The sequence below is a fragment of the Aquila chrysaetos genome (genome assembly GCF_900496995.4).
Source record: "Aquila chrysaetos chrysaetos chromosome W unlocalized genomic scaffold, bAquChr1.4 W_unloc_2, whole genome shotgun sequence".
Classification (NCBI taxonomy): domain Eukaryota; kingdom Metazoa; phylum Chordata; class Aves; order Accipitriformes; family Accipitridae; genus Aquila; species Aquila chrysaetos.
Window position 1 is genome coordinate 4,918,350 of NW_024470322.1, and position 72,089 is coordinate 4,990,438.

General features: G+C 44.8%; 1 protein-coding gene across 1 annotated transcript; it reads right to left on the minus strand.

Annotated features, from left to right (window-relative positions):
* Positions 1 to 6,283: 6,283 nt before the first annotated feature.
* Positions 6,284 to 59,075, minus strand: LOC121232953 (creatine kinase S-type, mitochondrial). Its single transcript, XM_041121509.1, has 10 exons — positions 59,035 to 59,075; positions 50,947 to 51,120; positions 48,323 to 48,521; positions 46,784 to 46,879; positions 45,099 to 45,320; positions 25,138 to 25,223; positions 19,069 to 19,192; positions 14,166 to 14,300; positions 13,699 to 13,824; positions 6,284 to 6,518 (listed from the first exon to the last, which is right to left on the minus strand). The coding sequence occupies exons 2-10, from the start codon at positions 51,096 to 51,098 to the stop codon at positions 6,399 to 6,401; spliced, it is 1,260 nt and encodes a 419-aa protein (XP_040977443.1). The 5' UTR covers positions 51,099 to 51,120; positions 59,035 to 59,075; the 3' UTR covers positions 6,284 to 6,398.
* Between the last annotated feature and the right edge of the window lie 13,014 nt (positions 59,076 to 72,089).

Sequence of the window (72,089 nt, forward strand, 5' to 3'; positions counted from 1 at the left end):
TGACCTTGGTATCTGCATAGGTGTTTCTCTCACATTCCAATCTCCTCCCCCACTGTAGGTTCCCCTTCTTAAAGATGTTATCCCAGAGGCGCTACCACCGTCACTGATCGGGTTGGCCTTGGCCAGAGGCAGGTCCAACTTGGAGCTGGGGAAGCTTCTAGCAGCTTCTCACAGGAGCCACCTCTGCAGCCCCTCCCCCGCTACCATAAAACCCCACCACACAAACTCAAAACAGATGTGTATCCTGGGAAGAACAGAGGGACGCTGCCCGGATGTGTAGGGATGGGCTCAGGAAAGCTAAGGCACAGCTGGAGCTGAATTTGGCAAGAAATTTGAAGAATCATAAGAAGGGCTTCTACAAGTACATTGGTCAGAAAAGGAATATTAAAGAAAATGTACACCCCCCACCCCCCCCCCCCCAATAAATAAGACAGGAGATCTAGTGACAAGCAACATGGAGAAGGCTGAGGTATTCAACACATTTTTTGCCTCAGTTTTCAATGGTAATCACTCTTCCCACATCTCTCAAGCACCTGAACCTCAAGTGTGACCGGAACCCCCTGCTCCCGACCTCTGGTAATATGGTTAGCATAACTAATGCCATTTGATTCTAGCTTTCTCAGGAGCTGACTAGAAATGGGAGATGTTTTTCAAGAGACTTAGCAATAAGACCATTTCTGTGGCATGATCTGACATTCACCCCTAAGGGCAAAATGTCACCATGACTGCTAGAGAACTGTGGACAACTTGGTACGTTTTAGTTCTAATTAATGGTGGAGGAACCCAGGGATAGGGGACAGTAGGATTTTTAATGGACAAAAGCATGTCTGAATGCTGTATCTGGCACTTCAGGAACATATACACAGTGAAACCCTGCCATGTTAGAGATCTCTGAATAAATACGTGCATAGCCCTGCAGAGGAACTAGCTGAGGTTCTGAAAGCAGTATGAACACATTAGCTTAGGACTGCATGTGGTCTGCTTAGCTCAGCTACTCAGTCCTGGTGCATGGCTACCAGTGATGAAGTTACATTGCACGAGGTGTGGGAATGAGCTCCAAGTACTTGTTTGGGGATTACCGGACTGCATGCCCTAGACATATCCGTACCTACAGTAGCAATGGGCACCTTGGCAGTGTCCTTTGCCTGCCCTTGTAAGATCTGAAACGTGTTCTGCTGATGCTGTTAAGGGATGTTATAAGTGTCTGCCACCTCCAGCAGCTTCGGGCCCGGAAATTCCTCCTGCCCAAATGCTGGAGGCCAGCATGGTGCACCCAGGGGCCTCCATCCCAGGCTGATGGATGTGGCTGCTGCTTTCCCATTTGCAGGTTCAACCAGTAGTGAAGCTGAGCATGTATCCCAGACACACACACACACACACACACAAACACACACACAGGACACTGACACAGCCGGCTACACAGACTGCCACAGACAAGGCACTGCCTTCAACAGCACCTACATATAAGACTCACATAAAACATAAGCATAGACAGCCAAGTCCCCTTCCTCCTCTTGGGCTGGTAAGGACTGAAGTTCACTAGTGAAAGCACACACGCCCCTACTCTCTAGATTTACAAACACATGCACAACCCTCAGGTACGGGCACGGCCCCTCTGTCTGTCCGATACCCCTGCCCAGATCCTGAGCCCTCTTACCTGTTCCATGGGTCTCCTAATCACTGGCTAGTCCAGTTTGATGCTTGCTAGCAAACAGATGCATGCACTCGCACATTTGTCTCACAGGCACTCCACACTCGCAGATCCCCCCGAATACCAGCAGACCCTCTGCCTGCCTGATACCTCGGCCTGGACCTGGGGCCTCCTACTCACCAGCTAGTCCAGCTTGAAGCTTGCTAGTGAATTAGAAATGCACACACCCATGCACACCCGGTTTGGGGAAGATAAAAGCACTGACCCGGGCCCCAGCAGCCAGCACCAGGTACCAGTCACACCTGCAGTCCCACTCCAGCCACACATGCTGAGCCCCTCACTCTCCTCACTCACACCGGTCCCTCCAGTAGCTGCACCCAGGACACACACCGGTCCTGCCTCAGTGACTGGAACCGAGACCCCCACTCATTCCAGTTAATGGCACCACAGGCCTGGGGCACCTACACCCCCAATCTGACTCCAGTTGCTGGCCCCATATCCACTCACATAGGTCTCACCAGTAGATGGCACTTAGTTCTTGCAGCGCTCATACACAGGACAGAGTGTGAGATTACACAGAGAGATAGTTAAGAGAAGATTTAATGAGAAGATAGGACAGACTGCGGTGATCAGGCACAGGTCTGGGTCAGACAAGCAGATGTTTTGCACACAACTGGCCCCTTTTACACCCCTTTCTGTCTGTTCCTCCCTTTGTTCCTCCCTGATCCCCTCCCCCTGCACATTCCTTCATCATTTTGTATAGTTCCACCCTCCCAGCCCTTCCTCCATGCCCTACAATATCCTGGACCCTCAGGTTTGCATCCTTATCAGTTGCAAACTCCCCATTTCCCTGCAGTTTCTTGATAGCCCCTCAATTAGTGTGACTTCTGGTCATTGACTCTGTTATTGTTTGTCAGGTCTGTGCCTCTGGATGTTTTGTTTATTACCTCCCCCTTTTCCTTATCCCATTTTGACAAGGTCCTTGATCAGATAATCTTACTGAAATAAATGTTCTCACCTTCCACCTACCGTTATCAGTTAGTGTGACCTACCAGGTTTAGTTCTTGCTACTGCCTCCCTTATCATCTGTTGGTCAGGTTTGTATCTCTATGTGTTGTTCCTTGCTTCCCCCCTTTCTTTTTATCCCCTTTTGCATTGAAAAGGTCCTTGACCAGATACCCTTAAGGGAGCTGTGGTGGGTTGACCTTGGCTGGATGCCAGGTGCCCACCAAGCCGCTCTATCACTCCCCCTCCTCAAATGGACAGGGGGGAGAAAAAAAAAAAAGACAAAAGGCTCGTGGGTCAAGATAAGGACAGGGAGATGTGGTGGTGCATTTCTTCCCCCTCTCCAGGCTGATTTATGAATTCAGGAAGTCTTGCTAGGCCTTAGCATAAGTGTAATGAGTTGGGCAGTTAAGCGACCCTTGACTGTGCCAGGAACTCTTACACAGCTAAGACAGGGAGTTATGCTGTGCATCTCAAGGACTCCTGCTGCCCAGCAGAGGTGGGGGACGGGAATAGAGATAGCCAGTCCTCATAACAACCTACAGCCATTTTTCTCTCATAACAACCTTGAGACATTACAGTCCTCCCCTGACAATCTTGGAGCATCCCATATCTATGTTTTAAGTTATTCTCAGCCAGCCTCAGAGCTTTCCTTATCTGCGCGTGAAATGGTACCAGCGCAGCTGGGATTCCAGCAATTCGTTGATGACAAAAGTCAATCATCTCCCGAACCTATAAGCAGCGGTACTAAGTGAGGCCCTTTGAGCTCTCCTGGACTGCAGCGGGCTGTAACCAGCATCTCCCTCTGAGTGGGATGCCTCTCAGAGCTCGCAAACTTTCCTGATTGTGAAAATGGGAGGTCTGTCGCTGAAAGCCGACACGACCTGGGCTGATACTCTCCGCTCCTTGAGGCTTGACCCTTCGCCTGTTGAGAAAGATGCAGAAGCATTCTACGTGAATCTTTTCACTGACCTCGAGGGGAATTTTTAACAGGTATACCTCTTTTACTCTCTTATATGTATACCTCTTAGTGTCTTTACGCATGTGCGTGTTCTAACTCGAATAGTCTATAGTAAGTATATTACAGCAAGTATATTATAAGTTATTACTTTCAAATTTATCCTTAAATTACTGTTGTGAATTTTATTTGACTGTGAATGAATCTCAGGCTGCTATTACACTCATAACCCCTTTAGATATAAAAAGTTGACCAAGTCTGGGACTAGGAGTTGATCCAGCCGCACCTAGACTCTGACAGGAGTTTAGAAAGCAAGGGGGTCCTCTCTGAACCTCGTGACTCAACGGGAGGGTCTCCCCTACTTTTCCACATTCCAGACCTTTGCACAAATCACAAGAAATTAATTCTAACTTGATTTTTCTTTGTAATATTTCTTTTTACCCTATTACGGTTTCGGTCTCTATATACATAAGTTTAGTCTCATTCTAACTTAATTTTTCTGTGTGCATTTCATCCATGTACTAAGTAATAGAGTCAACCTTGCCATCGAACTCTGTGAAGTCGCACTTTCATATAAATTTCTATTAAATCATTTTCCTATTGCTAATACAATTGGAGGTGATTCTTTAAGCGATCCAAACCCCTCTTCTCTCTCTCATTCCCCCCCCCCCCCCCGCAACAGGAGATCACTCACCAATTACCGTCACAGGCAAAACAGACTCGACTTGGGGAAATTAATTTAAATTTATTGCCAATCAAAGGTCAGAGAAGGATAATGAGAAATGAAAATGAATCTTAAAACAGCTTTCCCCCACCCCCTCCCTTCTTCCTGGGCTCAACTTCACTCCTGATTTCTCTACCTCCTCCCCCTGAGCGGCGCAGGGGGACAGGGAATAGGGGTTGTGGTGAGTTCATCGCACATTGTCTCTGCCGCTCCTTCCATCTCACACTCTTCCCCTGCTCCAGCGTGGGGTCCCACCCATGGGAGACAGTCCTTCAGGAACTTCTCCAATGGGGGGTCCCTTCCCAGGGGTTGCAGTTCTTCATGAACCGCTGCAGTGTGGGTCCTTTCCACAGGGTGCAGTCCTTCAGGAACAGACTGCTTCAGCATGGGTCCCCCACAGAGTCACACGTCCTGCCAGAAGACCTGCTCCAGCGCGGGGTTCCCACGGGGTCACAGCCTCCTTCAGGCACATCCACCTGCTGCGGCGTCGGGTCCTCCACGGGCTGCAGGTGGAGATCTGCTCCACCATTAACCTCCATGGGCTGCAGGGGGACAGCCTGCCTCACTGTGGTCTTCACCACAGGCTGCAGGGGAATCTCTGCTCTGGCGCCTGGAGCACCTCCTCCCCCTCCTTCTTCACTGACCTTGGTGTCTGCAGAGTTGTTTCTCTCACATATTCCCACTCCTCTCTTCCAGCTGCTGTTGCGCAGCAGTTTTTTCCCCCTTCTTAAATATGTTATCACAGAGGTGCTACCACCATTGCTGATTGGCTCAGCTTTGGCCAGCAGTGGGTCCGTCTTGGAGCTGGCTGGAACTGGCTCTGTCCGACATGGGGGCAGCTTCTGGTATCTTCTCACAGAAGCCACCCCTGTAGCTCCCCCCCACTGCCAAAACCTTGCCACGCAAACCCAATACATGAGCAGATACCCTCTTCTACATACCCTTACAGATACTACTCCCAGCTCAACAGCAATACAGACAGCACATTCAGCAGAGCATGTTTTGATTTTTTTTCTTCAGAGAAAAACTGGTGTTTTGAAAGGTTACATTTCAATATGCAAAAGAGAAGCAAAGGGACTATAACTGTCTGCTATTTTTCCAAGCTGCTCACCACATGGAATAGTGGTGAGCACTGAGAAGATTTTATTCAGGATGGCAGTACATCCTAGGCACTTGGATGACTAGTGCTGGAGCCTGGTCCCCATTACCTGGGACCTGAAAGCTGCAGGAAAAGACTGGAATAGGCCATGCTGGACAGGTTTCTGTTGGATACAGAGTATCAGCAAACTGATATTTGTTACTGCTGATTTTCGGTCCAGCTTGCTGCAGCCTAAGGCCACAGACCAGAGGTGGTGCCTGAGGAAAACACCTGAGATGTGACCTGGTGATCTCTCCAGGGCTAAGAAAGTCTGAGGATTTGGGATGACGTGGTAAAGAAGTTTGTCTGCAAACCAGTCCTGGACAGAGAAGAGACAGCTCCCATACAGAGACACCAATGGGTTCCAGATGACAGGTCAAGTGGCAGGCTTCAGAGACTGAAGCCATTTGCAGCTACCTACTCTAGTTAACTATTGAACTTACCATGGTGTTGAATGCTGAAAAAGTAATGAGCGCTTTGCAGCACCTGCCCTTCAGACTGACAGATTTTGGCTGTCTGGACAGTCACTTGAGAGAAGTGCTTCTGTGAATAAAAATCAGTTGCTCGTAGAAGACTGTGTAAATATGGCCATAAGTGCACATACAGGCTAGAATTAAGGGTTTGTGCTTTTTGCATTATTCAAGTAATACTTTCCTTATCACCAGCCAAGAAAGAAAGGTTCAAAGCCTTGGTAAAGCTTGCTGAGATGACAAAGGGAAAAGGGAAGCAGACCCTACAAAGTGGTTGTCCTACTAAAGCTGCACTAAGACTAGTTTCTGTCAGTGCAACCAGGCATCTAGAGAGACATTAGGTATTAGGCAGTGTTTTATTACACAAGGTATTTATACAGAGATATACAGAGGTGCCTTTCTGTCAAAATGGCAGCCATATTTACCATCATTAACAGTCATCAGCCACAAGATCACTTCCTGCCAAACTGAGGTAATGGTGGTGGTACTTTAATGTCTTGACCTCTTTCCAGTTTCTTCTCACAGTCAACTAGATAGTTGACCCCATCAATGACAATCTGAACTAGTTCTACCTACAACAACAACAAGAAGAAAAACAATAAGAATAAAAGATTTAGGTAACGCTGTTAATAGAGGAAGGAAAAAATTGGCTTGTACGGCAAAGACAGCAAGTAAAGCCAGACCCAAGGAGGGCCATAGAGACCTTGGCATAGAGATCACACATGCTGTGGCACAGGGAATATGGGTCATGCACTGGTCCAGTGGAAGCCCATAGTAATTCCCTTCTCCCTACCCCTTCTCCTGTTCGTGCTGAGTTTGGCCTTCTGACAATAGAAATTTTCAAATAGGCCCCTAAAGGTATTTCCACCAAATTCTGCTCCTACACATATCCTTATATAAACAAACAAACAGAAGTGCTTAAATAAAATGTTTAGGCATGAGTTTAGAGACCTATTTCCAATGTGACCACTCTGAGGGTACAAGATCCTCCCCAGACATTTGCTGAGAACTACAGCCTGGCACAGCCATGAGTTGCCATCTGCTGTGTTCTCAGCATTCACATATTAGGACAAAGAAACTGAAAAGGCAGTGCCATGGATGTTCAGAGTCATCAGGCAGTTCTCTCTGAAGCAACAAATGCCAGTGTAAGTAAAGAGGCTCTGGTGTTTTGCCAACAGCATCTTGTGAGGTTTGGATTAATGCCTTTATCCAAATGCCTTTGGGCTTAAAAGCTATTGAACATTAGTCTGACATTTGGCAAATGACTGCAGAAACTACTGGCACTTTGTCTTTCTTCTGTAGAAAGGGGGGGGAGTTGTATTTTCTTGATGGATAGGAATGAGAGAGATGAGTAGTACTGAAATGATTCAAAGAATCATGCAGAGCCCTCCCTTACTGTTTAGCATGCCTAAAGAATCTGTACATATGTGCTTACTTCTCGATGTTTTAGACTGTTGTTTTCCTATATTCTGTGAAACACAACAGCTTTATTCAATATACAGTCAGTACTGTAGAAGAAAGAATGAACCGCATCCAAGTGGACACCAGTGAATTGCAGAGGATAATCGATTCTTACGCATTCTGTACATCATCAACTGTAGAAACTAAAACTTATTCTATGGTATTAAGATACTAGTGTAGTTCTGTGCTATTTAAGTTTAAAGCCATGTAGTTCTTTGTGTGTTTCTGAAAAAGCAAAAATTATGTTCTCCTATGAGAAAACACTGTTTTTTTTAACAGGGACCCATCAAAATTAACAAGAGGGAAAATTCTTTTGCTATCGTGATAATGTGTGTCTAATGATCCTACTTCACCTGAACAATGTTTTTCGGATTTTCATTTTGATACAGAAATATTAAAGAGCATTGTTTGCTCACTGTGTAAAGTAACTAATAAAATAGGCAACCACGGGCTAACCTTTAAAGGCTTCAGTTCATCCAGGCATTTAAATGCTTGCCAAAATATAAACCTTTAAATATGTGAGTTGATCTAGCAACACATTTAAGCACTTATTTAAACATCTTGAAGAATCAGAGCCACAGGCAACATAGCCTCATGAAAGTAATACGGGGATATGGTCAGCTGAGCAGGCTTACTGAAGACTGTGCATCCTTGGGCATAACAATTAAAACCCATTAATATTTGAGATTAGATATAGAATATGTAAACACTTACTACAAAAAGACATGGAAGCCAAAAAGAAAAGGATCAGTAATTTGTTCAGTTTATGGTTAAAAAACCAAAATAGCCCCCTGTACAGGAATCCTCAGAATGCTACATATACAAAAGAATTTAAGCAAAAGCAAGCCTTCCTTGTTCCTTTCTCTCCCCAGGCTTAAATCAAAATTATAACAACCAGAAAAATGTCATCCTGACACTCTGGCAATTAATATTAACTATCCGAAGATCATAGACAAAAATAGAGTGAACAAAGATGCCATCAGTCACACGTAAGTACAACTAAAGACTCTGACACTTCTTCAGCAGACAAAACTTCTCTTTTGGGGGTTTAAGGATTATAAATATTATCAGCCAGAACAAAAACAAAGTGACTTTTCAAACTTTCTGAAGAACTTGACACTGTGACATATTCAGCTGCACAGTCTTGCCTGTATCAAATACCAGACTACATGGAATGTCTTTATATTCTTTTTCCAATTTACTACAGTCTTTGTTTGGGCTCCACATATGTAAAGGAGTCACAGCATAGCTGTGAATCCCAGGGTTCTGATACAGAAGTTTCTCCCTCAGCATTCCTTCACAATTTCTTACTATTGCATCTTTTTTGCCTTTCTGCATTTTTTACTCTGCTGCCCTGTGCTCACTGAACCTAAATCATAGGCCCTGTTTGGCATTTAACCCCTCTCATTTTCTGTACCAGTCTTTCCAGATTGCCAGCACAGCTCTCAGTGGCCCTAGAGCACAAACTGGCCCTTGTACTGCTTGCCGACATTCCACTGTCACCGGGAAGGCATATGCTCCTCCCCTGGAAAACACTGGAAGGAATCCCCCAAGAGCTGTGTTTCCAGCTGCAGCTTCAGGAATAGTCATTATTGTAACACCCTCTTGAGTCCATACAAATTCCGAAGAGGAAAAAGTGCTTAACTCCCCTGTTTTCTGGACTCTCAGCAGAAGGCCAGCTCAGCTGCTCTTTAATGGTCACTTGCAGCTGCCAAGAGAGGCAGTCTCACCTTCCTTGCTGTGTGTTTCCAGTTCCCAAGCCTGTACCTCCCTTGTGCTTGCAGGAGAATTTGTGAGCACAGTCAGCTGAAAACTAATTGGAATGGGGGTGCAAGGAGGGGAAGAGACACTCATTTCCCCAATCCAGTGGTACCATGAGCCCTGAATGCTGCTGGATGCATGAGGTAGGAGGGAAGTGGGGGTTCTTTCACATGACTGGGAGTTGGTAGGATGGCAGGGCTAGACTTTTGGCCACAGCCGTTTAGACTGACTGGCTGAAAGAACTCATCAAACCAGAGTCTTATACTTCTTCAAAGGCATAGCTCACTCCACCTGCAGCACCATACATTCCCCTGCAGAGGATCATGAGTTGATCATTCCCTACCACAATAATTCATCAGGTGCCTTTATGCAGGGAAAGATGTCCTACTCATTCTGACAGGAGTGTTGGCATTGCTGATACTGTTTTATTAAGCCAGGAACCACATTTCTCAGGTAGAGGGACTCATCCTAAACTCATGCTGGCTTTATATCATCTATAAACCCTTCTTTTTCAGCTGACGTGCTCTTGATGTACACTGGCACTGGTAGAATCGGATTCAGATGCAGAGCAGCAGCAAAATTTGCAATTTTATATTGCACAGCATAGTGGTATCTTTGTAATCTTTTTCAAAATTACTGAAGAATACAAGATATCTTGTCCCCAGCATAATTCCTCCACAGGCAGTGACATGCTAGGACTCCAGACCCCATGGCATTGTTAGCTTCACAGTAGCCAGCAAGCTATATTACTGATTTTTCTTAATCTCTGTGAAATGGTTCATTAGCAATCTTTAATGACTGGTTTGTTAAAACTTAACACAAAGACTAAATCCCATTGTCTCTTTATTGTGACAGTGACTTATTTTCAAGGGATTTGTTTTTACTATAAAGTATTCAGTGGCTTAGCAGTTTATTTTACTGTCTTTTGCAGACCAGCTGTGTTGGGAAATCAGAGGTCTGAATTTGCAACCTCCAGGAGTAAAATAATTTCATATTAAGTTTGCATTGACCAGTAACTGAAACAAAGGAAAAATGCAAACAATTTTATCTTGCACCTTTAGGAATACAATTCAGTTCTGTAAACACATTTACCACATAATGGAATTTATTTCATTATATACTGAAAAAGATGTCCAATAATAAACATTTCTATCCCTCTGAGTTTGTCTTGTCCTATTTAGATTTAAAAATCTACAAGGTAGGGATTGTATCTTATCTATTCGCTTAATTCTTTGAATCCTCACTATATGAGGCACCACTGACTTCAGTAGAGGTCTTCATATAAGCAAAATTTATAGGTTCAAGTCATCTGTCAGTAGAACTCATTAATTAATCATGCCATGTAATCCTTCTTATATTATTAGCGTTATTTTAGTATAAAGCACACATGGTGATGCTTCAGATTTTAATAAATACCTATGTATTTAGGACTAGATCCAAAGGAAGTTAGCTACCTACTTGCCAGCATAGGCATCAAAATCCAAAATTTAAAATTCTCCAAACCCCTGTCAAAATATACCTTGGCTGTGAAGACATTTAAGAGGAGGTCCAAATAAGAAAGGACAGAAGACCTGAATTTGCTCTGTCCCATGGGCAGAAAATGCAGGGTGAGTGTCCTGGTTTCAGCTGGGATAGAGTTAATTGCCTTCCTAGTAGCTGGTATAGTGCTATGTTTTGAGTTCAGTAGGAGAAGAATGTTGATAACACACTGATGTTTTCAGTTGTTGCTAAGTAGTGTTTAGACTAAAGTCAAGGATTTTTCAGCTTCTCATGCCCAGCCAGCGAGAAAGCTGGAGGGGCACAAGAAGTTGGCACAGGACACAGCCAGGGCACCTGACCCAAACTGGCCAACAGGGTATTCCATACCATGTGACGTCACGTCTAGTATAGAAACTGGGGGGAGTGGGGGTGGGGGATCGCCACTCAGGGACTAGCTGGGTGTCGATCGGTGGGTGGTGAGCAATTGCACTACGCATCATTTGTACATTCCAATCCTTTTATTATTGCTGTTGTCATTTTATTAGTGTTATCATTATCATTATTCGTTTCTTCTTTTCTGTTCTATTAAACCGTTCTTATCTCAACCCACGAGTTTTGCTTCTTTTTCCCGATTTTCTCCCCCATCCCACTGGGTGGGGGGGGGAGTGAGTGAGCGGCTGCGTGGTGCTTAGTTGCTGGCTGGGGTTAAACCACGACAGTGAGCAAGAAAGGGAATCCAACTGGATGGGTGTGAACCAGTTTTAATCTAGTTGCAGTCTAAGTGCATTAGCCCAGGGTTCTATTTGTGTTACAAAATCCTGGCAAGAATCAGTCTGAACTCAGGTGCTGTGCCGCAGTAATAGGACCAAACTGCATACATACCTAAGCTGCTAAAGCCTCTCAGTGCTATGCTGGTCTGTATAAATATACCTTGACAGTGCACTCTATTTTGCAATGGAGTTTTAACTTGCAGCAGTTCCCAAGGTAATTACAATTTTGCTGCTATGCAGGCAGGCAGCCTTTCAAATCCTGACCCATGCAAGCAGATTGGCATCTGAGACAAAACCCTGTTTTGTGTTGTTAGTAGAGTCCAGTGGAGTAAGAGTCCTCGGGAGACATCTATTGCACTAGGGCCTACCCAATTGAGCATAACTGAGAGGTTAGAGCACTCGTGGGAAGTAAAAGACATGTTTGACAGAAGATTTGAACCTATATTTCCTATTTACTAGAAAAGTGCTCGAATCACTGGGCTTACAGGGTCTTGCAAGGTTAATTTTCATCTCAGTTGTTCTTGACATGTCCAAGGATGAACACAGCCCTGATCTCAGTGAGGAAAGGGAAGCTGTATAGCTGTGCTACAGGGTTTAGTATATGACTTGGAGTAAGGATTTGGCTCAGGTAGAGCTGATGGAAGTGGGCTACAACTATTTCACACTGCTGGTTTTTTCCCCATTCACCTGTAGATTTGCTCTTTGAAGCTGTTCTGCTTTATAAAATACTTAAATTTTAAACTGGAAAGAGGTCTGGGACCTGAGTCTTCCAGGAGAGCAACTTCACCATCTGTCACACAACACTAAGGGGACACCACCAGACTGTAGGGTCATTTCCACTCTCTTTCTGGCTCAGTGAATATGCATTCAAACTGAAATAGCTTCAAAAGAAGTGTCTGAGACTAACCCATTTCATCTTAGCCTACAGCCCAACAGGGAGGGCTCAGACATGACAATTCAAATCTCTGCTCTACAGAAGGCAGAGGACTGATTTAAACCCAGCTCTCTTGCATCCTGTACTCGGTGTGACATTGGACATGGTAAGATGGCACCAACTCATCCTCCTCCATTATTTTGTTGTGAAAGGACTGGCTTAGTCCTGCTGTCTAACTGTAGATGTGGTGGGTTGACCTTGGCTGGCTGCCAGGTGCCCACCAAGCTGCTCTATCACTCCCCCTCCTCAGCAGGACAAGGGGGGAGAAAATAAGATGAAAAACTCGTGGGTTGAGATACAGGCAGTTTAATAAAGAAAAGCAAAGGCCGCATGCAGAAGCAAAGGAAACAACAAAAAAATTATTTTCTACTTCCCATCAGCAGGTGATGTCCAGCCAGTACGCATAGCCTTAATAACGAATGCCCTGCCCCCCCCCCCCCCCCGCTCCTTTCTCTTAGCTTTTATTGCTGATCACAATGTTCATATGGGATATGGGTCAGCTGTCCTGGTTCTGTCCCCTCCCAACCTCTTGCCCACCCCCAGCCTACTGTGGAGACACAGCCTTGATGCTGTGCCAGCGCTGCTCAGCAGTAGCCAAAACACTGGTGTGTTATCAACACCTTTCTAGCGACAAATACAAAGCACAGCACTACCAGGGCTGCTATGGGGAAAGTTAACTGCATCCCAGCCAGACCCAATACAGTAGAGAAAGTGCATGACTGTGAATCCTAAAAGGAAAACTGCATGTTCATCCAGTCTTGATTTCAGTGCCTGATTCCCTGGGTGGGTTAGTCCTCAAATCCTGCTTCTTTCCTCAGCGTTTTGCACTGGGTACAGCAGGTACCTGCCCAATATACAGTACCTAGCTCTGTTCCCAGTGTACAACTTCAGTGAACCCCATTCTTAGATACCTAACTCATGTCCAGCACTGTAGAGAGAACCTGGACACCTAGCTCATAGCTGTGTACTCCAGCAGGTAGTCAAGTATAAGAGTTTGTGCTGTGACGCTGAGAAACATCGTCCCAAGGGAATTCTGTTACCACAGCCAAATGTTTCCAGTACCTGCACGGTTTCAACAAAAAGCCTCAGCACATGGTGTAAACAAGTCACATTTATGGAGCTTGCTCAGGGTTGGGTTTTTTTCATTGTCATATTTGGCAAACACTGCACACACAGTAGCAATTTTTCATTGTGTAAGCCTTTCCCTTGGATCAAATTCACCAGGAGAAAAAACTGCCATAGCTCTCAAAAGTGACTCTAAAGTCAGAGTGAACCCAAATGGAGGGAAACTGACTTATATCGGTACAGATATGAGTTTAAAAGCAAGGAAAAAACCAAACAGGTTACCTCTGATCGACCCATGCGGTCCAGGTTGGAGATATCATACACATCTGCTACAGCTGCTGTGTCCACTCCACCAGTGCCGCGCTTCTGCAGCCTCAGGTTCTCCAGGATTTTTGGAAACCTGGGATCCTAACAGAAGAAATAGGTTTGTGCATATTGCCTTTTGCCTTGCTTATTGTTATTATCCCTGATCTAATAGCACCTCCAGAAAGACAGGCAGAGACAGTTTCCTCTGTCTTCAGATTATAGCCTGTCTTGGTGGCTGTCTGCTGAGTAGATTAATTTCCATAACAAATACAATAATTTGCAGAATAAAAATATGCTCAATTAGTCATGCATTATGCCTGGGACCTAGTTGTTGCATATCATGCAAACATCCGATTGCCGTAAACTGTCATTTTTTATTTGTTCCTTTATAAATCAGATGAAGACTTGATTTATGTCACTGGCCTTTTAAATAATTTATGTACCTTGCTAAGCTTTGGCAGCTTAACATGGACTCCAGCACGTAAACCAGTTCCCAGGTTGGAAGGACAAGTCAGAACATATCCAAGACGTTCATTCCACATGAACTCCCAGCCTCGTTCTTTAATTAATCTTTCAACCTATGAAGGCAAAAAAAAGAGAAAGGAAAAAGAAAGAGCTGCATACAAATGTCTCATCTTCTGACATTTTTTTATAGCTGAAATTCTTTTCACCTTGTATCTATGTTGATGATGAACTTCGCTATTCACCAATGGAGGTGCATAAATATATACCAAAATAGAGTCTGGTTTGGCTCTGGTGTGAACCTTTGCATTCATCAGGCACCAAGTTCCCCAGTGATTATTACAAGGATTTCTTCATCATTTTCTCACTACCACAAACCTGAAGGCTCTTTGGCACTTTATCACATGGCCTTAGCCCATGAAGCCATACGTATACATAAAAATCATGGATTTTACCTAGAATATAAATGAATTTCTAGCCTTGGTGCTTTTAGAGCAAGGTTGCAAAGCACAAGCTGTGGTGGTGCATTTCTTTCCCCCTCTCTGGGCTGATCTACAAACTCGGGAAGTCTCACCAGGCCTTAGCATAAGTGTAATGAGTCAGGCAGTTAAGTGTCCCTTGACCGTACCAGGAACTCTCACACGGCTAAGACAGGGAGTCATGTGGACCATCTCAAGGACCCCTGTCGTCCGGCAAAAACAAAAAAAATGAAGGTAGAGATAACTAGTTCTCTCATAAACTTGAGACATCCCAGCCCTCCCCTGACAACCTTGGAGCATCCCATATCTGAATCTTAAGTCATTCTCCAACAGCCCCGGAGCCTTCCTTATCTGAATCGTCACTCAGGTGAAACGGTAGCAGCGCAGCTAGAATCCCAGTAATTTGCTAATGACAAAAGTCAATCATCTCACGAACCTATAAGCAGCGGTACTAAGTGAGGCCCTTTGAGCTCTCCTGGACCACAGCGGGCTGTAACCAGCATCTCCCTCTGAGTGGGATGCCTCTCAGAGCTTGCAAACTTTCCTGTTTGTGAAGATCGGAGGTCTGTCGCCGAAAGCCAAGAAGACTTGGGCTGATACTCTTCGCTCCTTGAGGCTTGACCCTTCGCCCGTCGAGAAAGATGACGAAGCATTTGACGTGAATATTTTCACCGAACTCAAGGGGAATTTTTAACAGGTATACCTCTTTTACTTGCTTATGTATCTCTCTCAGTGTCTTTGTGCACGTGTGTGTGTACTAACCTGAATATTCTATAGCAAGTATATTACAAATATTGCTTTTCAAATCTATACATAAGTTACTGTCATGAACTTCATTCAACTGTGAATGAATCTCAGGCTGCTATTATACTTATAATCCCTTTAGATATAAACCGTTGACCAAGTCTGGGACTAGGAGTCAATCCAGCTGCACCTAGACTCCGACAGGAGTTTAGAAAGCAAGGGGGTCTTCTCTGAACCTCGTGACTCAATGGGAGGGTCTCCCTTACCCTTTTTACATTCACGATCTCTGTACAAATCACAAGAAATCAATTCTAACTTGATTTTTCTTTGTATATTCCTCTTTTTTAACTTGCTACAGTTTGGGTCTCTGTATACCTAATTTTAGCCTGATTCTAAGTTAATTTTCCTGTGTGCATTTCATCCATGCATTAAGTAATAGAGTGAACCTTGCCATTAAATTCTGTGAAGTCGTGCTTTTATATAAATTCCTATTACATCATTTTTTTTTTGCTAATACCACTGGAAGTGATCCTTTAAGCAGTCCAAACCACTCCCTTTCATGACACAAGCCCAAACATCTCAAACGCTGTGGAGCAAACAAAAGAAGCCAAAGCCTTGTTTTATATAATTTTCAAGGTGATTCCATCATGCTAGGTGAAGGACACTTGATTTCTAAATGCTTAAATTTCACAGCCCTGCTTCCACTATAAAAAGACTACATAGCTTCTCTATAATGCTTTTCATTAGTAGTTCTAAAACCCAATTACAAAGGAGACTGAAATCATTATCCTCAGAAATATCACAAAGATCTATTGACCTTTGAATAAGCCACTATTCTGTCCACTCAGCTACACTTCCGAGACTTATTTCTGTGTTCCCAATACAATTTCAGTTCAGTAAATTCACTGTCAGAAGAAAATCAGATACATATGCCAGCTCACATTCACAAGACCTCTGCAATATAGGCAAATAATTCCATTCTGCAGAAGGATACAAAATAATGGACTCCCCTGACATCATTTCTATATTGTGTGAGGACACAGAAATTGCTAGTAAGAACCTAGACCTGATTTCCTGCCTCAGACACTTGCTCTGGTTACAGTTCCCAAAGCTATCTGACCATTTCTCGTGGCAAGGTCCATAGGTCCACTTCTGTTGAACAAGAGCTAAGCACAGTAGCAGAGGCAAACCTGGAAACAACATCCACAAGCTATGTCGCTTAGGCCATGTCGTGGTTTCAGCCCAGCCGGTAACAAAGCACCACGCAGCCACTCGCTCACTCCCCCCCACCCCGGCCACGGTGGGATGAGGGGAAAATATAAAGGCAGGCTCATGGGTCAAGACAAGGACAGGGAGGGATCACTCACCACTTATGGTCACGGGCAAAAGACAGGCTCAACTTGGGGAAGAAACAAAATCAATTTAATTTACTACAAATCAAATCAAAACAAGGAAGTAAAATCAAACCTTAGAACACCTTCCCCCCACCCCTCCCTCCTTCCCGGCTCAACTCCACTCCCGGTTCTCTCTACCTCCTCCCCCCGGCGGCGCAGGGGAACAGGGGATGGGGGTTGGGGTCAGCTCGCCACACATTGTCTCTGCCGCTCCTTCCTCCTCAGGGGGAGGACTCCTCACTCGTCCCCTGCTCCACCGTGGGGTCCCTCCCACAGGAGACAGTCCTTCACGAACTTCTCCAACGTGAGTCCTTTCTGCGGGCTGCAGTTCCTCACAAACTTCTCCAACGTGGGTCCTTTCCACGGGCTTCAGTTCTTCCCGAACTTCCCTGGCATGGGTCCTTTCCGCGGGCGGATCTTCAGTCACAAACTGCTCCAGCGTGGGCTTTCCCATGGAGTCACGGCCATCTTGGGGGGCCTCCGCTCCACCGTTCACCTCCACGGGCTGCAGGGGCATCAGCCTCCTCAGGCGCCCCTCCTTCCCCTCCTTCTTCACTGACCTGGGTATCTGCACAGGTGTTCCTCTCACATTCCAATCCCCCTACTCACTGCAGGTTCCCCTTCTTAAAGATGTTCTCCCAGTGGTGCTACCACTGTCGCTGATTGGGTCGGCCTGGGCCAGAGGTGGGTCCGACTTGGAGCCAGGGGAGCTTCTAGCAGCTTCTCACAGGAGCCACCCCTGCGGCCCCCTCCCCCGCTACCAAAAAAAACCATGCCACACAAACCTATAACAGGCCACAATCCTGTACATTATTCAGTCTCATGGGTATGCCTGAGAAGTATACCAGATCCCAGTGAACCACCCAGATGCCAAAGAAGCATCCATTAGGCACTGTTGTTTTTCCATGTTTCCAAACTTACTACATACTCAAAATTTCTTAGAGATGCTCTGAACTTACCTTCTTCTGGTTTTCAGGGACCACTTCCACAATCCGAGATTATAGTTCCCTGCTCTCCCTACTTTGCCTTTTTTTTTTTTTTTCAGGCCAGGGCCTGTGCTGGTGGCTTTGAAGCGATATGAGAGTGCACAGTTGTATGAGCTCTACAGCAGCTGGGGATTCCCTGAGACAGGGGAGTCTCTAGAAAGCCAGAGAAGCTGGAGTGAAAGCTATTTTGCCAGAGTGAGAGGAATGAAGCAAGTGTTCCAAGGAACAAAAGCAGTATGATGGATAGAAACACTGTTCCTCTACAGTGCAGATAAATTGAGCATGTCAAGGACTCCAATGGGGAGAAACAATTGTTGTATGCAGCCTGAGTATTCTTACAGTCTTGGAGACAATTTGAACCCAGTTTCAACCTTACATAAGTTAACCTCTGGGATTTAAAAGACGTGTAGATGTGGTGCTTAGGGACATGGTTTAGTGGTGGACTTGGCAGTGTTAGGTTTACGGTTGGACTCGATGATCTTAAAGGTCTTTTCCAACCTAAATGATTCTATGATTCTATGGCAATCCATCCAGGAATGATGTGGACAAGAATAGTGGAGAACAGAGTTCTGACACATCACCTATCCCGCTCTGCCTTTTTTTGCTAGTATTGCTCATGGTAATCCTTTTTCTCTGTTAAAGCAACTTTTTCTTTGCCAGAGCAGTACACAGGCCTGCATTGGGCCCAGAGCCAACTTGCTGTCATACCTGGACTGTCTAGACAAAACTGTTTTAACCCACAGATCATTCTACGAGGGCTTTTTTTTCTTTATGAATAGCTAGACCAGAATAAAATCCAGGAGCCCTGGCTATCAGTCCTTAGTATTCTAGTCACAAAACCCAGTATGTCCCCAAAGTTGGCAGTGAGCTCAGGAGTCCTATGTCCTAAGTCCTGCGTACAACCTCAGCAACATCCAGTCCACTCCCAGAATCAGGGATGAGAACCAGTAAGCTAGTCTTCCAAAATAAAAGGCTTTATTTATGAACTCCTACAGCCTGCAGACACGAGGTGGCAAAGAAGAAATATTTCTTTAGCCAGCCAGTGCTGAAGATTGTAATATAAAAGCTAAAATGACATTTCATCTATTTTCCCCTACAACTTGGCTAACAATTTGCCTTTTTTTCCTTCTTTAACTGCCATTAACGTGGGTTGCTATTTGAACTGGTGTTACTTTATTTTGTTCCTTCTGGAGATGTCAGTTCAGTGTTAACCACGCTAAGTAGTGATGACAACAGCCCAACAATAAACAAACAGGCATAATAAATTCATTGAGTTACTACCTCTTTCAAACCACGGCAAAATCTTTCAAACACCCGTTTCATGTTGCCACCCTTTTCCATGGAGATCACCCTGGTGTGGTCCTCTTCATTAATCCAGATAAGAAATGTCTTGTCATTGTTATGCCTGGTTGAGAGAAAAATTAGTAGCTTTAAAGCACAAGAAAAGCCCTGAAAAATAACTCTCAGTATCCTTAGTTTTATTACAGTCTTTCAGGACTGTGAAGAGGTTAAGCACTGCAAAATAACATTGCTCTGCACAGTTAAGGACATGAGCTACTTTCAGAGCTTGATCCCCCATGCCAGTGGAATTATGCAGGTTTCTCAGGTCACAGTGAGAAGAGCAGTTTTCTCTGATCATATCATGCTGCCCCGAAGCTGAGCTATGAAGAACATGTCTTCAAACATGAACACAGTTGGGAGGTACAGCTGCTAAGGGAACAGGCAAAGGGAGAAGCCAAATTCTGCATGTTCAGTCACTGGGGATGTTTTTTACTGTTCTTAGAAAATTGCGCAGTTAGAAAAAAAACTAACTTGGGGGCCCAGTCATATGACCTTACTTAATTGTATTGTCTTCTAAATCAAATCCCAGTGGCCTTCATATCACTTAGTAACACTGGATTGCCACATCAGTCAAATTATATGTCTGAGGAAAACAGCTACATGTTGCTTCCGGACACTTCATTAAAGATGCTGGCTTGTCAATCAAGATAAAAATGCCTAAAGAGAAGTTATCTACTCTTGCTTCAGACAGATCAGTCATGACTAGGTTTATAAAGTGCTAGGTCAAACCTGAGGTCGCTTTTCCTGGCTTTTCTCCATTTTTTCTGTCTTTTACAACAGTCTTTCTACAGAATGTAGAAGGTGATTGATAAGATTAGACTTGTTCATACAAATAGTAGAATATTACCAAGTTTGAAACACATGAAATTTGAAACTTCACTGAGAGCCTAACTTGCAGCTTGTCTTTTACTGCAACTCACTTTTCACACTTGGAGTTTGCCAGTGCAAAACCAAACAAACAGGTGCAAACATCCTGTGGCCTGACATTAGAGTTACAGAGAGGTCCAGTTATCTCATTTTCAGTCACGTACAAATATTCAGGGTAGGATTTTCCAAAGAGATTGACGTTGGCCTGACTCAGCTCCCCCTTTAATTAAATGAGTCTTCCCACTGCTTTAAGGAATGCAGAGTGAGACAACGCTGAGGAAAAAAATCTGTTCTATGGCAATACTGGATTGTGTTCAGAAGCATATCCAGTATTATTCTGATAAGTTAAACCTGCTTTGTCAGGGAGCAGGCACCGCGAAACCTGATCAAAAGCCTGCTGGAAATCTGTGAGGATTTTTTATTTCAGTGATCTTCCAATTAGTTCCCCAGTGCCTATTTAAATCTGAGGAAGAGATTTGTTCTAGGAAAATGATAAATCTGAGGCATTCTGTTCATTGTCTCTACAACCAAACAGAAAAAGCACCAACAATGTAACTACTATCCAGGGATCTCCTGAATAAAACAGATCTGATGTGGGCTTGTCTTACATGTGAAATATCAGGCAGAAATTAAAAAAAATGAGTTAGTGGGATTGGAAAATATCTCAGTGAGCCAGATTTGAAAATGTACCCTTCTTTTACCAGAAATTGTTGTCTAAAAGAGTACACATTATGACATCCTCTCTGAAAGACTGGAACCTGCCTAGGGCAAGGAGATAGGATAGAAGGCTTTTCAGAATCCCTTTTAGCCTAATTTTCCAGAATTATAACATCTATTAATCCCTAGAAATATACCAGGATGGATTCAGATGCTAGGCATTGCACAGCTGCCTCCATCATGTGATAGGGTGAGTGTGTGCACTGTAATGGGGGATATTATCCCTTTCTCTAAAAATATTCTATTCAAGCACACAAAATATCAAGGTTATAAAAGAAGAAACAGACCTAAAACAAAAAGGAAATTCAACTAGTGGATGAAAAGCTGGACATGAGCTGACAATGCGCACTCACAGCCCAGAAGGCCAAGCGTATCCTGGGCTGCATCAAAAGTAGCGTGGCCAGCAGGTCGAGGGAGGTGATTTTCCCCCTCTACTCCGCTCTGGTCAGACCCCACCTGGAGCCCTGCGTCCAGCTCTGGGGTCCTCAGTACAAGAAAGACATGGACCTGTTGGAGCGGGTCCAGAGGAGGGCCACGAAGACGATCAAGGGGCTGGAGCACATCTCCTATGAAGACAGGCCGAGAGAGTTGGGGTTGCTCAGCCTGGAGAAAAGAAGGCTCTGGGGAGACCTTACTGCAGCCTTTCGGTACTTAAAGGGGGCTTATAAGAAAGATGGGGACAAACTTTTTAGTAGGCCTGTTGCGATAGGACAAGGGGTAATGGGTTTAAACTAAAAGAGGATAGATTCAGACTAGATGTAAGGAAGAAATTTTTTACGATGAGGGTGGTGAAACGCCAGAACAGGTTGCCCAGAGAGGTGGTAGATGCCCCATCCTTGGACACATTCAAGGTCAGGTTGAATGGGGCTCTGAGCAACCTGATCTAGTTGAAGATGTCCCTGATCATTGCAGGGGGGTTGGACTAGATGACCTTTAAAGGTCCCTTCCAACCCAAACTATTCTATGATTCTAACCTTCTGTATCCACTCTTTGTCCAGCTTAATTGGAAAGAAAGGAATACTTTCAGCTTGGGGAAATAAAATAACATTTTGTCTCTCAAAAGTGGGGACGGCAGGAAGGAATTTACAGTGCAATAGCCTGCAACTCTACTGCCAATGGTTCCTAGCTGATGGTGTTGCTACAGTCGAGTTTTAGGCTGTATTTCTAACCTCACTCTGCTGATTTTAGGGTGACTCACTGGCTCTTTCTCAAATCAACTTTTTATCTTGAAATAGGAAAAAAAGATATAAAAAACCCATAGAAGGAGCCATGCTTATGATGCTACATTGTGTTGCTGATATAAATGACTGTTTATATAGAATCCTAGAATCATTTAGGTTGGAAAAGACCCTTAAGAACATCGAGTTCAACTGTAAACCTAACACTGCCAAGTCCACCACTAAACCATGTCCCTAAGCGCCACATCTACACGGTCTTTTAAATACCTCCAGGGATGGTGACTCCACCACTGCCCTGGGCAGCCTGTTCCAATGCTTCACAACCCTTTTCGGTGAAGACATTTTTCCTAACATCCAATCTAAACCTCCCCTGGCGCAACTTGAGGCCGTTTCCTGTCATCCTATCACTTGTTACTTGGGAGAAGAGACCGACACCCACCTCGCTACAACCTCCTTTCAGGTAGTTGTAGAGAGCCATAAGGTCTCCCCCTGAGCCTCCTTTTCTCCAGACTAAACAACCCCAGTTCCCTCAGCCGCTCCTCATAGGACTTGTTCTCTAGACCCTTCACCAGCTTCGTTGCTCTTCTCTGGACACGTTCCAGCACCTCAATGTCTTTCTTGTAGTGAGGGCACCAACACCGAACACAGTATTCGAGGGGCGGCCTCACCAGTGCCAAGTACAGGGGGACAATCACTTCCCTAGTCCTGCTGGCCCCACTATTTCTGATACAAGCCAGGATGCTATTGGCCTTCTTGGCCACCTGGGCACACTGCTGGCTCATATTCAGCCGGCTGTGGACCAATACCCCCAGGTCCTTTTCTGCCAGGCAGCTTTCCAGCCACTCTTCCCCAAGCCTGTAGCACTGCATGGGGTTGTTGTGACCCAAGTGCAGGACCGGGCACTTAGCCTTTTTGAATCTCATACAGTTGGCCTTGGCCCATTGATCCAGCCTGTCCAGGTCCCTCTGTAGAGCCTTCCTACCCTCAAGCAGCTCAACATTCTCACCCAACTTGGTGTCATCTGGAAACTTACTGAGGGTGCACTCGATCCCCTCGTCCAGATCATTGATAAAGACATTAAAGAGAACTGGCCCCAATACTGAGCCCTGGGGAACGCCACTTGTGACCTGCCACCAACTGGATTTAACTCCATTCACCACAACTCTTTGGGCTCGGCCATCCAGCCAGTTTTTTACCCAGCGAAGAATACACCAGTCCAAGCCATGGGCAGCCAGCTTCTCCAGGAGAATGCTGTGGGAAACGGTGTCAAAGGCTTTACTAAAGTCCAGGTAAACAACATCCACAGCCTTTCCCTCATCCGCTAAGCGGGTCACCTTGTCATGGAAGGAGATCAGGTTAGTCAAGCTGGACCTGCCTTTCATAAACCCATGCTGACTGGGCCTGATCACCTGGGTGTCCTGTACGTGCTATGTGATGGCGCTCAAGATGAGCTGCTCCATAACCTTCCCTGGCACCGAGGTCAGGCTGACAGGCCTGTAGTTCCCCAGATCCTCCTTCCAGCCCTTCTTGTAAATGGGCATCACATTGGCAAGCCTCCAGTCAACTGGGACCTCCCCTGGTTAGCCAGGACTGCTGATAAATGATTGAAAGCGGCTTGGTGAGCACTTCTGCCAGCTCCCTCAGTACCCTTGGGTTGATTCCATCCAGCCCCATAGACTTGTGTGTGTCTAAGTGGTGTAGCAGGTCGCTAACCATTTCCCCTTGGATTATGGGGGCTTCATTCTGCTCCCCATCCTTGCTTTCCAACTGAGGGGGCTGGGTACCCCAAGAACAATTGGTCTTCCTATTAAAGACTGAGGCAAAGAAGGCACTAAGTACCTCAGCCTTTGTCACTATGTTTCCCCCCGTATCCAATAAAGGATGGAGCCCTCCTTTTGTTGCTAATGCAGTTATAGAAACATTTTTTATTGTCTTTTACCTCAGTAGCCAGATTAAGTTCTAGTTGGGCTTTGGCCCTTCTAATTTTCTCCCTGCATAACCTCACAACATCCCTGTAGTCCTCTTGAGTTGCGTGCCCCTTCTTCCAAAGGTCATAAATTCTCTTTTTTTTTCTGAGTTCCAGCCAAAGCTCTCCGTTCAGCCAGGTCGGTCGTCTTCTTCCCTGCTGGCTCGTCTTTTGTCACATGGGGATGGCCTGCTCCTGCGCCTTTAAGATTTCCTTCTTGAAGAATGTCCAGCCTTCCTGGACTCCTTCGCCCATCCTTTGCCCTGCCTCCCAGTCTGCCCTCCAGAAGTCCAAGGTAGCAGTTCTGCTACACCCCCTCCTTACTTCTCCGAGAAACCAAAACTCTGTCATTTCATGATCACTGTGCCCAAGATGGCCTCCAACCACCACATTACCCACAAGTCCTTTTCTGTTTGCAAACAACAGGTCCAGCGGGGCGCCTTCCCTCATTGGCTCCCTCACCAGCTATCAGGAAGTTATCTTCCACACACTCCAGAAACCTCCTAGACTGTTTCCTCTCCGCTGTGTTGTATTTCCAGCAGACATTTGTTAAGTTGAAGTCCCCAACGAGAACAAGGGCTAGCGATTGTGAGACTTCTCCCAGCTACTTACAGAATATTTCATCTGTCTCTTCATCGTGGTTGGATGAAGACCATCATGATATCTGCCTTGCTGGCCTTCCCCTTGATTCTTACCCATAAACAGTCGACCACTTCATCACCATCGCAAAACCCTAGACAGTCAAAACTCTCCCTAAGATACAGGGCTACCCCACCACCTCTCCTTCCTTGCCTATCTCTTCTGAAGAGTTTATAGCCATCCATTGCAGCACTCCAGTTGTGCGGGTCATCCCACCATGTTTCCGTGATTGCAACTATATCATAGTTTTCCAGCTGCACAATGGCTTCCAGCTCCTCCTGTTTGTTGCCCATGCTGCGTGCATCGGTGTAGATGTACTTCATTTGGGCTATTGATCCTGCCACCTTTTTGGGGGGGAGAAGCCCTAATTCCTATGTGTCTGTTTTCAAGCGCTTCCATGGTTTCTAACACATTGATAACCCTTGCATGTTTGCTGTCTTTGCCTATATGAATATAAAGGTCTTAAATTTTTAATTTTTTTTTAATTAATCATTTAAAACATTGCAAAAAAAATTAAAAAAAAAAAACCCTGAACATGCTGTGAGTATCAGTGCAGAGTGACTGTGGGGTTAGGACAAGCAAGGACATTTGTAATACGGTCTTTTAAACATGACAGAAGCTTCTACGTGTCACACAACATACCAGATTCCTCTGGCATCCGGCCAGTCACGTGCCATCCCAGCACATGTTAGCAAAGGGGACACTGGCTTATCAAAGAGAAAATGATCCTGGACACCAAAATAGGACAAGAGAGAGAGACACAAACAGAGAAAGAGAAGAAACAAAACAAAATTGAAGTTTATTCAGGGGAGCAGTATGACACTGTCTTATGCTTTTAATATGAAGTTAATCAATACAAGTAAATCACATAGCATGGCTTGTGAACCTGGTTCCTTCCTGACTGAAAACTAAAAGCACTTTACCCAGGTGACTTTCTTAGAGGGCAGGTTCTTGCAGATTCTCACTGACACTGGTAATATGACTTAAGTTTTGCGAAAAAACATTTTTGAATTGTAGAGAGGTGGGGACCTAATACCACATATGCACAACAGAGGGGATTGTGGAGGGACTTAACCACTATAACCAGAAATGTGCATCTGCATACAGACAAATTTCAGGGTAGGAGAAGGCAACGAGTCCTTAAAGATAGCCAAATATCCAATGCTAGATCTGAAAAGAGATTTCTCCAGCATAGAGATGTAGCAGTTTATTCTGAGTGTGAATCAAGGTAGGAATTAAATTGGTGCTAAGCTTGATCTTTTGGAATCACAGACTTGTTCTATTCCTCAATTCAGTGAGGAATCAGAGATTCAATTTCTGATTTAATAAATGTATCACTTGGTGTGCCACAGACTTGCCACATTCCAAATAATTTTGTTTTCACTTGGCTGCTTTTTCCCAAGCAAATAAGTATTGATTTTCATGTGTGTGTTGAAAATTTATTAGTTCTTATTTCCTCAAATGCTGTCATATCAAATGTGGGGTTTTTCTTAGGATTTAATTGAGAATAGGGAAGCAAGCTATCCAGAATAAATATGACAAGGTAGACAAGTTGATAAGCTTTGCCTTTTTTCCCCCTCAATTGAGAAATTTAGGCCTTCATCTTTGAATGCCCTGTGATGGGCATGATGCAGCCCAAACACCAACCATACAGAAAAAAATGAGAGTTCTCTCTGCTCATCATAGGGACACAACATTTATTTCCTCAATTTGCTCCACTCTTCATTTTTGTTTCAGAGAAAAAATCCTCCTTCTGCAAGAAATCAGCCGAGCACTATTAGTTTCCCTTACATGCCTATGGCCCAAATATGCAAACAACTGAATGCCTCCTGTGTTGAATGCTATTCAACTCTCACTGATTTGAGTTTACAGAAATCAAATGGTGGTGCTTATTAATGGTCAGCAGAAAGACTGACATCTTAGAGGTTCGAGATCCTAAAATACTGAAGGAAGTAAGCAATGATATGAGTTAAAGATGGAATCTGAGGTTGCAACATTCAATGCCCTGATTTTCATAAATTTGCATTACTGTGAAAACAAACCAAACAAGGCAAAATGCTGAATCAGCAAAGCCTGTTCCACTTCCCAAAGAACTTAACCGGTAAACCATGAAGGAATTATGTTCTCAGTGCTCTTATTTTGACCTGTGCTTCTTGAAGAGCTCTCTACTGCTGAAGAAGGCAATGAAATAAAACCTAAGATAGGTAATCAATATCTTGTCAATAATCATATTGCCAAGGACATTCAATGAAAAAAGTTTCTGATCTTACATAAATTCTTAACTCCTAGTTAATCCAGAGTGTGACACCTAGTTGCAAGATTATAAATAGTTATGTTATTTCATCAGCTCCCTTTTGGTTGATGTTATGGATTAATGCATTATGAATATAGCTAACAAGGTATGGCCATGCCTTTGGATATTTAAAATGCACATTCAAGCTTTGGTTTTTTTGAAGCAATCTTCTAGATTTTTGCATTTTTAAAAGTCTCAATATGAATCCCTGTTATGGATTTTCAAAATAGTTGACTGTTGTCCAGTTTTGTCATGAAAACACTTGGAAACTTTGATCCTCTGAAACATGTCTCTGCAGGAACTGAATAATGAGATGATGCAACAAAACCCATGATGAAAATCCTTGTGTTCCTACCTGTGTGACAATGAAAACTATTGTTATGGACCCAATCCTTCAAGTCCTTAAACATGGTTATGGGACTGGGAAAAGTTGACCTGGATGCAGTTTGCTACAACCATTTTGGAGAAATTAAAATTAGTGTCATTTTTACATAAAAAAATATAGCAAAAAAACCCACCCTGACAGTCTAGAATACAGAAAATATGTAATATTTATCTCAGTGTAATATGTAATACTACTAGTTTAATTTGTTATTAATATAGAAAATATGAATCTTTTCTCAAGGAAATAACCAAAAAAGAGTCCTGAATTGGTTTATAATTTGGCCAAAGACGTGGCAATAGCCATATATATTTGATTTGACAGAGACCTTCCTATGTGGAATATAAATGAATTTTTTTTGGATCTGCACAGTATGTATTTAGCCAAAATATAGACTCCTGACAATTTTCCATCATCCTAAAAATATTGACAGGCCATTAACTACTGGGTTTCTGCTGTGATTATCTTCCTTAGCCATGCAGAAAAGCATGTACACCAAAGAAAGCCAAAGATAAAAATGAGAGTAAACGAAGATGGTGTCAGTACTGGATGTATCGCAGAGCTCCCAGCTTGCATCCAGGCAATCCACCAGCTCAGAGCCATGCTGGCTGAAGCAGAAGGTCATATCTGAAGCTGCAAGAGTAAAACAGCAAAGTTTGCCAAGCCATGCCTAAGGGGGAGTCAGGCAGGAGCTGTTATCAATAAAGAAGAGTAAATTGCTGTTAGGAATAACGAAGAGACGAGGAAGACAAGGAGGAGGGGCCTGGGGTGATATGACCAAAGAGGATCAGAAAACCAAAAAAAAAAATGTGGCTTGAGCAGGGTCACCTCCAGCATTTGCATGTAAGCAAGGAAGCGTCTACAAGGCACTGTTATGGAGAAATCCCCAAAATCCTTTCTGGGAAATTAGCATGCTGGGGTGCCTCTCTAAAGTGCCTGTACACTAATGCATGCAGCATGGGGAATAAACATGAGGAATTAGAGATCTGTGCACAGTTGCAGGGCTACGATCCTGTTGGGATCACAGAGATGTGGTAGAATGGCTACCAAGACTGGAGTGTTGCAATGGAGGGGTACAGGTTCTTTAGGAAAGACAGTATGGGAAGACAAGGAGGGGGAGTTGCCCTTTATGTTAGAGAACAACTGGAATGTATGGAGCTCTGTCTGGGGATGGATGATGAGCCTCTGAGAGCTTATGGTATTAAAGAGCATACAGGTATGGGAGACACTGTAGTGGATGTCTGCTACAGGCTGCCTGACCAGGAAGAGCAAGTGGATGAGGCCTTCTACAGACAGCTAGGAGCAGCCTCACATTTGCAGGGGCCTCCTGGGGTACTTTAACCACCCCAATATCTGCTAGAGGGACAACACAGCAGGGCATGAGCAATCCGGGAGGTTCCTGGAGAGCATCAATGACAACTTCCTCACCCAAGTGACAGAGGAGCCAACAAGGAGAGGTGCTCTGCTGGACCTCCTGCTCACCAACAAGGAGGGGCTCGTTGGGGATGTGAAGGTCAAAGGCAGCCTTGGCTGCAGTGACCATGAGATGGTGGAGTTCAGGATCCTGAGGGGAAGGAGGGAGGAGGGTGAAAAGCAAGCTCACAACCTTGGACTTCAGGAGAGCAGACTTTGGCCTTTTCAAGGATCTGCTTGGAAGAGTCCCATGGGATAAGGCCCTGGAGGGAAGAGGGGCCAAAGAAAGCTGGTTAATATTCAAGGATCTCCTCCTCCAAACTCAAGAGCAGTCCATCCCAACGAGCAGGAAGTCAGGCAAAGATCCCATGAGGCCTGCGTGGATGAACAAGGAGCTCCTGGCCAAACTCAAACACAGAAAGGAAGCATAAAGAGGGTGGAAGCAGGGATGGGTAACCTGGGAGGAATACAGAGATACTGTCTGAGCATGCAGAGATGCAGTTAGGAAAGCCAAAGCCCACCTGGAACTGAATCTGGGCAGGGATGTCAAAGGCAACAAGAAGAGCTTCTAGAAGTACATAAGTGGAAAAAGGAAGGTTAGGGAAAATGTGGGCCCGCTGCTGAATGGAGTAGGGGACCTGGTGACACAGGACATGGAAAAGGCTGAGGTACCAAATGCCTCAGTCTTTACTAGCAAGACCGGCCTTTGGGAATCCCAGGCCCCAGAGACCAGGGGCAAAGGCTGGAGCAAGGAAGACGTACCCTTGGTGGAAGAGGATCAGTTTGGGGAATACTTAAGCAAACTGGACGTACATAAGTCCATGGGCCCTGATGGGATGCACCCACGAGTACTGAGGGAACTGGCAGATGTCATTGCAAGGCCATTCTCAATTATCTTTGAATGATCATGGCAATTGGGAGAAGTGCCTGGGGACTGGAGGAAAGCAAACGTCACTCCCGTCTTCAGGAAGGGCAAGAAGGAAGATCCAGGGAAATACAGGCCAGTCAGCCTCACCTCGATCCCTGGGAAGGTGATGGAGCAGCGAGTCCTGGGAATCATTTCCAGGCACATGAAAGGCAAGAAGGTGATCGGGAGTAGTCAGCATGGATTCACCAGGGGGTAGTCATGCTTGAGCAACCTGATAACCTTCTATGATGAAATGACTGGCTTGGTAGATGAGGGGAGAGCAGTGGATATTGTCTACCTTGACTTCAGGAAGGCCTTGGACACTGTCTCCCATAAGATCCTCATAGAGAAGCTGTTGAAGTATGGGCTGGATGAGCAGACAGCGAGGTGGGGTGAAAACTGGCTGGACGGCTGGGCACAGAGGGTGGTGATCAGGGGAACAAAGTCCAGTTGGAGGCCAATAAGTAGCGGTGTACCCCAGGGGTCAATACTGGGTCCAGGCCTGTTCAACATCTTCATTGATTGGAGTGTGCTACCTTGAACTTCTAGCCCTTACACCTGTTTGGCTGAGTTAGAATCCTAGAATCATTTAGGTTGGAAAAGACCCTTAAGAACATCGAGTTCAACTGTAAACCTAACACTGCCAAGTCCACCACTAAACCATGTCCCTAAGCGCCACATCTACACGGTCTTTTAAATACCTCCAGGGATGGTGACTCCACCACTGCCCTGGGCAGCCTGTTCCAATGCTTCACAACCCTTTTCGGTGAAGACATTTTTCCTAACATCCAATCTAAACCTCCCCTGGCGCAACTTGAGGCCGTTTCCTGTCATCCTATCACTTGTTACTTGGGAGAAGAGACCGACACCCACCTCGCTACAACCTCCTTTCAGGTAGTTGTAGAGAGCCATAAGGTCTCCCCCTGAGCCTCCTTTTCTCCAGACTAAACAACCCCAGTTCCCTCAGCCGCTCCTCATAGGACTTGTTCTCTAGACCCTTCACCAGCTTCGTTGCTCTTCTCTGGACACGTTCCAGCACCTCAATGTCTTTCTTGTAGTGAGGGCACCAACACCGAACACAGTATTCGAGGGGCGGCCTCACCAGTGCCAAGTACAGGGGGACAATCACTTCCCTAGTCCTGCTGGCCCCACTATTTCTGATACAAGCCAGGATGCTATTGGCCTTCTTGGCCACCTGGGCACACTGCTGGCTCATATTCAGCCGGCTGTGGACCAATACCCCCAGGTCCTTTTCTGCCAGGCAGCTTTCCAGCCACTCCAGTCGTTCCACCCCAAGTCGTTACTTGATAGGCTGTTACTTGTTGTTGCTGACATATTTACTCCGGATGTTGATTTATGTGTTCCCTCACCTGATCAGGTCCTTGATCCCTTTCTTGCTGTACATCAAACTCCAAGAAATGTTAATGGCTGTTTTCGATTTTTGCTGATTGCTGTGCTGTTTATCACTTTGCTTTGCTTTGCGTGGGAGAGCTATACTAAAAGTACTTGCCTTGAGCCTAATCTGGTATTTCGGCCCTACATTGCTGTTGTCTCAGTACTCCGAGAACCATCTCATGAAGACGATCAGCCATTACATCTTTCCCCTTTTCTCCTCGGAGAGACAACTTGAGGAGGTATACTGTGGGGCTTAGCTGCCTACCGGGGTTAAGCCCCAATCCGTCTAACAGTCTATCCCTCAAATCCATATTTCTCCAATACAGAGGCAAGAATGCTGTGGGAGACCATGTCAAAGGCCTTACAGAAGTCCAGGTAGATGACATCCGTAGCTCTTCCCTTGTCCGCTGATGCAGTCACTCCATCGTAGAAGGCCACTAGATTAGTCAGGCATGATTTGCCCTTGCTGAAGCCATGCTCCCTGACTTCCGTATGGCTTCAGCATAACTTCCAGGAGGATCTGCTCCATGATCTTCCCAGGCACAGAGGTGAGGCTGACAGGTCGGTAGTTCCCAGGGTCCTCCTTTCTACCCTTTTTAAAAATGGGTGCAATGTTTCCCTTTTTCTAGTCACCAGGGACTTCACCTGACTGCCGTGACTTTTCAAATATCATGGAGAGTGGCTTGGCAACTACTTCTGCCAGTTTCCCCAGGACCTTGGGATGCATCTCGTCGGGTCCCATGGACTTCTGTATGTTCAGGTTCCTCAGGTGGTCTCAAACCTGATCTTCTCCTACGATGGGAGGGACTTCATTCCCCCAGTCCCTGTCTTGAGGTCCATCCACTCGAGAGGTGTGGGAAGAGAGATTACCACTGAAAACTGAGGCAAAAAAGTTGTTGAGTACCTCAGCCTTCTCCTCGTCCGTTGTCACCAGTTTGTGAGTTGTGTTCATCAGAGGGGGTACACTTTCTTTGACCTTCCTTTTCTGGCTGACATACCTATAGAACCCCTTTTTATTATTCTTTGCATCCCTTGCCAAGTTCAACTCGAGCCACGCCTTGGCCTTCCTGACCCCATCCCTACACAACCGGGCAGCGTCCCTATACTCTTCCCAGGACACCTGTCCCTGCTTCCACTGCCTGTGCGTTTCCTTCTTGCCCTTTAGTTTGACCAGCAGGTCTTGGCTCATCCATGCCGGTCTCTTGCCTTCCTTTCCTGATTTCTTACACCTAGGGATCGAGAGCTCTTGCGCTTTATGGAAAGCGTCCTTAAAGATCTGCCAGCTCTGTTCTGCTCCCTCATTCCTGAGGGCAGTTTCCCAGGGGGACCTATTGACTAACTCCTTGAACAGCTGGAAATTTGCTTTCCTAAAATTCAGGGTCCTGACTTTACTCTTCGCCTGACCCATATCCCTCAGCACTGCAAACTCCACCAGTGCAGGATCACTGTAGCCCAGGCTGCCTCCAATCTTGACGTCACCGATTAGCTCACTTGGCGCTGGTGACCATCAGGTCCAGTATCGCATCCCCTCTGGTAGGGCTGTCTATTACCTGGCTTAAGAAATTATCCTCAATGCACTCTAGGAGTCTCCTGGATTGCCTGCAGCTCACCGTGCTACTTCTCCAGCAGATGTCGGGGTGGTTGAAGTCCCCCAGCTGGATGAGAGCCTGCAAGCGCGATGCCTCCTGGAGCTGGAGTAAGAAGGCTTCATCAATAGGCTCCCCTTGATCGGGCGGCCTGTAGTAAACACCAACCACAAGGTTCCCTTTGTTGCCTCGGTCTCTAATTCTTACCCATAAGCTTTCAACCTGCTCGTGGCTATTCTTCAGAGACAGCTCTTCACAATCTATCCATTTCTTGACGTAGAGGAAAACCCCTCCGCCCCTCCTTCCCCGCCTGTCCCTTCTGAAAAGCCTGTAGCCATCGATAGCCGCACTCCAGTCATGGGTTTTGTCCCGCCAAGTTTCAGTAATGGCAATTAGGTCATAGCTTTCCAGCAGCACGGTGGCTTCCAGAGGTGGAAAGCTGCTGCATGGAGTCCCACAGAACAAGTCGTAGAAGCCGTCAAAGGAGAAGGCGAGTCGGGTCATTTGGCAGATGTGAAAGCCATCCAACTGGCCCTAGAGATTGCTGAATGAGAAAAGTAGCCAGTACTCTCTCTCTCTACTGACTCATGGATGGTGGCAAATGCCCTATGAGGGTGGCTACAGCAGTGGAAGAAGACCAATTGGCAGCACAGATGTAAACCCATCTGGGCTGCTGCATTGTGGCAGGACATTGCTGCCCAGGTAGAGAACCTTGCTGTAAAGGTACGTCATGTAGATGCTCACATGCCCAAGAACCGTGCTACTGAAGAACATCGAAACAACAAACAGGTAGACAAGGTTGTCAAAATTGAAGTGGCTCAGATGGACCTGGACTGGGAGCATAAGGGTGAACTATTCGTAGCTCAGTGGGCCCATGCAACATCTGGACGTCTAGGAAGAGATGCAATGTACAGAGCCAGGGGTGATCCAGGGATGGGCCTGAACACTGAAGCCATCACACAGGTTTTCTGTGAAAGCAAAACATGCACCATAATCAAGCGAGTAAAGCCTCTCTGGTATAGAGAACGGTGGCTGCAATATCAGTATGGGGAGGTGTCCTGGTTTCAGCTGGGATAGAGTTAATTGCCTTCCTAGTAGCTGGTACAGTGCTATGTTTTGAGTTCAGTATGCGAAGAATGTTGATAACACACTGATGTTTTCAGTTGTTGCTAAGTAATGTTTAGCCTAAAGTCAAGGATTTTTCAGCTTCTCGTGCCCAGCCAGCGAGAAAGCTGGAGGGGCACAAGAAGTTGGCACAGGACACAGCCAGGGCACCTGACCCAAACTGGCCAACAGGGTATTCCATACCATGTGACGTCACATCTAGTATAGAAACTGGGGGGAGTGGGGGCGGGGGATCGCCACTCAGGGACTAGCTGGGTGTCGATCGGCGGGTGGTGAGCAATTGCACTGTGCATCATTTGTGCATTCCAATCCTTTCATTATTGCTGTTGTCATTTTATTAGTGTTATCATTATCATTATTAGTTTCTTCTTTTCTGTTCTATTAAACCGTTCTTATCTCAACCCACGAGTTTTACTTCTTTTCCCGATTTTGTCCCCCATCCCACTGGGTGGTGGGGGAGTGAGTGAGCGGCTGCGTGGTGCTTAGTTGCTGGCTGGGGTTAAAGCACGACAGGAGGCCTGGCAGGTCAATTATATCACACTGCCATGAACCCACCAAGGCAAGCACTGCATGCTTACCATGGTGGAGGTGACCACCGGAGGGTTGGAAACACCCTGTAGCCAATATCACTGCTCAAAACACCATCCTGATCCCTGTAAAGCAAGTTCTGTGGCAGCACAGCACCCCAGAAAGAATCATGTCAGACAACAGGACTCATTTCCAAAGCAACTTCATGAGCATCTGGGCCAAGGAACATGGCATTGATCATAGAATCATAGAATAGTTTGCATTGGAAGGGACCTTTAAAGGTCATCTAGTCCAACCCCCCCTGCAACGAACAGGGACATCTTCAACTAGATCAGGTTGCTCAGAGCCCCGTCCAACCTGACCTTGAACATTTCCAAGGATGGGGCTTCTACAACCTCTCTGGGCAACCTGTTCCGGTGTTTCAGCAAACAGGATTGGGTGTACCACATTCCCTATCATGCACCAGCCTCTGGAAAGACTGAAGGATGCAACGGACTGTTAAAGACTGTAATGAAAGCGATGGGCGCTGGGACATAGAAGGACTGGGATGCAAATTTAGCAGAAGCTGCTTGGCTGTTTAATACCAGAGGATCAGATAACTGACCTGGCCCTGCCCAAACAAAACTCCTATGTGCTGTAGAAGGAGATAAGGTCCCTGTAGTGCGTGTAGGGAACTGGCTGGGAAAGTCATCATGGGCAAATCCATTCGTGGGATTGCTTTCGGTCAAGGACTCGGGTATAATTGGTGGGTAATGCAGGAGGATGGGGAAATCTGTTGTGCACCTCAAGGAGATTTAACCCTAGGGGAAAATAACCCATGATTTGAGTTGTATATTATAGGAAGTACAACAGCAGGAATCACCTGAACCAACAGAGAATGAGCCTTTCAAGAAGCCAAGCAAGTGCAGCAGTGACCCAACCTGAGCTGGCTTTGGCATCCAATAACTCAACACAACGCGCAACCTCTCCTGTCCTGAGTGACCACCATAATGAACGGAGCCCAAGTCATAGACTAAGTGAACTCAATGGACATTTTATGGACATTTTACAGGGGAGGCCCATAGACTAAGGGAATGATATCTGTGTATATATCAAAGGACAGGAAGGGGGAGCGGTGATTAATGAGGATGTATTGGATAGCGTAGGACCCGAGCGTGACGTAAATGGTATGGAATAAAGTGTAGAGGTTGTACGGGGTTTGGCTGGGATGGAGTTAACTTTCTTCATAGCAGCTGGTATGGTGCTGTGTCTTAGATTTGTGGCTAAAACAGTGTTGATAACACACTAGTGTTTTGCCTATTGCTGAGCGGTGCTTGCACAAGTATCAAGGCTTTCTCTTTTTTCCCCACTCTGTTCCCTGCAGTGAGTAGGCCGGGGGTGGGAGGGGACACAACCTGGACAGCTGACCCAGACTGACCAAAGGGATATTCCATGCCATACAACATCATGCTCAGCAATAAAAACTGAGGGAAGGAGGGGTTTGGAAGGTAGTCATTGCTTGGAGACTAGCTGGGCATCAGTCTACTTGTGGGAGGTGGTGAGTGATTGCCTTTGCATCACTTCTTTTGTTTTCTTCGTCTTTCCTTCACTTATTAAACTCTCTTTATCTCAATCCATGAATTTTCTCGCTTTTGCTCTTCCTATTCTTTCCCCCGTCCCAGTGGGCTGGGAGAGTGAGTGAACAGCTGTGTGGTGCTTAGCTGCTGGCCACACTACTTAAAAAATGTTTCTCTGCTAATTGGTTTATAACTGCATCAATCTTTGTAGAAATTAGTTCTTTCAATGCACCACAAGCGACATACACATTTGGACTTTATTTTGGAAACATACAGGACTGAATGAGTTGCATCTTAACTAGCCCTGATTTTTAATTCTTTAAACATTTCTTCTTTAGTTGTCTAAATGAGGTCTAATTTCTGTGATATTGTACGCAACACTTTTTTGAAGTATAAAGCTTAGTGTAGGGAACACCGTTCGGAAGATCTCGCGATGTCACGGAAAGGTAGAAGGCTAGTCGTCGCCTCCCTATGACATATCAGTAATCCCACCTACCGTTGTTAGTATAAAAGGAATTAACTGCGCAATAAAGGACGGAGTTGGCACTCACACCATGTGTGTTATCTGTCTCTTCCCTGGTCCGGGCCGACCAGTGATCTAATCGCGGCACCTTGATATGTAGCACTGCTACATAGTGGTGACCCCGACGTGATCGGCCGCACAGGCGACGATGGAGCTTGCGCAAGCGATTAAGGTATTAAAGGTGTTAGCTGATGAGGCGGGTGCCCGCGGTTCGATTAGGAGGGGCCCCACGGGCGAATGCATCCAATGGATGCTGCGCCGGGGGGACATTGAGTTTCCTAGATGAGTTTTGAGCCCCCCAAATTGGGGAGAGATTCGGGAGTCCTTGCTCCGATCCGAGCGCGGAGCTGCTGAACGATCGCAGAGTTGGGGGAAGGTGGAGCAGGTGGTCGCGGCGGGACGGGAGGCTGAGGCGTGCTGGCTGGCGGCGCGAGCTGCTGCGTCTGCGGGTGCAGCGCCCTCGGGAGCAGCGGGGACAGCGCCCTCGGGGACAGCGGGGACAGCGCCCTCGGGGACAGCGGGTCGGACTCAGACGGAGCGGGCGGCCGTGGAGCGGGGCTCGCAGAGTGGTCCGTCTTTGATCGCGGACATGGGCACGGAGGGTGCGGCGGAGACGGAGGTTTTTCCTGCAGAGGCGGCACCAGCGGGACCTGGTGCGCCCCCCCCCCCCCAGTATCCATGAGAGGAGTTGCGGCGGGTGGTTCGGCAGCTCATGGGGGAGGGACGGTTTGCAACGCCTCAGGCACAGGCACAGGGCATACGCGGGCGTGACTTTACGGCAGTTGCAACAACTGCCTTGGCCGCTCTTGGGCGTGTCGCGGCCATGGATAGAGCGGACCCCCCTTGCGTGAAAGTTCCGCAGGGGATTGCCGAGAGGTTTACTGCCTTTTTAGATCGGCTTCAGCTTGCTGTGCAGGCGGCAAACCTCCCGGAGGCGGCTAAAGAGGCGACTGTGCTTGAATGTGCTAGGGCTCAAGCTAACCCACAGAGCGCAGCGCTTGTCTCTCATTTGCCAGCGGGTTCGTCCCTAGGTAACATGATACGCCAGGTACTGGAGAGAGAGCAACACCGGGAAGCGCGTCCGGTAGTGGCGGCCTTGCAACAAGTTTTGCAGGCGGGTACAGCCTGATACTGCTTTTGAGGAGGCAGTCTGTAAGCAGGCCGCTAACGAGCAGCATTCTGATTCCGATAATAATTCTTTTGTATCAGGCAGGGTGGACTCTGAAAAAGAGCCGCATTTATATCCCTCATTACCTCCACCGCTGCCTGCCGCGGCCTCTGCGCGGCCGGGACCGCTGCCGTGCCGCCGCCGTCCCCCACCCCCCCACCCCAATCGCCTGGTACTCCCTCTCCAGGGTCTGCAGAACTTACAACGGAACCTGGCTTTGCTGCACTGCCTGTATCTCCTTCTCCTGCTACTCCCTCTAACTCTGTGCCTCTGTCTAATCCATGACGCTTCACTTAATAATTTGGGAAAAAATACACATAGTTTGATGCAATGCTGTCGAAGAAAAGCTCTACAGCAAGGAGATACCATGTTTACTTTTCCTGTTGTATGCACACCTGCCTCAAGAAATGCAAGAACCTCAAGAGTAGAGTTCTTAGGATCAGTCATCATGAATCCCTGTGTGATGTTTAATTACACCCATAACACCACTCGAAAGGGTCAGAATGTAAATGCTATTTTGCCTGTATATAGAAATGCTACAGCTTGGTGTAACTATATCTATTCCAGAATATCACACTCTTTTTTCTATTCCAGCTGCTTTACCTATGCGGATGTTTTTAATTTGTGGGAATAGAGCGTGGGAGGGGAATTCCATGGAAACTTAACAGGAGGCCATGTAGCCTCGGACGACTTGCGTTACTAACACCCGATATCAATATGATTCACAGTAAAAGGCTCACGATAACTGACACAGGTTTAACTGGATGGCTAACAAGTTTGAGAATTACGGGATGGTTGAAAGATTTGCTTATGCATGGCTTAGTTATTTTAATTGTAATATTAGCAGTTGTAATGATTGTACTACGTATCATAAAATAGTTGAACGTATGATTGCAAAAGCATTTCATGTAACTTGGCTTGCATAAAAATAATTTAAAAAAAAAAAGAGAGAGAGAGAGAGGAAGAGACAGGAAAAAAAAAATTAAATTAATGAAAACAAACGGCTGGAGAGGGGGAAGAGAGATGCGGTTGCGGAACACACAGACATGGCAGCTGAAGAGTGAGAACATGTAAGACAAGTAACCCTGCAGACACCAAGGTCAGTGCAGAAGGAGGGGGAGGAGATGCTCCAGGCGCCGGAGCAGAGATTCCCCTGCAGCCCGTGGTGAAGACCATGGTGAGAAGGGTCATTCCCCTGCGGTCTATGGAGGTCCACGCTGGAGCAGTGTGCTCCTGAAGGACTGCACGCTGTGGAGGGGACCCATGCTGAAGATCTTCGTGGAGGACTTTCTCCCGTGGGAGAGATCCCACGCTGGAACAGGGGAAGAGTGTGATGAGTGCTGCCACTGAGGAGGATGAAGCGACAGAGATAACATGTGATGAACTGACCGCAAACCTCATTTCCCGTTCCCCTGTCCAGCTGTGGAGGAGAGAGTGATAGGATAGCTATGGTAGGTGACTGGTGTCCAGCCAGGATCAAACCCATCACATAGACAAAATGCATTATAAAACAGAATGAAATTACATTGCAATTGGGAATTTCAAAAACAAGGGCTCTGTGTAACTCCTTTACAAGGGAATGAAAGTGTATGTGATTGGAATTAGGTGAAGGCACATTTGCAAGGTGCATTTGCTACTAATATTGCAGGAGAGATCTAAGACCTTGCACAGATATTACAAGATCAAATGGGAAATATACGAAATTAGCAGAATAAGGTGTTTTTCAAAGAATTGTCTAATAGTGTTAAATGCTTAAATCCAAAAACATGATTTGAAGGTTTAAATTTGCGTATCTGAATTTATATTGCTATTGGAGGGTTATTCATCATTTGTGTGTTTGCAGCAATCAGAATCACCTGAGGAGCAGTATGAGGATTGCGTCAGTTCGAAGCTAGAGTCCTCGCTGCCTTCCTCGTGAATCTGATGTTCCTAAACAAAAAAGGGGGCGATGTGGGAGCAGCTCGGAACACCTGGCATTTGTTTTCAAGAGTGACCGTTAGAACTTGTTGTGCTGCATGTTTGCCAAGCCCTTGAAGAACTAGTTTCACAAGGTCAGGTTGGAGGATGGCCTTGTGTAGGCCTGGGAAGATGTGGCTGAAGACAGTCACGAGTATGTCTATGGAATGTTTTTATCTTTAACTGTTCTGAGGACTGGCAAACATCCCAGCTGGGTCAGATATGCCCTCCTGTGCTAGTAGTATTGGCTGTGAGTCGTTAGTACTTTCTGGATCTTTGTTGAAACATATATAAGTTGGATTCTTTTGTGAAATAAAGGGAATCTTGCACGGGAAAAAAAAAAAAAAAAAAAAAAAGGGAAATTGTGGGAGATTTCATGGAAAATGGGGGGAACATTTCTTTGAGCCTGATTATTTAGAGTTAGCATAAGTAGCCCGCAGTCAACATGAGTGGACCGGAGTACGCTCCCTTTAAGCCACTACAGTATTTGCATGTTACCATAGACACCTATAGTAAATATATTCTCGCTACAGCGCACAGGAAGCAGAATAGCTTGGCGGTTGTACAACACTGGCGTGCTTGCATAGCCCAACTGGAGATTCCACGACAGATCAAGACGGATAATGGTACAGCTTATACTGCGGAAAAGGTGAAACGATTTTGTGCAATCTGGGGTATAGCCCTTGTACATGGCATTCCTTATAACAGCACCGGCCAGGCCATTGTAGAACGAGCACATCGAACCTTAAAGACCCTGCTAGATCGGCTTAGGGAGGGGGACCAGGCGGAGCCCTCCTGCTTACGGGATAATTCACCTGTTCTCTGTACACAGCGTCTCCTGTTAACTGCGTTAACTTCATTAAATCAGACAATTCGGGGGGACCTGGACCAGATGACGGCGCAACGACATTTTACGACTACGGAAGAGAAAGGCCCCTACCCGTTGGTCCGTGTGCGTGATCCCCAGACACGCCAATGGGACGGACCGTTTGAGCTGCATTGCCTCGGGCCGGGGTACGCCTGTGTACAGACGCCTGAAGGGCTACTGAAATGGGTCCCTAGTCGTATGGTTCGTCCTGCCCTAACCTCATAGTGTTTGAGTGTTTTTCTTTACAGATTGCTGTTATCCTTTCCTGGCTTGTGACGTCTTGGGTATCTGCTACAAATTTCTGATGCTGGAGCAATTAATAAACAAGATAACAGAACTGCAGAAGCAAGAAGGCGCTGCAAGACCTTTATAGCAATTAAGAAAACTGTCATTTCGGCTTAGAACATTTAGCTGCGGGATGGGGACTTAGGAGTTGGTTTGTATCTTTGTTAAAAATCGGGGTTTCTTTTATTCTTGTGTATTTTATTAGGTATAATGTTGCTTTTACTGTGTTTAATTAATTGTGTTCATATATCTTGTAGGTCACCTTAGCCAACATAACAGGTCAAGATTCTCTGTGCACTGCAACCACATCACTAAGCCCGTGAACCAATAGACAGGATGGCTATGACTCGTGCGGCACGTCTGGCCAGCGACCGCATGTGCCATAGGCTCCCCATGTTTCAACCGAGGCGAATTTTGGCACCCGCTGGCCACGCGTGCTAAAATCTGTTCCTCTGCAAATGTACAAATACCGGGATTTTCCGAAGAGCATCAGGCTGGTGTACGGCAAGGCCATCGTTGCCTCTGTGGGGACGCTGGCACCTACCGATTGCTGGGCTGAGTTCGCGGATGGTGGTGACTAGATCTGTTAATGCTCTTCTAATAGAAAAAGGGAGGGGGAATTGTTGTGGGAACATATTTAGCTAACGGTCACAAGAGCATTCCAGACGCCTTTAGAAGGCCTTGAACAGAATAAACAAGAAGACAAAAATAAGAAAGATACCAATTAGAAAAACACAGGTGCATATTCCACGATAAAGAGAACTTGGCACAAACAACCTCAATTCGGCAGTTTATCTTGACCAATTAGACTGATATAAGTCTCGTATATTTACTTAGTATGACCAATTATATTTTATGTTTATGCGCGTGTGCAGTGTTGATGCAGCCAATCATTGAGTGCAACTGGACGCGTGGACAGTGCATGAATAGTGTGTGTAACCAATAGGAGCTAGTTGGACATGAGGAGGGGGAGATGTAGGGAACACCGTTCGGAAGATCTCGCGATGTCACGGAAAGGTAGAAGGCTAGTCGTCGCCTCCCTATGACATATCAGTAATCCCACCTACCGTTGTTAGTATAAAAGGAATTAACTGCGCAATAAAGGACGGAGTTGGCACTCACACCATGTGTGTTATCTGTCTCTTCCCTGGTCCAGGCCGACCAGTGATCTAATCGCGGCACCTTGATATGTAGCACTGCTACAGCTTAGTAATTTTATATTACATATTTGAAGGACACTTTTAGCATTCGTAGCAAGAGACCAGAACCATATGGCACTAGGATGATACTCCCATAGTAATAAGACTGTTTTTCCAAAACATTATAGACAGCTTCTTCCTTTATTAACTGGATGACGTCAGGGTTTTCGGCTACTAACCCATTTTGCACACTGTATTAGAAATATTCAGGGAAGTGATCTAAAATGAACCGTTTCAGTGTAAGACTGTTGAGTCTAGAGCACTGTATATATTCTACATGCAGATCAGCAAATGTTTATTAAATGATCTGGATGATGGAGCAAAGTGTACCCTCAGCAAATTTGCAGATGACAGAAAACATTCTTCAGACCGTCCCACCTGGAAAGCAGCTTGGCAGAAAAGGACCTGGGGCTCCTGGTGGACAACAAGTTGAACATGAGCCAGCAATGTGACCTTGCTGCAAAAAAGGCTAACAGTACCCTAGGCTGCATTAGGCAAAGTATTGCCAGCAGGTTGAGGGAGGTGATCCTTCCCCTCTGCTCAGCACTGGTGAGGCCACACTTGGAGTCCTGTGGCCAGTTACTGGGCTCCCCAGTAGAAGAGAAACATAGACATAGTGGAGAGAGTCCAACGAAGGGCCACAAAGATGATGGACTGGAGCATCTCTCTTATGAAGAATGGCTGAGAGAGCTGGGACTGTTTAGCCTGGAGAAGAGAGCCTTGGGGGGGATATCATCAATGTATATAAATGCCTGAAGGGAGGGCATAAAGAAGACAGAGCCAGTCTCTTTTCAGTGGTTCCCAGTGACAGGACAAGAGGCAATGGACACAAACTGAAACACAAGAGGTTCTGCCTGAACATCAGGAAACACTTTTTGACTGTGAGGGTGACCGAGCACTGGCACAGGTTGCCCAGAGACGTTGTAGAGTCTCCCTCCTTGGAGATATTCAAAAGCCATCTGGACATGGTCCTGGGCAGCCTGCTCTAGGTGGCCCTGCTTGAGCAGGGGGGTTGGACCAGATGACCTCCAGAGGTCCCTTCCAACCCACACCATTCTGTGATTCTGTACATGGGCTTGATCTGCAGTCCATCTCAAATGCTTCTGAATCAATTGCACACTCTCCCATGACAGCTCAGGCATTGCAATACCAATAATGGGCATGGGATGGGAATGCATGATCATGCAATTCTCCTTCCAGGGATGATAATTCTTGTCCTTCTGTGGACAACTCCCCATACCTAGAGAGCTAGGAAGAGCTGTTAGCTCTTGATGGTCCTGCTTTGGGTGGGATTTCCAAGGTAATGGCCTCTGGAAACTCCCTTTTGTTCCCAGGAGAAGCAGCCATCTACTATTACCCTGACTCAGCCCAGGATTAACAGCTATCTTTTATTTTCTGCAAGTACTGCACTCCAAGCACAGCTTCTAAGTTTGATAGCATATTTCCATACATTCTGTATGGTACGTCTAAATATTTTGATAGTTTTAATATTTTGTACCAGCCGTGGAAACTGGTTTGCTGCTAGGTGACTGTAAAAGTGAGATTTGGTAAATAATTATTAGAAATCTTATACTAACACTATGATTGAAACAATAGACAAAAGTATAGCCAAGCAAATAACTGGTAGAGGCAGTTACTCATAAGTTTGGCAGTTCTTGGGCTCTTATGACTGGATGTTCCTGTACCCTAGATGAGAACAGTGTTGAAACTGACCACATGTGACTGAAACTGCATTAAGCTTCAAGATCAAAGAACAAGGACAAGAATAAAGACTTCAAGGACAGCCAGCAAGAACTTCAAAAGGGTCGGTGGTCGCAAAAGCAGCCCTTCAACTCAAATGGCTCCTTCATTGCGCATGATCGGATGTAGGCAGTACTAAGATAATCAGTTGCAATCATTTTTATGTATATGTATACTAATCTGATTAATATGCAATTAGCTATTCTATATAACCTGTTAATGCTAAAGCTGTGGTATGCACGCTAGGTGGAACTATCCCCCGTGCATCCAGCGCTGCAGTAAAGAATGCCTGCTTTCTAAAACTCCAAAACGAGTCTTAGAGAGTTTCTTCGACTGGCTTTTCGGTATCAGTTAAGAGCCCCTTTTTGTTAACACATGTAAATCTAAGATGACTCCATAAGAATTATTTTCATATAAATATGGGGTCTACACATAGCAAAACAGAGAGTAGAAGAAAAGAAGGCAGGCAAGCAAGGAAGTCCAAACTTAACACCAGGGACCTTATCTCCCCTCACTGCAAATCTTAAGGAGAGGTATAATTCTCCCCACTTTACTCATACAAGAAGATGAAGCTTTCTCTCTTTCACACACACACACATGCTCTCTCACTCTTTCTTTCTCTTTTCCTAAAGCTTTTAGAGTCTTTTATCTTCAGTTAGTCATCCTTGCTGTAAGTTTCTTTAAATTGTAATTGGATAGTCTTCCAGATTCTGGAGGGTCCTTTTGTCAGAGGAATTTCTGGGGATATAGCCCCTATTTGATGAAATTGAGAGTTGCTAAATTAACAAAGGTCTGACTAAAGATACAATTCCTTGCTTGTAGTAGAAATCCTGTTTTACCAGCAACTGTTTTTAAGGAACCCTAAAACAAAATACTTACGCTTGCACATTCATGTTCCAATGTTCCTGTATTTTATTTTCTGTCAAATTAGACTCTGAATTTATGAATATCGTGATCTGTGTGTGTGTGTTGCATGGACAATTTGGATCTTAGCCTGCACGTTTGATGTTGGAAGGACAATCTGTTATTGGAACCATAGGAACAAGAATGGAAGGTCCCTACATTGAATCCATTGAAGCAAGGAGGTGAAACAAGGGGGTTCTGTCAACGCTATTGCCTTACTTCTGATGTATATCACAAGTGCCCAGTTCTGGAGTAGTGTCAAGAAAACAGTGTGTCCTTAGCTAACTTAGCTTGATTTTAATATTAAAAATGACACCCACTTGTGCATAATGAGTATGTAAATGTAAGACCACCTTAATATAATAAGTTAGGTCATTATTTAGACATGTGTAGAAGTACTTTTGTTATATAAATTGTTTGTAACCAATCATGTATTTTGTTACCACTTTTTCCTTGATTCTGATGTGTATATAAGACCCTGTTTGCATTTCTGGTGTGTGCTAGCTTTGTGGAGTTACCACCTAGCACCCATCTCTGCGCAGACGTGAAATAAACAAATATCTCAGCTCTGTGTGTTATCAGCTCTTCGCACACCAGGTGAAGAACCCTGTTTTGGGACAACACACTTGCTACCCTCGACCTTAGAGATCCCAAATGTGTAGGCACCATTTGAACTAATTTCCCCAAATCAGTTTCATTTTTGCATTTTCTCTGAGTGTAAATGTGGCTCTTATTCACATGCAAAAGCCCTACACGTAACATGGAGTTATACTTACATCAATAAGCTGCTGCTGATCCTTCTCAGACATATTGGTCAAACTGTAGTATTTTCCAGAAAGGTCTCCTTTCAGCCCAGCTAGAGCAGTGACCACAACATTTTCCACTTCTCTTCTCTCTGCCCTGGTACAAGCTGGAGGAAGGCTGAGGCCTCGGATGCTACGACCAGTACGTACACGTGATGAGAGGACATAGCGCTCATCAAACTGACCATGGGTGATCTGAAGGAAAAATGTTTTTTTAATTTACACACAGTCCCCCATTTTGTATACTACCATTTAAAAAACCCATCATACAAAAATGGGGCATCTTTCTGCTCAAGGATCATGACCTCTCCTAGATATCACAGAACATTAGGAACCCCTCAGTGTTTCAGATACTAAGGTTTTTTTAGGAACTCCAAAGTTCTTTTGCTGACTGAATGTGGCAAAGTAACCAGCTGATCCTTCTTAGCTCCAGCATGGAATATGAAAGGATCTGAGTGGCTTTTGGAAATACAGATATGAACATAGAAAGAAGGCCAGGTATGGAAGATCTTTTGAAAGAGGAAAGCCCAAGATGATGCTAATCTACATGGTTATTGAACTATGAAGGAAATACTAAGCAATGGGTAAGATTTGATTGTGTGTGTGCAGGGCAGGGGGGAAATGCTTTCACTCTAATCCTTAAATACATGGTTGTCTTTATCTCATGAACAGACTCACAGTGCCATTAGGCAGAGGCCCAAATACTTAGTACCAGCTGAGATTAATCCCTCTGTTAACAAGGTAGGGATGCAACTAGCTTGCTGTTAGGGCCATGAGTGCACCAAGGAGCTCTGCAAACCTCTTTCACCCTCTCTCCACTGGGTTTTAGCCAGCTCTGATATTGCACAGCTGTATAACCATGGATCCAACAACTTTGAAAAGAGCTGTCTGAAAAAGATCTGTGAGAAGTTTCATCTGGGGTCTTTACACCTTGGTTTGAGCTGCATTTAATCTAAGGCCCCTCACCCTCAGTCCTTGCCTGAGCTACTTTGTAGGTATGCCTGTGCCTGGCCTTGTACTTTGTTTAGCCTGACCCTGCCTCACTGACCTGACCTCAGACTTGCCTTGTCACTATGGGATTCTCTATCAATCACTGGGCTGTTGGCTGAACCTGGTTACTGTAACTAGACCTGTTCTCTTCTTGCTTGGGTACTGTGGAACTGTGCCCTTGGTGAGCCCATTGTTCTGCCTGTCTTGTTATCACTCTTGGCTCCTGGCTTGCTCCTCTTGCACAGTCTCGTGCCTCTGACACTTCTGCATGATTTCAGGGTGTAATTGAATAATCAGGTGAACACTAGAGTAGTGAAAGAGGTTCAGTAAAGAGAGGAAATTGGAAGAGAAGAATAAGGAAGAGAAAGAAAGGCCATGCAGATGCTAGCCTGGTTTGTCCTTTGTCAGATGCTGAAAACCCCATCAGACCTAAGCTGTAAACTAACAGCCTTGCAAAAAGAAAGGACAGAACCAGGCCTCACTTCATTTAGACATACTCCCTGTGGGATGTGCCATTTCAGTCATTTGTGGCATCCCAGTTTCCTTAGCCAGTTTCCTCATTTTCTTTGGAGTTGGATCAGGGGAAAAAAGTACTTTTACATACAATATCATCATTGTAAGAAGCAGCACTGAATCTTTATTTCCTCATTATTTTATTTAAATCCTACCTTGGATGCATCCAGGTCTGTGTGATGCTTCATTGTGCGTGGATCATAGCCATTATGTCTCACTTTAATGACAGGGTCAAAAATCTCAGCAAATACCTATGGAGTACAAAGAGTCTTCAGTATCATAGAAACACGTTAATGCACTAACTTCAGTCACAAGGGAAATCCCTTGGTACAGGCTCCTGGATGGCAGCCATAAAGGGGACTTTGCAAGTGCTGACAGGGGTAAATATGAAGGGAAGGGTCATATGTGGGTTGTATCTTTGAAAAGTGGTCTCTGAAAAAATTATCTCTCAAAATCTGATCTATTTTCAATAGATCTCTCTTTATGTAGCAGAGGGTAACTGCCAGTTTCTCAGTTGCTCTGAGTTTCTGCTGTACCTCTTAGAAGCAGAACATGGAATTTCACCCTCTGTCTCCTAACAATAAATTGGGAGATTATTGGTGGTGGATTTCAGTCATTTTGACCTAAACAGTGCTCTGTAGTGGTTGCTCATCTTCACAACAAAAATTGCACCTTACCTTACAATTGCACCTTACTTTAGTTACAAGCTTATTCTAGTTACCACAGATAGGTACTGAATGTGGTGGCAACTAGATTAGATTTCAGGATTTATTAGCAACTAAAATATATGTTCAGTTCCCAGGCAGCTTGTGTCCTGTTCTTAGGTCGTATGAGAATACCTATGTCTTCACTGCCATTGGATACTGGTGCTAGTTAGAGCCATTTAGCACAGGTATGACAACACTGATCACAATCACACCTTCATTCTGTTGTGTAGCAATAACTCTGGCAGAGCTTTTTAAGGCAGTCACCATGTCTAAATAAGTAAAACAAATCACAGAAGCTGGTAGTTCCAGAACACCAGGTGTCATCTTCCATCCTGAGCAGCTCAGCATTTGGGATACTATTAAGAGATTGTATAATAATAGATACCCTTGTATGGTAAGACTGAAGGAAGCAGACCACAGAGGTAAATAAAAATAAGGATTTTCTTCTTTTTCTGTTCTCCTTGTTTCAGAATTACATAAACCTGTCTATCCTAATACTATCTTTGGCTTTTGTCGTGGTCCAATAGCTATGGCTTAAAGATGCCCGGCACTTCACAGAAGCCATTTTCTTTTCAGTTCTGCCTCAACTGTTTTACAATGTAATTTCCATATTACCTTTATTTTGATTTGTCTCATTGATTTTCCATAAACCATGTTTAGTAGTAGGAAAGAGAGCAGCTGTTGGAGGCAGATAGAGTATTGCTCCCAAGCAGCCATATTTTATTAACTTTGACTGCAGTAGAGAGGGCTCCTTTAGCAATGCCTCATATTCACTGCATTTCCTAATGTAGAATAGCATTCAAATCCTCATAAAGAGCAGGGAAAATACTGTCTGTATGCACATGGCCTGCCCCTTATATATTCTCTGGGATACAATTTCCCTTAGGAGTGCATATTCTACTAAGAATCTGTGTTCATATAACAAGCTCTTGTGAACTATACCATACAAACTGAACCAAATATGATAGCATTGTGAAAATATTTTACCTCATAGGATTCTTCATCACCTGCAACCATGCCCACAGTTTTAATGAAAGGGTGGCCAGGATTGTCAACCCCGGTTTGGATACACTGGTCTAAGGTGTAGCCATTGGGAGTCATCTTGTCCCTTAGCCTAGCATAAATTGCTGGTGTGAGGCATTCAGCCATGCAGTTGTTATGTTTGCGGAGATCAGGATAGTCTGCACTGAAGAGAAAAAAAAAAATCACAAGCACTTAATGTGATATCTTTAAACAGTAATCCTTGCTAGTTTAAGAAAATACTTAAGCAATCAGGAGATATGGAGTACATAGCACAGTTGAAAAATATAATTAGTTCTTGGTTTATACATGTATTGGGTTTATGTGGCAAGGTTTTCGGGGTGTGTGTGTGTGTGTGTGTGTGCTGCAGGAGTGGCTTCTATGAGAAGAGATCAGGGGCTGCCCCCATGTCGGACAGAGCCAGTTTCAGCCTGCTCCAAAATGGACCCACCTCTGGCCAAAGCTGAGCCAATCAGTGAAGCTGGTGGCACCTCTGTGATAACATATTTAAGAAAGGGTAAAAAACACTGCATAGCAAGTTGTGAGAGAGAGAAATGAGAAAAAAATGTGAGAAAAACAATCCTACAGACCCCAAGGTCAGTGAAGAAGGAGGGGGAGGAGGTGCTCCAGGTGCTGGAGCAGATTCCCCTGCAGCCCATGGGGAAGACCATGGTGAGGCAGGCTGTCCCCCTGCAGCCTGCGGAGGACCCCACACCAGAGGAGGTGGATATGCCCTGAAGGAAGCTGCAGCCCATGGCGAGCCCATGCTAGAGCAGGCTCCTGGCAGGAACTGCAGGCCATGGAGAGGAGTCCACGCAGGAGCAGGTTTTCTAGCAGGAACTGTGGCCTGTGGAGGACCCACGCTGGAGCAGTCTTTTCCTGAAGGACTGTACCTCATGGAAAGGACCCATGCTGGAGCAGTTCTTGAAGAACTACAGCTTGTTCTTGGGAAGGATCCACATTGGAGAAGTTGGTGAAGGACTATATCCCATGGGAGGGACCCCACAATGGAGCAGGGTAACAGTGTGAGGAGGAAGGAGTGGCAGAGATGAAGTGTTATGAGCTGACCACAACCCCCATTCTCCATTCCCCCTGTGCCGCTTGGGGGACAGGAGAGAGAAGAGTTAGGAGTGAAGTTGAGCCTGGGAAGACGGGGGTGTGGGGGACAGGTGGTTTTAGTTTTGTTTTTATTTCTCACTATCCTACTCTGTTACAATTAATTGGCAATAAATTAAATTAATCTTCCCCAAGTTGAGTCTGTTTTGCCCGTGACAGTAATTGCTGAGTGATCTCCCTGTCCTTATCTCAACCCATGAGGTTTTTAATCTTATTTTCTCCCCCTGTCTTGCTGAAGAGGGGGAATAAGAGAGTGGCTGGGTGGGCATCTGGCAGCCAGCCAAGGATAATCCACCACAATATGTTGCACTGAAATTTAGGAAGGGGGGAATATTGAAGTCACGCAAAGTACTCCACACTGCACTGGTGGGCAACTGCACTAACAGACAATAGCAGCTTTCTGTTACTTGGAGCAACCAGAAAAATGAATACTAATGATCTTTGAAAGTGTATTAAACCTTATTAAAACTCTGCTGAGACACTCTTATTCAGAATTAAAAGAGCTCTAACATTGTTTTGTTCAAGTAGGAAATTAATTATGTTTAACTGGATAAGAGCTCTCATTCTGAAACAAGATGTTCTTGCAGCTTTGTGGACATCAGTGGAACTGTCTGATCTATATCAGCTGGGAATCTAACTCTTTTACAATATTTGGGGTTGTTTCAATGGTTTTATTTACAAAAACCTGTACAGTATAATGAACCAGAGAAAATGAAGACATTATGCTTTAGTAAAGCATTTTTGCAAGTGAGTCAAATCATATTTACCTTGTTTTGATAACATGTTGCTTTATGCACAACCCCATTATTTTTATAAGAATTTATTTGAACTAAGATACTATTTGCCACATAAAAAAAAGTCTGTCAAAGCCTGGTCCTTTTTTTGTGTGTGTGTGCTTTGTTCTGTTTTTTCACAAATATGGCCAGCAAAGTCAACTTACATATCTGTAGCTAGTTTCTAATCATCAACCAACTAGTTTTTAAACAGCATTAGGAATATTTCAAGTACAGTAGTTATATAAGAGGTTTCTTTACTACTTGCATAATTAAAATACTTCCATGGTTCTTAACAGTAGAATCTATACAATCAGGCAGTCCAATAGGCGCTGAAAGCATTCAAGAGCTGACGAGATAAAATAAGAACTAATTTGGTGCTTTGCCTAAAAATGGAACCATTTTTCAGGCTTGTCATTGTTTGGCAATGTTTTTGTGAGTGTGTTGATATGATCTCACATCCCTATTTTCTGGTCTTGAAGGCCATTGTCAGTGCTATCTAAAACTGGGGTTACTAATAAAGGATGCTGGGTTTTAGGTTGTCAGTCAACAGCCCATATGCAGACACATAGATGGTGTGTTTGCATGAGGGAGTAGATACTCTGCAGCTTTAATGGGATCCTTCTCCCCCAAAGAGTTAAACGCTATGCCTAGCCCAGTTAACTGGGCCCTATGCTCAGCTACTTAACCCAAAGTGCTTACCTTGGAGGGAAGAGTTTTCGTTTTTCTTGAACAGCAGCCTTAACATTTTGCTTATTGAGGAGGTACCCAGTGGTTAGGACCCCTGTGCCTGCTGCTGCAAAGAGTGCAGCAGTTGCACGGCCAGCCATAAGACGACAGAATGTGCTAGCCATTTGTCTTGGAAAGATACAATTTCTAGAAGAGAAGACAACCTAAAATCAACCCATAAGACCTCATACAATGCAAATGAAAAATAAACCCTCACTTTTAACTGTAGTCCAATAAAAGAAGCAATTAATTTTTATTACTGGTTTGCATTGAAACACTGTGTTAAGAAAAATGGTTAGCATTTACTGTATTTCTATATATGTACCTTTGGTAGACTTGGAAATCAATTGATTTTTAGTGCTGTATTGAGCGCACAATTCTAAACCCAACACCCAGAATATTTTAATTGTTTTAATGATTTAGGGCCATAAGTGAATGCTTTAGCTTGCTTCATAGCAACAATGCATTACCGTCGTGGTTTCAGCCCAGCCGGTAACAAAGGACCACGCAGCCGCTCGCTCACTCCTCCCGCCCCACTCCGGTGGGATAGGGAGGAGAGAAAAGGAAAAAAAAAAAAAAAAAAAAGAACCTCGAGGGTTGAGATAAGGGCAGTTTACTGGGACAACACACAAAAAAAAGAGAAGTTACAACAACAACGGTACTAATGAAAAAATATACAAAAAGAGCGATGCACAGTGCAACTGCTCACCACCCGGAACCCGACGCTCCGCCACTTCCCCCACCGAAAGTACAGACCACCCCCCCGCCCGCTCCCCATTTATATACTGAGCATGATGTCACATGGTATGGAATAGCTCCTTGGCTAGTTCAGGTCAGCTGCCCCGGCTATGCCCCCCCCCCACCTCCCAGGTTCCTGTAAAAAATTAACTCTATCCCAGCTGAACGCAGGACAATTACATAGAGACATCTTTCCACTGACCAAAAAGGTACAATATCAGAGTAAGAAACAGCAGACAAAAATATTTAAAATGAAAGGAGTATTTTGGTATTTTGGTGAAAGGAGTAATAGGAAAGGAGGTTGAAACCTTGTGGAGGTTTTGAGTCTGAGGTTTTGAGTATTTCATGGTATAATCAATTATATAATGCTGACTGTAGATTGCAGGGTTTTGTGGCATGGAGTGGGATAAGGCATCCTGCTAAGTCAGAAGTGTGAGTTCTATATTTTTATTGAAAATGCTTCCAGGTGACTGCTGTAAGTGGCTGTCTAGTCAGAAAAGTAAAATGTGGCAGGATGTGGCATTAGGTAGGTCATTCCTTTCAGTGCTATCACCTACAGAAACTCATATGCCTTTTCCATGCTAGCCTGACCTGTTAAACACTTTTTGTGCTTTTTTTCCATATGAATAAAGTTGAAGTAGGCCAGAACTCATCAGCCTGAAAAAGAGACAGTTTGGAGGAGGGATATGGTAGGGACCTAAAAATCCTGAGTGGCATGGGAAGCATGGATAGAGATCAACTCTTCACTGCCTTTTCCAATATAAGAATACAGTCCATCAAATGCAACTAGTGGGAGCAACATTCAAAACAAAGGTAGGTGAATCTTTACACAATCTGTCATAGACCTATGGAACTCCTTGTCAAAGGCTGATGTACATGCAGGACATTTACATGGGTTCAACAGGAGACTGGGCAAGTACATGGAAGAGATTCATTGTGGGCTTTAAGCAGACAAATGAAAACAGGCTAACAAAATTCCCTGATCTGAAAATAGCTGAAAGCTGTGAGAGTATCAAGGAGTATCACATGTTTGTTCTGCTCTCTTCTCTGAGCATCAACTTATGGCCATTGTTGGACAAAGTACTGGGTTATGAAGACCCCTGGGCTGAATCAGTACTGTTATTCTTGACATTTAGGATACTATGGAAGTATACAAGCATCTTTCAGAATACCCTCCAGCATGCCCTCCACCCCTCCGCACCCTGTTGCTAACTGTCTTCTCACCTTCGGTTCGTTACTATGTACGGTTTGTCACTATGCATGGTTCATCGTTATGCAGAACTTGCCCCACCACAATGTTTGAGACATTAACTCTTTCAGTCTCTCACAGTGAGGAGTCCTCCCCCTGAGGAGGAAGGAGTGGCAGAGACAATGGGTGATAAACTGACTGCAACCCCCATTCCCTGTCCCCCTGTGCTGCTCGGGGGAGGATGTAGAGAAAATCGGGAGTGAAGTTAAGCCCGGGAAGAAGGGAGGGGTGGGGGGAAGGTGTTTTAAGATTTGTTTCTATTTCTCATTATCCTACTCTGATTTGATTGCTAATAAATGATACTAATTTCCCCAAGTTGAGTCTGTTTTGCCCATGACGGTAATTGGTGAATGATCTCTCCCTGTCATTATCTCGACCCACAAGCTTTTTGTTATATTTTCTCTCCACTGTCCATCTGAGAAGGGGAGTGATAGAGTGGCTTTGGTGGGCACCTGGCATCCAGCCAAGGTCAACCCACCACACTGCGATTACGCCACCTGCATGGCCTTGCCTTTATCTAACAGTGTAGCAAGAAGTTCTCATGAGAATATAATTTCTATTTGCCAGTAGAAATGATGAAGAGCTGTTTCCCTTTAAGAAAAGCCTATAATAGCTGGAATGACCAAAATGGGGAAACCCTTTCTATGGATAGGGTCTGCACAGCATGCTGTGTGTGGATCAGAGGCCCGCTGAATGCTGCATAACTCAGGGTTCCCAGCATCTAAAGGGATGTAAGATTGTCTGTTTTTTTCTTTCTTTCTTACTTGTGTTAGCTCTAATAAATAGCATTTTAAATGATACTTTACAGAGTGCTTTTCTTACTGGGATCATAACAAACCAGCACTTCCTGGTGCAAAGCACCAAGTCCCCAAAAATAGAAGCAACAGAACATCTCTACAGCTACTAAATAATTAATGCATTAAAATATCATATTAGCCCTTTGGGGCCACAGCAGATCACTAGAAGTTCAAGCTTTGTTAATTGCCTGAAAAGTTTTGGCCCCTTTTAAGAATCACAGAATTCTCCATATTGCAAGTATGGAGTGATGACAACAGTCCTCAGCAAAATATGACTCTGGAGTGACTACAGAGCTCTGGGGGCAGTAGTCAAGGGCATGGGGGCCCAAGTGGTACTCTCCTCAATTCTGCCAGTGAGGGTAAAAGGCATGAGGAGGCTATTACAGGTCAATAATTGGCTGCAGAGCTGTTCTTGGCAACAAACAGAGGTTTGGTTTCTATGACCATGGGACCCTGTTTGAGGATCAGTGTCTGCTTGGTAGAAATGGGAACCACCTCTCTAAGTGGGGCAAACGTATCATTGCCAATAGGACGGCTGACCTGGGGCTAACCTGGTAAGGAGGTTTTTAAACTAGGAATGATGGGGGATGGAAAGAGTTACCAGGAGCCCTGTGAGGGAGTGATGGACAGGATAGATGAGCAAAGGGCCTGGGGTGATATGACCGAAAAGGATCAGAAAACCAAAAAAAAATGTGGCTTGAGCAGGGTCACCTCCAGCATTTGCATGTAAGCAAGGAAGCGTCTACAAGGCACTGTTATGGAGAAATCCCCAAAATCCTTTCTGGGAAATTAGCATGCTGGGGTGCCTCTCTAAAGTGCCTGTACACTAATGCATGCAGCATGGGGAATAAACATGAGGAATTAGAGATCTGTGCACAGTTGCAGGGCTACGATCCTGTTGGGATCACAGAGATGTGGTAGAATGGCTACCAAGACTGGAGTGTTGCAATGGAGGGGTACAGGTTCTTTAGGAAAGACAGTATGGGAAGACAAGGAGGGGGAGTTGCCCTTTATGTTAGAGAACAACTGGAATGTATGGAGCTCTGTCTGGGGATGGATGATGAGCCTCTGAGAGCTTATGGTATTAAAGAGCATACAGGTATGGGAGACACTGTAGTGGATGTCTGCTACAGGCTGCCTGACCAGGAAGAGCAAGTGGATGAGGCCTTCTACAGACAGCTAGGAGCAGCCTCACATTTGCAGGGGCCTCCTGGGGTACTTTAACCACCCCAATATCTGCTAATTGGTTTATAACTGCATCAATCTTTGTAGAAATTAGTTCTTTCAATGCACCACAAGCGACATACACATTTGGACTTTATTTTGGAAACATACAGGACTGAATGAGTTGCATCTTAACTAGCCCTGATTTTTAATTCTTTAAACATTTCTTCTTTAGTTGTCTAAATGAGGTCTAATTTCTGTGATATTGTACGCAACACTTTTTTGAAGTATAAAGCTTAGTAATTTTATATTACATATTTGAAGGACACTTTTAGCATTCGTAGCAAGAGACCACAACCATATGGCACTAGGATGATACTCCCATAGTAATAAGACTGTTTTTCCAAAACATTATAGACAGCTTCTTCCTTTATTAACTGGATGATGTCAGGGTTTTCGGCTACTAACCCATTTTGCACACTGTATTAGAAATATTCAGGGAAGTGATCTAAAATGAACCGTTTCAGTGTAAGACTGTTGAGTCTAGAGCACTGTATATATTCTACATGCAGATCAGTAGAAGTTAACACATCCGGAAACACAACAGTCCAAAGCGAATAAATGAGGACTGGTATTTCACAGTGTGGACATATAAATTGGAACACTAACTCAGATCCACAGATTAAGACAGCAGTGATATTATTGCAGACTGATGAAAAGAATAGCAGACAGAGAATACCAGCTAGAGAAAAGCTGAAGCTTCTCAAATACCATAGCATGTCACAGAGATACAAAAATGTACCTCGTGCACTGCTATACCAGTCTATGCTGCAACTGGGGGGGTGCACCTGCATTTACTGCACATGGCATCACTGTTGTGTTTGGCTCACCAACTCTCCAATGCAAGTGGCTTGCAACAGTTACTGGTCATAATGTGATGGTCTTATTCAAGTCATTAATCTCCTTCTTTTCCTTACCACTGCCAGGGGTGATTGGCCCAAACCCCACACAGTTGTGCTCTGTTGTCAGCCAGCACCTATAATACTTCTGTTTTTCTTTCCATTGCAGATGGCATGGCCTTGGATACAAGCTTCAGCAGTACCCACAATTGCATATCCATTAATTGCTGAAGGCGGAGTGTAAGATATACATGTATCAACTGGTATCCAGCATCAGGTGGTTTTCCTGTGCGTAAGGTGGAGGGATTTTTCTCTTGTTAGCTAAGCGTGCTGCAAGACATTTTGATGACTCCTGGGATTTGAATCTAACTTACAGCTTTACAAAATGTTTGGACAACTAGCCTTACACATTTTGCCTTTATTATGTCATTCTGCTCACAGTTTGGATGCTGGATTTGCCTCATGATAACTAGTTAAGATATCTTTTGTATCCCTCCAGGACTACGCATGCTTTTGGCTCAAGGGCAGAGCCTGGAGTACAGCTCAATAGTTCTGAGAGTGGAATTTGTCACTGGCAGTACTGGCAAAATTTTCCATGCAACAGGTGTACTCCTATAGTGAACAAATTTGATTAATTCCTTACAAGCCATCTTGTGGATCAAGTTGATAGGGAGTGGTCACTTCATGTGTGAAGTGATTAATTGTGAGGGCAATAAATGCTACGTTGACTTAAAGTAACAGTCGCTAAGCCATGCAACATATAGCATTAAGTGTCTGCAAAACCAAGTTTTCTTCATAGCTGAGCACAATTATTCCTGATGTCCCACCACATCAGCACTATAAAGGGTAAGCAAATTCAGAGCCAAATTGGAATTGCCTTTTCTAGAGCAATATTCAATAAGCTATGGCTTCCAGTGAATCAGCAAAAACAATCTGAAAGGTCATGATCTTGGAGGTCATAGTCTATCTCTTTTCTCTCTCCAAGATTTGCTCAGCTACCTGCAACCAGCCTTTAGAACATTAGTGCTCTGACAGGAGTGTATTGTGTTTTTAAAATTCCATTTTAATACTCTCTCTATAAAACCTACCATGCACAGAATGCAGAGACAAAAGCCAGCTGCAAGATTCAGTACAAGTCACTGCAGCAATTGTGGTGCTGGCTGAGAAACAGCCCAAAGGATTCCAAATATCATTTAAGGTGGAGCTGCTGTTAGTAGCCACAGTCTGAATCCCAGGATGAAAAAAAAAAAAAAATGCCTCTTTTAGGGCATTAAACCAGTTTTCCCTCTTCATAATACATCAAGATTACAGCCTCTGTTAAAGGCCAATGTAGGCTCCAAAAGAAATACAATTTTTATAGATCGGGTCCCTCACCAACACTAAAAAGATACCTTTTTTTAATTAATAACTTATGAAAATTCTAGTGAACCAAGACATATCAAAAATCCCCTTGCTACTCCGACCAGAGGTTGCATAGAATTCTTCAGGACATTTGATTCACAGCTACAACCTTCTTCAGACTATTTCAGCAGTATCATATTGCACACAGTGATCCTGTGATCTGCATGCAGGTGAAACCGGTCCATCCATTTCAAAGACTGAATCATCACAAATGCACAAACCACCTCTTTACCCTTTAAGGAACTTGCAGTCTTTACTACTGCTTTTAATATAAACAAACTCTTTTGCAATTAACCCTTTACTCTCTTGAACTTCTTTTAAAGAGAAAGCTGTCAGCTCTATTTTCTTAGGTGGATATTCATGTAGTTGAACATAAATATTGATTATCCTTTATTTTATACTAGGCAGCACATGTGCTTTTAGCCAAGGATGGAAAGAAGGTACAAGGGTTACAGACTGAACAGTGACATTTCTAGAAATAGAACTAGATTAAATATTTGAATCATGTCATGGGTGATATTAAGTGCCACACCATGTGATCCCGAGTGACATTTTAGAGGAATGGCAGTCATAGCTAAAGTTCACACAGACACATAAACACCGATAATATATATGCACATTTTAAACTGTTAAGTTGTCTAATGGTGATACTTTACTGAGCAGAACTTTCCATGTGGTGGAGAAATAGGTTACAAAAGATGCTGGTCTTTTATATTTGAGAAATAATTCCTTTGAGTCATCCTTAGCTTGATCTAGAACCCACAGAAGCCAGCGGAAATTTATCTCTGCCCTTCTACAGCAGTTATGGGCGCCTTAGAAACATCTGCAAGAAATGTCATAAGTGACTAAATGCCTGATATACCATTTTTAGATGCCTAAAAAACAGTTTACATTGCTCTTGGTTTGCTATATCATTCTACAAGGTCAGAGGATAAGATCTAAATTAAAACATTAAATCTCATAAATCAGTATTGGTGAGGGTTTTTTTCAGTTTCTCATAGCTCAGCCTGAGCAAGACCTGAACCTTTCTGACCGATCTCTGTTTAAGATAAAAATCTCCAGAGTGCAGAAATAATGACAGTGCAGACATCATTCTAATTATGTCTTAATCACAGCATGGAATGGCTCTAGGAAAAATAAACTAAAATTCAGTTTCTTTTCTCCTCATAATTCCAGAGGTCAGTGAACAGGTATAAAAATCTAATCCTCTTTAAAAAAAAAAAAAAAAAAAAACAAAAAAACAGAAAATGCCAAACTCCTTGTTATGAAAGGAGGAGATATGGAAAAGACTGTGACTCAACAGGTCAAACAACTACCCTTTAGTCACAACACTCTTTTTGATTTCTACCAGCTAAAGATCTGGTGCATTAGATTTGACCTGGTGAGATTTTAGAACCCCAAATTCTCTTACTGACTCCAGTCAAAGGTTTTGGGAGTGCTTGCCCTTTTGAATCAGTCAACCACTATTTTACAATATGAGAAACTCATCTCCACAGTGCAGAGAGCTACAAACTCTCTAAATCTCAAATAACTTCCCAAATTAAAGATGGTTTCTCTGAACTGTTATTACATCTCTGCAAAGGAACTTATTTTCCCCTTATTTAAACTGTTACTTAAGGGTTGACATCTGAAGCAGCTGCACAGTGGGCTGACACATTTTCCTGCACCAAGTAGTTACGCAAATCAATAAATTATAACCAAGTTACATCACATCCTGTGGTGCTTTGAATTCATTTTTAATAAGCCTTGTATTTGAAATGCCACCATTTGAATTACCTCAAATAAGATAAGCAATAGAGTTAGTTAAACTGACCTTGAAGCTGAAGGTAGACACGTCCTGCTACCTGCAGTGAGCCCAGAGTGTAAAGGGAATAACAAGTTGGTGTGCTCACAGGATTCCAGGTAATATGAGAGGGGGGAAGGGGAGAGGGAAATGAAAATAATTGCTGCAGTGGCCAATCCTATTTCACTCAGTTATGTCAATGACATTTGCTCACACAAGGGTGCCCTTGAGGACTTAAGTAGGCTGTGGCAAAAGGGGGCCATTTAACAGTTGGGTGATAGCAACATCATCTTTCAAACACCTCTCAAGGGGAAAGAGTTTACATCAGCAAATGATTGGCCAGATGCTTAACTGCAATGAGCTCCCTCTCCACTGCTTCACCCCAAGGGCCCATTTGGTAACAGCCAAAGGAGAAAGGTCACGAGCAGCTTCTGTGCTGGTTTGCCTTGCCTACCTGAACTACTCCTTTGATACACATAAGAGCAGGAGAAATCCATGTGTACTCACCCCAAATGGAAGCTGGTCAGAGCAGGAAACTGGACCCAAGTTGTCAGGAGAATGAGATGAGATCACAGTAGGCCTGTATGTTTTTTTCTTACTGTGGGAGAATTTGTGGGAGAATTTGTGGGAGGACGAAGGAAACTGCACAAGGCACAACTGTTGTTGTAAGTTTACTAACTGCACAAAGGCACAATTATTATGAGCTTGCTGAAGAATGCACAAAAAGTAGAACAAGGTCGGGCGTACGTGACTGATAACAGGAGGGCGACGTGACTGAAGACAGAGTGCAAGACAGCATGCAGGTGGAGGAAACTATTCACGTGATTAGAAGACTTTATCCAATTAGACTATTGTTTAAGCGCGTGAACGGCACATGTTAACCAATCAACAAATGGCTTATGCGTGAGTAGATACTAGAAACATATATAACCGAGTGTTGCACAGTTAATAAACGGAGAAATCGTGTGATCCACAGTATCTGTGTTGGTCCGTTTTCTCCCCAGGGCGAGTCCCTGGCGATGTGTCGTTTTCCCTAGATTGTCGCAGCGGAGAAAGTGCGACAAGTGGTGACCCCGACATGGAGTGTGCGAGTGTTTTGCCTGGCCAGGCCATTAGAAGAGAGCCCTCGGGGCAATCCTGCCGGTGACGATGGCATCCATCGGAACAATTATTAAGGTATTAAAGGCGGTAGGCAGGGATGTGGACTGTGGAGTGCATACGGCTCCAGTCACGAGTCTCATCCAGTGGATGATACAACGGGGCTTCATAGTAAAGCCGGGAGAGATATTTGACGCATCACGGCTGCGGGCTGCGCGCGAGGAGTTGGTGGAGGAGTGTTTGAGTGGAAAGAAAGCAGCTGCAGATAAGCTCGCAGCTCTTGGTTCAGTGTTGACTGTATTGAGGAATGGGAGAGAGGCAAAGGCGGTTTGGATGGCGGCTACAGCAGTGTTGCGCGGAGAGGTGAGTAGAGAGGTGCTTGATTTGTTAGAGGTACAGGCTGACAAAGAGAGTAAAGGTGTTACTGGAGTCGGAGGTGAGGAGATGTTGGGAAAACAAGTAGAGAGACTGGAAAGAGCGGAGGATGCTCCGGACACCTTGTTATAAACGCTCGTGACAAATTGGAGGAGCCAATTTGTATTGGATAAAAAAATCGAATTTATTAGCAAGCGATAAGAGAGCAAAACAGCGCTGGGCGGCCGGGGAGGCAACGCTCCGCCATAGGCCCGCAACTTTATGTTACCGTTACATTCCTTATATACATTTCTTGTACCCCTTTCTTGTAAGTCTCCGCCTTGTCCTGCTTCTTCTTTCTTCACTTGTGCAGGTCTGTTGCTATGCAGATTCGGTAATTTTCTCAAGGATGAGTATCCTTTGATGTAGAATGTCTTTTGATGTGGAGAAATATAGTCTTGGTAAATTGCAGCTCTTGTCCTTCCTCTCCTTATCTAGTAAGTTATAGCTGTTGTTCTTTTCTCTCCTTATCCAGTAAGTTATAGCTGTTGCTCTTCCCCCCCCCCCCTTATCTAGTAAGTTATAGCCATTGCCCTCTTCCCGTGACCTTTACGCATCACTTAAGCAAGCTTTGTTATTTACACCAGGCATATGTTAACTCTCATATGTTAACTCTCAATGTGTCTCTTCCCCCTTCTCGATTTCATGAACAAAGTTAACCTGTTCATTACAATCCCCCCTTTTCTATTTTATCCTGATTTTGTTCATTAAATCGATCCAATGCTTCTTTTGCTCGCCCAAGGATAGGAGTAATTCCTCCATCTCCGATTTGTTCATATTGCTTTCGTAGCAGCATTAAATGTGCAGCTTCTAAGCGCCCTTTAACAACAGCGATCAACTTATTAAAAATGCATGGCCCAAAAGTCAAAAATAAGATCAACAAAATAAGAGGTCCTGCAATGGTTGACAATAGGGTGGTTAACCAGGGTGAATAATTAAACATGGATTCATACCAGTTCTGTTGTACTTCCCAGTCTTTTTTCCGTTTTTCTAACCCCTCCCGTAGCTTGGCCATTGTATCTCTAACTATCCCAGTATGGTCAACATATACACAACACTCCTCCCGTAGGGCTGCACATAACCCCCCTGCTGCATGAACATTAAGTCCAAGCCCTGTCTGTTTTGTAATACTACTTCTGATAAAGACCTAACAGACTGTTCTAGGGCTGTCATGGCCTCTTCTATCCTAGCCAAATCCTCGTCGACCGCTACCCTTAGGGATTGAAATTTTTGATTTTGTTGTACGAGGGAGGTTATTCCTGTACCAGCTCCAGCAGCTCCGATTGCCATGAGAGTTGCCACCGTGAGGGCTGTAAAGGGCTCACGTTTCTGTATGTGATGGGCCTGAGTAGTTTGATAGTCATAAACGAAACTTTCGGGATGGTAAATAAGCCTAGGTATCACAGCTACTTGTATACAATATTCAGCTGTCCAATTAAAGACCTTTAGGGATATACAAGGTGTAACCCCAGTTTGGGAGCAAATCCACTTAGTATTATCTGCAGGAATTAACCACTCAGCTGTTATTTCTCCTGATTTGCGAGTTGTGTTACACAGGTGTCGTTTGTCCTTTGGGACATTTCCGATACACTTTCCTTTTCCCGATACTTGAGACATTGTTATCCCTTGTTTACGTCCAGATTCTTTATTCCACATGCACTGAGCTGGATTTGTTCCATTGGACTTTTTAAATCTACTGTCCACCCCAGTAGCTTCATAAAAGGGTGGTCGAATGTCGTAACACAACCAACAATGCTCAGTTATATTAGGGTGGGTGGCATTCAGTACCTGATAACTGGCTTGGAGCATATCCCACAATGGGTTGATTCTCGTTGATACGCCTGAGATATTGTTTTCAGCGATGTCTATGTTAGGGAGGATAGTAGCAGTCTGTACAATACTGTTACTATCATCTTCCTCTGTTAGGACTGAATTTGGTCCTACACCAGAGGGTTCATTTGGCACCAGCTCTTTCCTTATCGTAATTATTCCTCCTGAATTTGTGCCTGGTTTCCAAAGTCTGACTCCCCATGTTCTCCCGGTTAACCAAGCAGGATCTTTCGGGTTGGTTGCATTAATATAAATATATGGGCAATTTCCACTCCATAGTCCTGTTTGGCTTCCATCCCAACCATGTGAAGCAGGTGTACATCCATGAGGCCCCCACCCTACAGATAGGAATTTATCTGGACCTCCCCCAGGAATCCAATCAGAAGCTATAGTTTCGCAACCCCAATAAGCACAATAGTAAGAGTCGGGATGGTTGCAATACCCCTTTCCAGGGTTAGAACTGGGACAAAAGTAAAAGCCTAAGTTATGTAGACATGGGTTCCTGGGTACGATTTGACATAAGGATCGATTAAAGCTTGGGGCCCCGGCAGCAATTACTTGCTGTAGTATCTTTTGATCTTCCCACCTATAGAGTGTCCATTTGTAGGGTTGGTGGGGGTTCCCTTTGCCTTGGGTTGTCCCTATTAGCATTAGTAACAGTCCTATCATCCAAGTGCTTAATCTCAAGTTTGAGAAAAGTGGTGTCCCTTTACCCTTGCGACAGGTATTCCGAGGGTGCTGATAATCATTTTGATTTTTGTCTTCATCCCTGGTGAGAGATGGGCGACTTTGGGGAAGCTCTGAGGATGTTTTGTTTGGGAGTAATAAGTCAAGAGGCTCCGTGAGCCTTCTCTGGAGGTACTTCATCAACCTTAATCCCCACAGCAGTACGTCTCTGCCCTCTTCTCTGCCTACTCTGTTGCTTAGAGCAGCGAGGTGTCTCATCTTCTCGGCAGCAGTCGTATTCTTCAGGGGAACCTCCTTTATATTTACTTTGCTTTGACTTATATGCGTCCCAGTGTCCTAGTTTCAGCTGGAATAGAGTTAACTGTCTTCCTAGTAGCTGGTACAGTGCTATGTTTTGAGTTCAGTATGTGAAGAATGTTGATAACACCGATGTTTTCAGTTGCTGCTAGTAGTGTTTAGACTACTGTCAAGGATTTTTCAGCTTCTCATGCCCAGCCAGCGAGAAAGCTGGAGGGGCACAAGAAGTTGGCACAGGACACAGCCAGGGCACCTGACCCAAACTGGCCAACAGGGTATTCCATACCATGTGACGTCCCATCCAGTATAGGAACTGGGAAGTGGGGGCGGGGAATCGCCGCTCAGGGACTAGCTGGGTGCCGGTCGGTGGGTGGTGAGCAATTACACTGTGCATCATTTGTACATTCCAATCCTTTCATTATTGCTGTTGTCATTTTATTAGTGTTATCATTATCATTATTCGTTTCTTCTTTTCTGTTCTATTAAACTGTTCTTATCTCAACCCATGGATTTGCTTCTTTTCCCGATTTTCTCCCCCATCCCACTGGGTGGGGGGGGAGTGAGTGAGCGGCTGCGTGGTGCTTAGTTGCTGGCTGGGGTTAAACCACGACACCCAGTTTGTATCCTTCACTTCCCCAGCTCCCCACCCCACTCTGACCACTGTTCGTCTGCGGGATACTTGCACTATTTCAGCTTTCGTTGGGCATAACTCATTTACATAAAGACAACACCTCTCAGGGTTTATGCCTTTAGCAAAAATATCCCACCATTCTTTGGAGTTTGTTTGTTTGTTTTGGTTTTGGTTTTTTTTTTTTTTTTTTTTTTTTTGTGTGGTTTTTTTTGTTTTTTTTGTTTTTTTTTAATAATTTTCCGAGTTGATACTCCCACACTTAATGCTTACTCAATTAATTCCTGTTTGTAATTATAACATTCGTGGCAAATGTCACTAGGGGAATACCCATAGGAGCAATGTGTCCACCACTTTTCTCTACAAAGTTTACACCTGTAACATATAAAGATAACATATACAGTGAGGATTTTTACAAAAGACAGTCTCACTCCTCCACTTTTCTTCGGAACTTGATTTTCAAGCTGTCAGGGACTCTGGTCGCCTCCCAATGAGAACTCTGAATTGGTCCTTTGATCCTGCTTGCATGAGTCCATCCTCGTTCTGCAGTTCGGACAGCAGTTTCTGTGGTAAGTAAAACAAGAAAGGGCCCCTCCCACCTAGGAGTGAGAGAGGATTCTTTCCAGGCTCTGATTAATACCATATCACCTGGCTTCACTGAATGTATGGATATATCTAAGGGTGGCCTCTGTACCACCATTCCCTTCTTTCGCAATCGCTCCCTCCTTTTCATTATCTGAACAATATAAGGGTTAATACTATCTTAATCTAAAGTAGGATAATCGGCTGGGCATTCCATATCATAGGGCATGCCATATAACATTTCAAATGGAGAAATTCCAGTATCTGCTCGGGGCTGAGTCCGAATATTTAATAAAGCAATTGGCAAACATTTTACCCAGGACATTTTGGTTTCTATCATTAACTTAGTTAGTTGCTTCTTTATTTCTCCATTCATTCGTTCTACTTTCCCGGAGCTTTGGGGATGCCACGGGGTATGGAACTCCCACTTAGTTCCAAAGGGGGCTAGAGCTTCTTTTACTACTTTGGAAACGAAATGTGGGCCTCTATCTGAATCAATAGTTTCAATATTTCCATATCGTGGTATGATATGCTCTAAAAGTATTTTTACCACTGTATTGGCAGTTGCCCTAGCAGTAGGGAACGCCTCGACATAATGAGTGAGGTGGTCTACCAATACAAGTAAGTGTTTATATCGCCCTACTTTAGGGAGATCAGTAAAATCAATCTGTATTTTGGCGAATGGTCGGTGTGCCAATTCCCGTCCCCCTTGTACTTTTTCTCTAAGATGCTGCTTTTTGATCCTCTGACATGTTAGGCACCCTTGTACGATTCCCTTGGCTACATTATAAACCCCAATACACATGTACTTTATTGCGAAATGATCAACTAGTGCTTGGACACCCCAATGAGTCTTTGAGTGCATACCTCTCATTATTTTCCATGTTAGTGCTTTTGGTAACACCTGTCTCCCATCGGGTAGTTCCCAATTACCCTCCTTTTCCACTACTCCCATTTCCTTCAATTTATCCATTTCTGGTTTACTAAACTGTGGGCTTAGGATTCTTGCTGGCATTTCACCTGCCAGCGGGGCAGTGGTCACAGTAAGTAGTGCTGCCGCCTTGGCCTCTTGATCAGCAAGATTATTCCCTCGAATTTCAGGGGTTGTTCCTCTTTGGTGTCCCTTAACATGTACCACAGCTATTCGCTTGGGCCCTCTTATTGCTTGTAGAATTTTTACAATCAGTTCCTCATGAATCAAACCCTTTCCTTGAGAATTAATAAGTCCTCGTTCCTCCCAAATTTTCCCAAAAGTATGTACCACTCCATACGCGTATTTTGAATCCGTGTACATGGTTCCTTCTTTATCCTTTAAAAGTTCCAGTGCCCTAAGTACTGCATATAACTCACATGCCTGCGCCGACCAACTAGGACTGAGGGGTCCGGATTCCTTTACTTCTAGGCTCCCCCCGTCCACAATTGCATATCCTGACTTCCTTTTCCCTGCTATTACTGGAGATGACCCATCAGCGAATAACTTTTCTCCCTCTCCCAATTCTACTTCTTCCAGATCTAGCCTAATTTTTGTTTGTTCTTCAATGGTCTGAAGGCAATTATGTGTTGTCTTCTTCAGGACCCCCATACAAAAATTGCGCCGGATTTTGCAAGTTCGTTGTTCCAATCTCCAATTTAGGGGAATGGATTAGGATCCCCTCATATTTTAAAAGCCTAGCATCGGTGATCCATTTTTCAGCTTTTTGTTGGAGAACCCCTCGAATATTATGGGGGGAGAACACCCTTAATTCACTTCCAAACGTTACCTTATTCGCTTCTTCCACTATCAGAGCTACAGCAACAACTGCCTGTAAACAGGTGGGCCACCCTCTACTGACGGGGTCTAATAATTTGGAAATGTACCCTACAGGTTTCTTTTTTCCTGCCCACTCCTGGGTCAAAACCCCGTATGCTGTCCCCTCCTCAGTGGCCACAAATAAATAAAAGGGTCTCTTCATATCAGGCAGACTCAAGACAGGGGCGTTAACTAGATCGGCCTTGAGACCCTCTAATCTTTCTTCATCCTCTTGAGTCCATTTAAGCAACCCATCCATAGTTAACTTTTGATACAAAAATCGCACTTTCGCACTAAAGTTTTCAATCCACTGCCTGCAATACCCAAATAGCCCCAACAATTGTCTAATCTGTCATTTACTCTTCGGGGCTTTCAGTGATAAAATCCCATTTACTCGTTCAGGGTCTAACCTCTTAGTCCCCTTGCTTATCCAGTGTCCTAAATATTTTACCTCCTCTTCCACAAACTGTAGTTTTGACCGTGATATCTTGAGGCCTTGAAGGCTCAAAAAATTTAACAACCCTATGCTTTCTTTTCTGACTGTCTCTTGATCCTCTCCTGCCAACAATAAGTCATCCACATACTGTATTAGCACGACCCCATCTTGCAACCGGTATTCCCGTAGAATCTGTTCTAGGGCTTGTCCAAATAAGTTTGGGGATTCCGTGAACCCTTGGGGAAGTACAGTCCACCTTAACTGCTGTTTTCTATGAGTGTCTGGGTCTTCCCACTCAAAGGCAAAATAATCTCTACATTCCTCCTTAAGAGGGCATGACCAGAATGCATCCTTAAGATCTATTACACTATACCATTGGTTTTCGGGCCCCAATTGACTCAACAGGGTGTGTGGGTTTGCCACTACCGGGAACCAGCTGACAGTCCGTTTATTGATTTCTCTTAGGTCATGCACCAGCCGATAGCTACCATCGGATTTTTTTACTGGTAAAATCGGGGTATTAAAAGGGGACATGCAGGGTTCGAGTACCCCCTTTCCCAATAGTCTTTCAATCTCAGGTTTTAGTCCCCTTCTCCCTTCATTAGATAAGGGATATTGTTTAACTCTCACTGGAATCTCTGGGTTCTTAATAACCACTTCAAACGGTTCAATATCCAGTTTTCCAACTGTTTCGGGAGTATACCACACTTCGGGGTTTATTTGCTTCTCGTCCACCTCTGTAAGGGGACAAAGCTTGATTTTCAACTCTTCCTTTTCCACATCCACCCGAATCCCCATTCCTATGATTAAATCCCTACCTAATAAGTTATATTCCGCTTCAGGTACCAACAGCAGCGTTCCGATTCCGTATCTGCAACTTGATTCCACCGCCACATCTTTTATAACGGGGACCCTAAAAGGTTCCCCTTTTGCTCCAATTACATTAACTTTATCCTCAGATATTTTACATCCCGGAGGTAATGATTGTACCGTAGACCTTTCGGCCCTGGTATCTACAAGAAAGATCACCTCCTGACGCTGAGGACCCACTTTTAAAGTTATCAAGGGCTCCTTCTTACCGGGGGTCCTCAGCACATAGAGCCCCTGACCCCTCTAATCCTCCCGGAATGCTTTTTCATCCTGAATTCTTTTTCTACATTCTCTCTTCATGTGTCCTTTTTTCCCGCAATAAAAACATTCCACGGCTTTATCTCCTCTCCCCCCGATTCTTTCTTTATCCCCCCCACCAGGCCGACTGGGTCTCATTATCACACCTTTCTGTCCCTCTCTTACCGCTGCAACCAGCAGCCTAGTCTGTCGCTTTTCCGTTTCCTCTTCTCGCCTCACATACACCTTCTGAGCTTCTCTAAGTAATTCATCCAACCCCCGCTCCTGCCAGTCCTCAATTTTCTCCAACTTCTTCCTAATATCTCCCCACGACTTGGCCACGAACTGGGTTTTCAGCAACGCTTGTCCTACAGGAGTGGCAGGGTCCACCCCAGAATATAGCTGGAAACTTTTCCTTAACCTTTCAAGCCATTCCGTTGGGGTCTCATCTTTCTTTTGCTGTTCACGAAAGGCTTTATTAATATTCTGTCCTCGGGGAACAGATTCCCGTATCCCCTGAATTATAATTGTTCTCAAGTCTGACATATTATTCCTATGAGCCGGATCCTGATTATTCCAGTTTGGCCGATTTAAGGGCCATTTTTGATCCGCCGCCGGACCAGCCTGATGCTGCTGGTCCCACACTCTCATCCCAGCCCCTCGAATCATGTCTCTTTCCTCTACGGTAAATAATATGCCCAGGATAGACTGTAATTCATCCCACGTGTACAAATTCGGTCCCAAGAATTGATCCAACCTTTCGGCTACCCCCAGGGGATCATCTAACAGATTCCCCACTTCCTTCTTAAATTCCCTTACATCCCCTGTATTAAGGGGGACTGCCACATACCCCGTTCCCAGTCCCCCCTGTCCATCCCCACCAGGCACCAACATTTCCCGAAGAGGAAACAATCTTTCCTTTCCTCGCATTATTCTATTACGTGCAGACCTTCTGGGAGGGGGTGCCGGGGTCGGGGAATCAGGTTCCGAATCTGACCCCCCCTGGGCCTGGGCTATTTCCTGGCCTTGGGGTGGGTCCTGAGGTGGAGGGGCCTGAGGGGCATAGGGAGGGGGCCAGAGGGGGTCCTCATCATTTTTTCAAGGTTTTTCTGATCTGTTTTCCCTTAAGGCAAAGAGGAATGACGGCTCCCAAGATTGGGGAATCCATAAGGCAGCATATTCACTCTCCTCTTGGCTGGCTGGTGGTCTTTTATTGTTTACCCATATATTTAATTGTAGACACACCCAATCCTCAGAGGACCCGAACATGGGCCAAAGTACATGAGGATTGTTGAGAGGTTTCCCACCCCAAATCTCAATACAGTAAGTGATCATTTTTTCCTTAGACTTATCCTTTCTCTTTGGTGAACTGTCCCAAGATCTTATCATCAGGCCTAAGGGACTATCGGGGGTATGTCTGGTAACTTATTTCCCTTCCCCATCCCCATGGGTCCAGAGGGCTTGCTTTTCCTCCCTCTGTCCCATCTTCCGAGGTGCCCTTATCCACACACACACTCACTTCCCCTCGGTCGTGACTCGCTCCCTCGCGGGCTACGAGAACTGCACTACTGGAGGGTCCGCACTCGCGTGATCTCAGAGAGACCTCTCACACACTCGCACCTCGGGATAACCACCCCAACCAAACGGCTCACGCTTTATATACTCACCCGCTCCTGGGTCTTCGCTTGGTCTTCGTGCACAAAATTTAAAGGGTCCTGCAGGTTCTTTTGCTCAGTTATCGTAATTTAAAGGGGTTCACGGGTCCAGGGTGTGGCGACGACACCTCCTCAAGACGGGGCTATCCAAGGATAGGGCGCCTCCCCGCTTGCGAGGGTCCGCACCAAAGAACCTGGATCCGAGTCACGGCACCAAATTTGTTATAAACGCTCGTGACAAATTGGAGGAGCCAATTTGTATTGGATAAAAAAATCGAATTTATTAGCAAGCGATAAAAGAGCAAAACAGCGCTGGGCGGCTGGGGAGGCAACGCTCCGCCATAGGCCCGCAACTTTATGTTACCGTTACATTCCTTATATACATTTCTTGTACCCCTTTCTTGTAAGTCTCCGCCTTGTCCTGCTTCTTCTTTCTTCACTTGTGCAGGTCTGTTGCTATGCAGATTCGGTAATTTTCTCAAGGATGAGTATCCTTTGATGTAGAATGTCTTTTGACGTGGAGAAATATAGTCTTGGTAAATTGCAGCTCTTGTCCTTCCTCTCCTTATCTAGTAAGTTATAGCTGTTGTTCTTTTCTCTCCTTATCCAGTAAGTTATAGCTGTTGCTCTTTCCCCCCCCCCTTATCTAGTAAGTTATAGCCATTGCCCTCTTCCCGTGACCTTTACGCATCACTTAAGCAAGCTTTGTTATTTACACCAGGCATATGTTAACTCTCATATGTTAACTCTCAATGTGTCTCTTCCCCCTTCTTGATTTCATGAACAAAGTTAACCCGTTCATTACACACCTTGGCGTTTCCAGTCTCTCGTGGGCAACCAGAGGATTCTTTTTTTGGCTATCCACTCCTTCCCCCGCCAGGATTGTTTTCACATTAGGCAGAGGAGCCCTTTAAGTATGTCCTGCCAGTGAGTAGTACGACCATGGGTCCTAGTGCACCTCCGCTGTCTATGAGGGAGGTAGATTCGGATGAAAAAGAACGTTGCATTAGAAAGAAATTGCAAGCAGAAGCGGTTCCATTGCCGGACTCGGATGAGGAGAGTCCACCGAATGCAAAACAGAATCAGATCACTGAGGTAACGGAGGTTTTGACGAAATTTAAAAATTTAGTGGCGACTATTGAACAGACAGTACAGCATGCTCAAAGCGTTGTAGATCATGCGGCACAACCTCCGGTGTTTACGGATTGGAAGTTAATAGCAAAAAATTGTGTTCTAGAGGGTGTGGATTTCAAACCTTCAGATGAAGGGGGAGTATTAGCGTGTCCGTTGTTAATCACTCAAGATGGACCTAGATGGCAACCATTAGATTACAAATTAGTAAAGGAATGGCAGACGAGCTGTAGAGATGATGGATTGAATGGCCCAAGGACACGAGCTCTGTTAGATGTGATTTATGCTCAGCCGTTACTGCCCTTTGATTCGAGACAGCTGGCGCGTGCAGCACTTACGGCACCTTTGATGTGCCTCTGGGAGCAGGCGTTTAAAGAGGAAGCAGAAGCGGTTGTTTTGGACGCTCTTACTCCAGGACACGATTTAGTAGGGGTCTCTATGGCGCAGTTAACGGGGACCGGAGATCATGCATCCCCTCAAAATCAGGCCCGTTTGCGAGGTCGGGTGATAACAGCTTCTTCAAAGTGTGCTAGAAATGCATTTATGAAGGTCAGTAAGTTTGAAAAGAAAAGAGTTCCGTATACAAAGGTTATTCAGAGACTTAATGAACCATATCAGGATTTCTTAGAGCGTTTGCAAAAGGCGGTGGAGGTAGCAGACATACCGGACGAGGTTAAGCCAGTTCTTGCAAAAGAATTAGCTCGTACACAAGCAAATGACCAGACAAGGCAAATTTTATCGCAATTGCCAGCAAAAGCTTCAGTAGCAGATATGATTAAACGGGTGTTAGAAGCAGAAGCTCAAACCGCAGCGGCACCTGTGGTTGCAGCAGTTACAGCTGTACTTCGCAATCGCACAAATAACAACCCGAGGAAAAACATCTGTTTTGGTTGTGGGGGAAGCGGTCACGTTAGAAGCCAGTGTCCTTCAGTGTCTAGAGCCAATCTGGGCAGGACGCCAAATTCAGACCAACAAAGGAGTTGTTTCCGCTGTGGGAAGTTAGGGCATCTTGCAAAGCAATGTCGCATGACACGGGCCGGGGAACATCAGGGAAACTACAGGGGCGGTCCCAGCACGGGGCGGGCGGGGCTGCCGGAGAACAATCCGTCCTGTCAAGCATATCCCGTAGAATGCCGAGAATCACCGACGATTGGACAGCAAAAGGACGAGCTCCTGCCCTGGAAGATCACAACCGACGGCCTTTAAGAACAACCACAGGGGTTTGGGTGGGCCAACCCACAAGGATAACTTTGAAGGGAGGAGGATCAGGAGAGAATGTGGGTGGCATTCTAGTGGGCAATGGGGCTCATAAATGGGGGGTTGATATTATTCCGGGAATGTACAATGAAACAAATGACACGATACAAGCCACCATAGTTCCCCTCACTGAAATACCAATGTATATTCCAGAAGATACTTTTATGGCTCATT

Coding starts and splice junctions, on each gene's coding strand:
- LOC121232953 (XM_041121509.1), bottom strand. CDS start 51,098: ATGGCTAGCACATTCTGTCGTCTTATGGCTGGCCGTGCAACTGCTGCA. Junction 46,880..48,322: donor GTGATGAAGAATCCTATGAG/GTAAAATATTTT, acceptor TGTACTCCATAG/GTATTTGCTGAGATTTTTGA. Junction 19,193..25,137: donor CCGGATGCCAGAGGAATCTG/GTATGTTGTGTG, acceptor TCTCTCAACCAG/GCATAACAATGACAAGACAT.